Here is a 72,089-nt window from a genome sequence, read left to right as displayed (position 1 = left end):
ACAGTTTGGCCACTCAGCTCTGCTCGGTTCCCATCCATTGTTTTTTTGGGGAAAAGGGGAAAAAAGGTTGTGTCCGTGGGGTAGGTGTTAAAGCAACAGTAACATATGCAGAAGAAAGACCATCTTCCAGCCAAACTAAAATGTCTACTTCTTTTAGCGGACAATGTGATAAGATCCCTTTCTTACGGCCACGCCAATCGCTACAAATTCCAGATGAGGCACAAAAACAGCAGGTGCTTCAACGGATATCAAGTGCTCCTTTAAGTGGGCTCTCCTCCACATCAACTTCAACATCACAAATACTCCAGTCCTCAAAGGTGTCACCCCAATCGCACTTGCATCCTCACAGCTCCCAAATCTCCAGCTGCCTGTCTGAGTATGAGGTAGAACAGATGGTTGAGTCTACAGAGCTGTTTACTCATACTATAGCCTGGGAATCAGAGGTCGACTCCAGCGCTTCTGTGAATCCTAGACGAGGAAATGATCTGCACTGATGCCCAGAATCTTTATGAGTCGGATCCAGGACCAGACGCAGAAGGTTCTGACCATAATGTAGACCCTCATTCCCAAACTGTAACTCCTGTTGGTGGAGACAATGAGGAAGACGATGATGAGACTCAAATACCTGATTAGAGCGACAACTTTAGTTTTTTGTCAGGGCAGGAACAGGTTGGCTCTGAGGACGACGGGTGTGATAACGCACAGGGTGATGATGATGAGGTTGGAGATCCCACTTACTGTCAACCCACAGTCAGCCAAGAGATGAGGTCAGCAGAGGAGGTGGAGGAAGATGCTAGTGACGACGAGGTCAGGTTGCGCCTTCCTGGACAGAGACGTAGTACTGGAAGCACGTCAACAACTGCATCCTCAAACACAACTCTGCCTCTCACCACAAGTCGTGGTGGCTCTTCAGGTCGCATGGGTGCTAAGCCTTGCATAGCCTGGGCATTTTTTCAGATCGATAAAGATGACCCAACTCGTGTTATCTGTTACATTTGTCAGCAAAAGCTAAGTAGAGGCCAAAAAATACATAGTTTGAGTACTTCATGCATGAACCGGCACATGGACATGAAGCATAAGTTGCAGTGGGAAGCTCAGTGTGTTACAATGCGGCCTAGCCGGCCGGGCCAACCACTGTCTGCCATATCTTGTGCATCCGCGGCCTCTTCATCCTCTGTGACTGGGGGGACAGCAGTCACACCTGTTTTGGGGCGCAGACCTGCCACCTCTTTACCCGCAACAGCCAGCGTGATTGGCAGGTCATCATTTTCTTTGGAGGTGGTAACACCAGCTGGTGTTGAGCGCTGTCCGACATCAATAGCACCACCTTTGGATCAAGGCAACCTAACATGTCCGCCTGCATCTTCCTCACAGACCGGCAGTTTGCCGGGGACACCCTTATCAACCCCGTCTAAGCACAATAGCCAGCCCTCGGTCCCTCAGATGTGGACAAGTAAAAGACCATTTCCTCCTAGCCATGAGAAAGCTAAGAGGTTGAATTTCACCATCTGCAAGCTCTTGGCTACAGAAATGCTGCCTTTCCGCCTGGTGGACACAGAGGATTTTCGAGACCTTATGTCCGTCGCAGTGCCCCAGTACCAGATGCCCAGTCGGCACTACTTCTCAAAGAAAGGTGTGCCTGCGCTCCACCAGCATGTCGCACACAACATCACCGCTTCTTTGAGAAACTCTGTGTGTGACAGGGTGCATTTCACCACAGACACTTGGACGAGTAGGCATGGACAGGGGCGTTACATGTCGCTGACTGGGCACTGGGTAACTATGGTGACAGCAGGAGAAGGGGCTGCTGTCCAAGTCTTGCCGTCCCCACGAGTTGTGCGTCAATCCTCTTTATGTCAAAGTTCCTCCACTGCTTCTGCCTCCTCAACCTCCTCTCGGTCTTCCACCTGCACCCAAAGCCTGTCTGGTCATGCCACAAGCTTTCTAACTGCGCAGAAGGGATCCTGCACACCTCCTTACTATGCTGGCAGTATGGCTCAACGTCATCAGACGGTTTTTACTTTGAAATGTCTGGGAAATGTGAGTCACACAGCTGAGGAGTTGTGGTCAGCTCTGGAGAACCAATTTCATGAATGGTTGTCTCCACTGGACCTGAAACCAGGAAAGGCCGTGTGCGACAATGCTGCAAACCTGGGTGCGGCCCTTCGCCGGGGCAATGTCACACAGGTGCCTTGTATGGCTCACGTGTTGAACCTGGTTGTCCAGCAATTTTTAGCCCACTATCCCAGACTAGATGGCCTTCTGCAGAGGGCACGGTCGCTGTGTGCTCACTTCCGCCGTTCGCATCCCGCAGCTCAGCGACTTACATCTCTACAGAAGTCGTTGGGCCTGCCACTTCACCGGCTAAAATGCGATGTGCCTACCCGGTGGAATTCAACTCTGCACATGTTGCAGCGACTGTGGCAGCACCGACAAGCCCTGGTGCAATACGTTCTGACGTATAGCCTGGGCCAACGAGATCCAGAGGTGGGGCAAATCACGCTGGAGGAGTGGTCTCAGATCAGGGACCTATGCACCCTTCTGCACAGTTTTGAAATGGCGACGAAGATGTTTAGTGCTGACGATGCCATTATCAGCATGACTATTCCGGTGATTTACATGCTGGAGCACATGTTAAAAAGAATTCGGAGTCAGGTGGTGGCATAAGAGGAGGTGGAGGAAGTAGAGGAGGAGGAGTTGTATGCGGAAGGGCTAACATCTGCAAGGTCCAGACGGTCGGCAGCACCAAGGCGGCAGGCATGTGAGGGTGGGGGGGATGGTTTTACCAGGGTGCATGGTAGCAGCCAAACTAGTGAGGAAGGTGCAGGAGCCCAGGAAGAAGTGGAGGACGAACTGATGGAAGACTCATCAGATGAGGGAGACCTTGATCACATTTCTGTTGTGCGAGGTTGGGGGGAGAGGACAGAGGAAGGAAGCATGATTGTTACCTCGCCACCAACACAACAGGGACTTGGTGCTCCTGGATGCGCAACACACATGAGTGCCTTCTTGCTGCACTACCTGCAACATGACCCTCGAATTGTGAGAATTAGAAATAATCCTGACTACTGGGTTGCCACACTGTTAGATCCCCAGTACAAAAGTAAATTTGCCGAAATTATTCCTGCCATAGAAAGGGATGCACGCATGCAGGAGTATCAGCAGAGACTGTTGCAGAATCTTACATGTGCTTTTCCACAAAAACACCAGTGGTGCACGTAGTGAATCTTACAGTTCCAACTTGCCAACCGTGGGACCGTCAAGTGTTCAGCACTCAAACCGTAACAGAACCACAGTATCTGCTGGTAACATCAATTTTGCGGAATCATTTCACCACTTTTTTAGCCCATCCTTTGCAAGGCCACAGGAGACAAGAAGTCTGACACATAGTCATCACCTAGAGACGATGGTACAGGAGTATCTCCAAGTAAACATTGAAGCCATGACTGTGTCACTGGACCCTTGCTCTTTTTGGGCTTCCAATCTGGATAAATGGCCGGAGCTAGCCACTTACGCCTTGGAGATCTTGTCATGCCCCGCAGCCAGCGTTCTGTCTGAACGTGTGTTCAGCGCTGCTGGTGGTGTGCTGACAGATAAGCGCACGCGGCTCTCCACTGATAATGTAGACAGACTCACATTCATAAAGATGAACAAATCATGGATCCGAAACGACTTTTCTACCCCTGTGTCATCCTGGGGAGAGTAAAAGCTTGATGATTGGTTAAAATCACCCTACCAACCGTTTTAAGCTTTCAAATTACTAATCATGTTTATCTGTATCTTGGCTGGAAAATAATTTGGGCTTTGTAGCAGTGTGCAGCACTGATTCTATTAGGCCATCTATAATAAGCTCCACCAGATTTAAAATTACTAATCATGTTTATCTGTATCTTGGCTGGAAAATAATTTGGGCTTTGTAGCAGTGTGCAGCACTGATCCTATTAGGCCATCTATACTAAGCTCCACCAGATTTAAAATTAATAATAATTTTTAGCTGCATCTAGCCCGGAAAATAATTTTGGGGCTCCGAGATGCGCAAGACACATAAGTGACTTCTTGCTGCACTACCTGCAACATGACCCTCATATTGTCAGAATTCGAAGTAATCATGACTACTGGGTTGCCACACTCTTAGATCCCCCAAACTTTTCGATCAACCTTTTCATTTTAATAAAGACCAAAAAAATGGTCATTTTTGAAATTATAAGCATTAGCAGGTTATTAGAAACTGAAATCAAACAGTTTTCGACTCAAAACTTTATTCTAGGTGATGTTACATTTTCACATAGGACCCCTTGTTCGAAAGTAGCTTCTGAACTCTCTCGTCCATTGAATTTGTCAGGTTTTGATGGTTTCTGCTTCAATTGTTTTGCATGAGGACAGAATACCCTCCCAGAGGTGTTGCTTAGATGTGAACTGCCTCCCGCCATCATAGACACTCCTTTTGATGATGCTCCAGAGGTTCTGAATGGGGTAGAGGTCAGGGGAGCATGGGGGTCACACCATAAGTTTGTCCCCTTTTATGCCCATATCAGCCAGAGATGCAGATGTTTTATGTGCAGCATGAGATGGTGCATTATCATGCAAAAAAATGATCTTGCTGTGAAATACACGGTTCTTCTTCTTGAACCATGGCAGGAAGTGCTGTTTGAGAAAATCCACATACATTATGGAGTTCATCTTTAGCGCCTTCAGGGATCCTAAAGGGGCCGACAATCTCTCTCCCCATGATTCCAGCCCAAAACATTACTCCACCTCCTCCTTGTTGGCGCTGTAGCCGTGTTTGCGTGGGGTGTCCATCAACCAGCCATCCTCCACTCCATCCATCTGGACCATCGAGCGCTGCACGGCACTCATCCGTGAACAAAACAGTTTTGAAATCAGTCTTCATGTAATGTTTAGCCCACTGGAGCCGTTTCTGCTTGTGTGAAGTGGATAGAGGAGGTCGACAGGATGGCGTATGCACAGCTGCAAACCTCTGAAGGACCCTGCATCTTGTTGTTCGGGGGACGTTGGAGGCACCAGCAGCTTCAAAAACTTGTCTGCTGCTATGACAAGGCTTTTTTGCCGCTGCTCTTTGAACCTGACGTAATTGCCTGTAGGAAAGAGTCCTCAATTTTCCCTTATCAGCACGCACACGTGTGTACTGTGAATCAGCTACATACTTCTTGATTGCCAAGACACTTCATCCTGATCATCGCACAATGTTGATTGTAGTCATGCCTTGACCTAAACACTCCACAATTTGTTGCTTCTCAGCAGCCGACACATCCTTTTTCTTTCCCATTTTGGCAGAAAATGTAGGCTGCTTAATAATGTGAGACAGTCTTCTTAAGTAGTCTTGCCTTTCATTGGACACACCTGCCAAACTAATTAGCACAGGTGTCTGCAATTGCTTACAGTGATATAAAGAGCCCTGACACATATCACCATCAATGAGTTTAACTGACAAACAAACAAATTCTTCCCTTATCACTCCTAAACACTTTTTGCATAATAATTTGGAACACAGTGTACATGTGCTTTTCCACAAAACACCAGTGGTTCACGTAGTGAATCTTACAGTTCTAACTTGCCAACCGTGGTCTGTATGGAGTTGTTCAATAAAGGGCCCAAAATTAAGATAACATAGATGGGAGAGGTCTCTATGAATAGGAATTCCTAAGTATTTGATACCCTGTGAGGGCCAGGCAAAGGGAAAGTTGGACTGGATGGAATCCTATATGGATTTGGGGAGGGAGACATCGAGGGCCTCAGACTTCGCTGCATTGATTTTAAAATTTGACCATGTAACAAAGTGATCTATTTCAGCCATAACAGCATGGATGGATATATGTTATTGAGTGATATATACTAGGACATCATCAGCAAATAGAGAGCACTTGTACTCGGTGCCTCCCACCTCAATCCACCTAATATTGGGGTTATGGCGAATTGATGAGAGCAGGTGCTCCGTCACTAGGATGTATAAGAGAGGGGACAGAGGACATCCCTGCCTTGTCCCATTGGTGATTGTGAAAGGTGATGAAAATGTTCTGACGCACCCCCTGGGCCTTGGGACACCCGGAGCCGGACCCTTTTTGGTGGATGCTGGTGGTTGTAGTCTTCGTGGCGGTGACCCGGTTCCGTGGCTCAGGGTGGTCAAACCAGTGGCGGAACTATTTATGTGGTTTTGATGTTTAAATGTCCGACTACGCCACCCGTGGATTGCGGTCAGAGTGAACCGCCGCTGCAGGGCAGACCGCTGAGGCTGGTGTTGTGGGTGCAGCAGAGGGTAGCATAACTCCCCACGGGAGGAGTATAGCCTCAGGGCGGATGGGGGTGATGGTGCAGGGCAGCAGCAGTAACGACACGGAGTCAGTGATGCAGTCCAGGGCCTTTACTCACAGTTCTTATTATCCAGACCACGTCTGCAGGTAACGGCTGCCCACGTCGTACTGTGCTCACCAGGTGAGGGGCTCAGACAACTCCCAGATAACTTTGGAGCGCTTCACAGGACCCCCTTTGTGTGTCCTTTGTCTGGCCTTTCTTACCAACCCTTCTGTCCGGCTGCCTCGGGCCTCCTCTTGGTAAACTTGGCGCCAGTTTCCCTGACCCTATGTGGTGCCTTCCTAGCGGGTGTAGCGAGGGGCTGCGCCACATAAAATGTCAGAGCCTCCGGTTTCTAGCTGAGGGTCGTTTCCTGCCTCCACTAGTTTCGGGGACCGGTCTCCCCCTTTGGCCTGACCCCTCCACGCAGGTGGATTCGGGCGTGCGGTGGCGACTCGCCCGTCCGCACCCCTGGGATCCCTTCATTCCTCGTTCCTGGAGCCTTCTCCGCTCCTCTTCCTTCCTTCTCCCTCTTCCAGGCCTGGGCCTCTGTTACTAGGCCCTCCTCCGGAGCAGAGCTCATGCAGAGCCCCTGCTCCCTGCCACTTCTGTTCAGACTTCTCTGCACTGAACTAAGATGGTGCCCACCTTTTATACTCCCTTCTCAATGCACCCAGGAACTGCTTCCTCCCTGCTCCTGCACTACAGGGTTCCCCTTCCTCAGTGTTCCCTCCCCCCACTCCAGCCAGGGACAGGGACTGTCGTGCCCATCTCAGAGGCATATTGGTCACCCTGCCCCACGGCAATGTGGTGTAATGCATGCAAGTGTCGGGTCCTGATCCACACTCCATCCTTACCTGAGAGTGAGATATCACACCTCTGGGTGAGGTGCAATACCTCTGTAGCAACCGAGCCCTCAGGGTGCTACAGTTCCATTTATCTTCAGCCTAGGTGACGTATTGTGATACAGGGCCGTGATTTTGGCTATAAAAGGGTCCCCTAGACCCCTACCCCAAGCTTTTTAAGAGAATCATATATGGCGTGCCAGGAGACTCTATGGAATGCTTTCTCAGCATCCAACGAGAGTATCTAATTACAAATTTTTAACTGCATCTAGCCCAGGAAATACTTTGTGCCTAGTAGCAGTGTCTGCTAGTCAGCGGATTATCCCGGCTGTTAAGCAAGCTACACCACCTGTAGTTTGGACACTTAATTTTTTCAAAGGAAATGCTTCGGGACCACGGGATACTCAGTGAAGAGCATCAGGAGGCACCCCAAGGCATAGGGGCTGGGACTGGCAGTAGGATGCCTTGCGGTGGACAGCCGAGCTCGATCCTTATAAAAGCTTTTTAACTGCAGCAGCTTTAGTGGATGCTACTGGAGCTGGAATTACGCGGCTGCTGGCATGAGACTTGCCCTCCAATAGATCCTTGTAAATGGATTTAAAGTGTATTCATTCAAATTAGAGAGACAATTTAAATTAAAAAGCTTAGAGCTGCCTCCACCACAGGGGGGCTCGCTCGACCCACCAGCGGACAGGCACCAGTATTGGGAGAGGGGGGCTGGCCATCAGGGTTCACTGCGGCTCTGGCACAAACCCGGCGACACGGAGGTGGCACGGGCAGGAGCGGACTGAACGTGTCGGCTTCTCACTTTTTGGATTTTAGAAGGGCATGACATGCCTATATTTGTGTCTCCCCCTCCTTTTACTCCTCCACCTCTTTTCTTTTCGCATGACTATATGTACTTGTCACTTTTCCATGTGTTAGTTGTGTCTTCTGAGCAGTTTGTCAGCTTTTGGACACCTTTGAAGGTGTTTTCTATGTGTTTCTATGTGTTTTTGTTTGCCTGCCATTGGTTTTAATGGTGTTCGAAGGTGTTCGACGAACAGTTCGACGAACAGTTCGGCGAACACACGGGTGTTCGACGAACCGAACCGAACTCGAACACTACGGGGTGGCTCAACACTATTTAAAACTAGAGGCTTGGTTTCTGAAATGACTATTTTTATGCCACTGCCAGGGATGTATATATACTTACCAACTCATCTATATATATAATCGTCTTATCCCGTTTGTCTGTCTGTCTGTCTTTCTGTCTGTCTGTCTGTCCTGGAAATCCCGCGTCGCTCATTGGTCCGGCAGCAGCCAATCAGCGCCGCGGGATTTCTGAAAAAAGATGGCGGCCGTTAGCGGCTCATCTGCGGGACGGAGATGCAGCCGGGAGATGACCGGCGCGAGGCGCTCATCTCCCGGCCGGTAGCAGCAGAAGGACCTCGACCGCCGGCGCCGCTGACCTCCATCCGGAAGGGAGGGCCGGGGAGCGGCGCTGCGGGTCGGGATACTTCTGCTGCAAGCGCCCGCTCATGTCCCGGGTACTCGCAGTGGAAGTAGCCGCACAGGCAGTGGCGCTGACCTCCATGCGGCTAGGGTGTCAAGGGAGGACCGGGGAGCGGCGCTGCGGGTCGGGATACTTGTGCTGCGAGTGCCCGCTCATGTCCAAGGTTCTCGCAGTGGAAGTAGCCGCACAGGCAGCGACGCTCCCCGGTCCTCACCAATACGATTCGATGATTGGTCTCGGTCTTCGGCCGCAACCAATCACCGATCTTGCCGCAAAAGTTAAACACCGCTGTGCTGATTGGTCGCGGACGCTGCCCGCGACCGATCACCGATTTGGGTGCTACATTTAAACACTGCTCTGCTGATTGGTCGCGGACGCTGCCCGCGACCGATCACCGAATTGGGCGCTACATTTAAATATCGGCCGCGACCAATCACCGATCTTGGCGCCACATTTAAACACTGCTGTGCTGATTGGTCGCGGACGCTGCCCGCGACCAATCAACGAATTTGGCGCCACATTTAAATCGCGTCCGCGACCATTCAGCACAGCGGTGTTTAAATGTGTCTGCAAGATCGGTGATTGGTCGCGGCCGCTATTTAAATATGGCGCACAAATCGGTGATTGGTCGCGGTCTTCGGCCGCGACCAGTCACTGATCTTGCCGCAAAAGTTAAAAACCGCTGTGCTGATTGGTCGCGGACGCTGCCCGCGACCAATCACCGATTTGGGTGCTACATTTAAACACTGCTCTGCTGATTGGTCGCGGACGCTGCCCGCGACGAATCACCGATTTGGGCGCTACATTTAAATAGCGTCCGCGACCAATCACCGATCTTGCAGACACAGACACATTGAAACACTGCTGTGCTGACTGGGCGCCGACGCTATTTAAATGTGGCGCCAAAATCGGTGATTGGTCGCGGGCAGCGTCCGCGACCAATCAGCACAGAGGTGTTTAAATGTGGCGTCAAGATCGGTGATTGGTCGCGGACGATATTTAAATGTGGCGCCCAATCAGCACAGCGGTGTTTAAATGTGGCGCCAAGATCGGTGATTGGTCGCGGGCAGCGTCCGCGACCAATCAGCACAGCGGTGTTTAACTTTTGCGGCAAGATCAGTGATTGGTCGCGGCCGAAGATCGCGACCAATCACCGATTTGTGCGCCACATTTAAATAGCGGCCGCGACCAATCACCGATCTTGCAGAGACATTTAAACACAGCTGTGCTGATTGGTCGCGGATGCGATTTAAATGTGGCGCCAAAATCGGTGATTGGTCGCGGGCAGCGTCCGCGACCAATCAGCACAGCGGTGTTTAAATGTGGCGCCAAGATCGGTGTTTTTTCGCGGCCAATATTTAAATGTGGCGCCCAAACGGGTTATTGGTCGCGGGCAGCGCCCGCGAACAATCAGCGATTTTGAACACAAATGTCCGGACCTTAGTAACACCATGCGGCTACTGTTGGGAGATCAGTGGCTAAGGGGTCAAGGGAGGATCGGGGAGCGGCGCTGCGGGCGGGATACTTCTGCTGCGAGCGCCCACTCATGTCCCGGGTTCTTGCAGCGGAAGTATCCTCACAGGCAGCGGCGCTGACATCCATGCGGCTAGTGTGTCAAGGGAGGACCGGGGAGCGGCGCTGCGGGGCGGGATACTTCTGCTGCAAGCGCCCGCTCATGTCCCGGGTTCTCGCAGCGGAAGTATCCGCACAGGCAGCGGCGCTGACATCCATGCGGCTAGGGTGTGAAGGGAGGACCGGGGAGTGGCGCTGCGGCTCGGGATACTTCTGCTGCGAGCAGTCGCTCATCTCCCAGCTTCTCGGAGCGGAAGTAGCTGCACAGGCAGCCGCTGCCCGGTCCTCACCAATACGATTCTCTGATTGGTTGCGCTCTCCTGCCGCGACCAATCAGAGATTTTAACGCTAAATTCAAACACACTGTGCGCTGCTTAGTAACACGGCGCGCGAGATTTAAAACCCGCTTCTATGATTGGTCACGGACGCCGCCCGCGACCAATCACAGATTTTCGCACCAAATTTAAACACGCTCTCCGGCCAATTACTGCAACTTTTCTAATAGCTACGCCACCTTCGGGAGATAGCAGGGCTAACTCCGCCCATATGGTCATGTGACTCATAAGCTGCTCATTACGTACTGAGCAGGTTTTCTCAGTCACACTGTGCAAGGGACTTCAGTCAGACTGTGCGAGGGACTTCTGTCACACTGTGCGAGGGACTTCTGTCACACTGTGCGAGGGACTTCTGTCACACTGTGCGAGGGACTTGACTCACACTGTGCGAGGGACTTCAGTCACACTGTGCGAGGGACTTCAGTCAGGTTTACTGACCACGTTCTGCCAGTCACAGCGCGCTGAAGAGATACTTCTTTACGCTTCCTGTTTTATAATGGATCGTAAACGAAAATACGCCACGGAGGAAGACAGAAAAGCAGCAGAAGCAGCAAGAAAACGACAACGTCGAGAGCAACAGACACCACAACATACTACCGCCAGACAAGCACAGGATGCGGAATCTCACAAAAAACGCCGGGAACAGGAGACACCACAACATACTGCCGCCAGACAAGCCCAGGATGCGGAATCTCACAAAAAACGCCGGGAACAGGAGACACCGCAACACACTGCCGCCAGACAAGCCCAGGATGTGGAATCTCACAAAAAACGCCGGGAACAGGAGACACCGCAACACACAGCCGCCAGACAAGCCCAGGATGCGGAAGCTCAACAAAAACGCCGGGAACAGGAGACACCGCAACACACTGCCGCAAGACAAGCCCAGGATGCGGAAGCTCACCAAAAACGAAGGGAACAGGAGACACCGCAACACACTGCCGCCAGACAAGCCCAGGATGCGGAATCTCAACAAAAACGCCGGGAACAGGAGACACCGCAACACACTGCCGCTAGACAAGCCCAGGATGCGGAAGCTCACCAAAAACTATGGGAACAGGAGACACCGCAACACACTGCCGCCAGACAAGCCCAGGATGCGGAGTCTCACCAAAAACGCCGGAAGCAGAAGACACCGCAACACACTGCCGCCAGACAAGCCAAGGATGCAGAATATCGCCAAAAACACAGGGAACAGGAGACACCGCAACACACTGCCGCCAGACAAGCCCAGGATGCGGAATCTCACAAAAAACGCCGGGAACAGGAGACACCGCAACACACTGCCGCCAGACAAGCCCAGGATGTGGAATCTCACAAAAAACGCTGGGAACAGGAGACACCGCAACACACAGCCGCCAGACAAGCCCAGGATGCGGAAGCTCACCAAAAACGAAGGGAACAGGAGACACCGCAACACACTGCCACCAGACAAGCCCAGGATGCGGAATCTCAACAAAAACGCCGGGAACAGGAGACACCGCAACACACTGCCGCTAGACAAGCCCAGGATGCGGAAGCTCACCAAAAACTATGGGAACAGGAGACACCGCAACACACTGCCGCCAGACAGGCCCAGGATGCGGAGTCTCACCAAAAACGCCGGAAGCAGAAGACACCGCAACACACTGCCGCCAGACAAGCCAGGGATGCAGAATATCGCCAAAAACACAGGGAACAGGAGACACCGCAACACACTGCCGCCAGACAAGCCCAGGATGCGGAATCTCACCAAAAACGCCGGAAACAGGAGACACCACAACACACTGCCGGCAGACAAGCCCAGAATGCGGAAGCTCACAGAAAACTTCGGAAGCAGGAGACACCACACACTGCCGGCAGACAAGCCCAGGATGCAGAAGCTCACAGAAAACTTTGGGACCAGGAGACACCACAACACACTGACGGCAGACAAGCCCAGGATGCCGAATGTCACAGACAACGTTGTGAACAAGAGACACCACAACACACTGGCACCAGACAAGCCCAGGATGCGGAATCTCACCAAAAACGCCGGGAACAAGAGACACCACAACACACTGTCGCCAGACAAGCCCAGGATGCGGAATCTCACAGACAACGTTGGAAACAGGAGACACCACAACACACTACCGCCAGACAAGCCCAGGATGCGGAATCTCACAGACAACGTCGGGAACGGGAAACACCGCAACACACTGCGGCTAGACAGGAACATGATGCGGAATCCCATAGACAATGTCGGCTGAATGAATCTCCTGAATCCAGGACAAACCGAGAACAACACGATCGACAAATTTATCAGAAACGAATGCTCTACCAACTAAGGCAAACCCAGCAGAGCATTCAACAACTTGCACGTTACGTAACAGACAATGAAACTATAATTATTGAACACTACTGTGGGAAGATGAATGTAGTTTGTTCAAAATGCGACTCTCTGAATTTCATCGAGGAAAAACCATCTGACCATCAGTTTACTCAGTGTGGCCAAAAAGGAAAAGTGATGCTACCAAGATGTCACTACTCAGATCTGTTTGAGCAGTTGATGAAAGAAACGCATGAACACAGTAGAAATTTTATGGAAAATATCAGAAGTATCAACAGTTCTCATGCGTTTGCTTCATTTGGTGCCAACATTGCACCGCCCCCTGGATTCCGACCGTATTGTTTTAAAATTCATGGCCAGATCTACCACCACACTGGAACACTTCACCCAGAACTAGGACAACCACCAACATTTGCACAATTATACATCTTTGATCCAAATGAGGCTACAGAACAAAGGATGAACCGAAAAGAAAATGAAAAGTGTAATGCAGAACTGATGAACCTAATTGCCGTACATTAACAAACAATCAGCCCATTTGCTGCCGCATATCACATGCTAAAAGACGTTGAAGCTGAGGAGGAACTGAGAGCTATGCAAAATGGGACAGAAATGCCTTCTATTATCATGGCCATTAAACAAGAACGTCAACAAGATCCCCGATGTTACAACAAACCACGTGTAAGTGAGGTCGCAGTTGTTTTTCAAAATGATGATGGAGAGCCTCCTTTTCAAAGAGATATATTAGTCCATCTTAAGCCAGACAAAAACAACCCTTTCGTTCCTAAAACCAACGTATTAGCATTTTGCACAGCAACCTTGATGCTCTTCTGTATCCGCTATTCTTTCCAAGCGGTGATCAAGGGTGGCATGAAAACCTACACCAGCAAGGAACTTCAAGAAGAATTACACAACTACAGTACTACAGTTTTCTTCTGTCTGTGCGAAATTACTTCAATCCTATTTTAAACGGTGGGAAACTGACACAACAGTACTTAGTCAATGCATACGTTAAAATTGAAGCTAATCGGCTCAATTTCATACGAATGAACCAAAAACAACTTAAAGTTAAAGACTACTGCGTTCTTCCAGAACATTTGCAAAAACAATCCATTCAAAAAGGAATTCCAATTGGAAAAACAGTAATTCTCCCGTCGTCCTTTGAAGGTGGCCCCCGCAACATGCAACAGCGTTATCAAGATGCAATGGCAATAGTAACAAAGTATGGAAGAACTGACGAAAACGCAAGGCAGTATTTGTATCGAGAGATTCCAGAGCATTACGTTTGGAATAAAACTTGGAAGCCAAGACAACGAGGACTTAGTAGAATAATTGGACGCATGTATACTGTTAGTGTCAAGGATCAAGAAAGATATTGCCTTCGGCTGTTACTACTGCATGTCAAAGGAGCTAGAAGTTATGAAGATTTGAAAACAGTTAATGGAGTAGTGCACGATACATTTAAAGCTGCAGCTTTGGCTTTAGGACTTCTATTGGATGATACTATGTGGACACTTACTTTAGAAGACGCAGTTACCCTACATATGCCTAAGAAACTTTGTGAATTGTTTGCCTACATTTGTGTCTTTGGACCGCCTACAAATCTGGCTCAACTTTGGACAAATTTCAAAGAACATATAATTGAAGATTACTGCTTACGTCTTCACAACAAAAGTGGAAATTGTCAAAATTGCGAATCTTATGCCATGCAAGATGTCCAAAATGTCCTACTACTGCATGGAAAAACGTTTTCAGACTTTAATTTGCCACAGCCTGCAAGTCAAGTTGCACAAATTCAAGAGTATGACGAAGCTTATGAATTATTGTTGGCAACAGAGAAGAAAAACTCCTTAAATCAAGAACAACGGCTTGCATATGACACTATTGTGAGCGCTGTAGAAAACCAAGCCGATCCAACGCCAAAATGTTTCTTTATTGACGGTCCTGGAGGCAGCGGTAAAGCATACCTCTATGAAGTTTTAATGCATCACGTTAGAGGGTTAGGAAAAGTCGTATTGCCATCGGCTACAACACGTATTGCAGCAAACCTTTTAAGAGGAGGTCGCACTATGCATTCAGTCTTTGGGATACCAGTTCCAGTCAATGAAATCTCAGTTTCCAGAATCAAACAAGACACATTTGCAGGAAAACAGTTGAACAGTGCAAATCTTTTGATACTTGATGAGTGCACCATGGCACCCAAATATGCTTTGAGCTTAATTGACAGACTTCTGCGTGAAGTTATGACTACAAATATTGCTGAAAAAAATGAAATTCCTTTTGGAGGTAAAGTTTTTGTCCTTGGCGGAGATTTTAGGCAATGTCTTCCAGTTGTACCAAATGGAACAAGAACAAATATTATCGAGTCAACCTTAAAAATGTAAGACCTCTGGAAAGAGTTTAATAAACTACAACTAATTAACAACATGCGATCTTCTGACCCAGAGTACAGCAACTGGCTTCTTAAACTTGGTAATGGTGAACTTAGCAATGAATATAACCTTGGAGAAGACATTATTGAAATACCAGAAGACATGTTGTGCACTGACTGCATCGTAAGTGATGTTTTTGGACAACGTGTTGAAATAGATGTGAACGACCAAAGCAGTGTTGAGAGGGCCTCTTCCTATGCAATTCTCTGTCCCAAGAACGATGACGTAGCTCTGCTAAATTCCCGTGTGATGGATAGAATGCCTGGAGAGTATAAATTGTACAAAAGTGATGATTCGGTGGATGTCGACAATGAAGATGAACAAGAGCATTATCCAGTTGAATTTTTAAATAGTGTTACGCCATCAGGAATGCCATCCCACAGACTACAACTTAAAGTTGGAGCAATCGTAATGTTGCTGCGGAATCTAAATACAAGAAATGGACTATGTAATGGAACTCGTCTTATTGCTACTGGACTCCATTCCCACATAATTCAAGCAAAAGTGATCACTGGATCTGCAAAAGGAGACGAAGTGTTCATTCCACGCATTGATTTATGTCCTTCAGACACCGGTCTTCCATTTAGGCTTCGACGTCGACAGTTTCCAGTAAAACCAGCATTTGCCATGACAATAAACAAGTCACAAGGTAAAACTCTACAACGTGTTGGCATATATTTACCGGAGCCCGTTTTTGGTCATGGGCAACTCTATGTTGCATTTTCAAGAGTTAAAATGAGATCCAATGTCAAGGTGCAAGTTTTGGATACCCATTTACAAGGAAAGTTGCTTACAGATAGTCCAAAACTATTCACCAAAAATGTTGTGCACAAAAATATTTTAGGTTCATATTGTTAAGAAATATATTCTAGGGTCTTACTTCTTTTGTCCGATGATTTATTGTAAAATATTGTTACATATTCATGGAATAGTTTATATATTTTGATCATCTGTTTAATAATTTTGTTCAGTTGTATTAAGTTCTATAACCAATAATAGTTAATAAAGTATTATTTTGTGTATTCATTGTATTATTGTTAAATCTTCATAGCGACATCTGCAGCATGTGCTACTAAAGTGAATGCAGATTTGTGCCTCTCCACGCACTTAGTCCCGGCGTGGAAAGCAGCGAATCTACAGACAGCAGCTAATCACAGCAGTATCTGAGAGCGCGTGCTGTGCCTCACATCCTGCGAGGAGCTGCTGAAAACAGGACAGACAGCGCTGGAGCAGAGAAAGGAAACAAGGGGAGGATTAGGGTTTAGTTTTTTAACTGTGCTGTAGAGATGGGGGAATGAGTAGGTCATACAAAACCAGGATAACGGGCCCATACAAGCTAAGATGAGGAAGGCGTACAATCCAAAATAAGTCAGCCATACAAACCATGATTAGAGGAATGACGGAGCCATACAAACCACATTGACAGACCGCGCTGTGGATGCTGGATGTGACACGATGTGGGATAACCCCGCCCAGAGCCCGTCATTCACTGTGGTGCGTGGAACAGCAGACCCCTGGCTGCAGCCGCAAATAGTCGTGATGTAAACAGAAGCAAGATCCGGCTGCAGGCGGGAGAATTACGTGCTGGCTGTGCGTCGTCAGCGATGTTGTCACAAGAAGGATTGACAACATGACGTAATGACAAAATTCATTAGGGGCCCCGGGGGGATACATTGTGAAGTTAATTTAAAGTAGTGCACAACCCATTTAAACACTGCTTCGCTGCTTTGTCGCGCCCGGTCAGCCGCATACATATTCTACAATACTCGATGCATTAGAATCGGGCCACCATCTAGTCTAATATATATAATTGTCTTATCCCGTCTGTCTGTCTGTCTGTCTGTCTGTCGTTCTGTCCAGGAAATCCCGCGTCGCTGATTGGTCCGGCCGCGGCCAATCAGCGACGCGGGATTTCAGAAAAAAGATGGTGGCAGTTAGTGGCTCATCTGCCGCACGGAAGTCAGCAGCGATGCAGCCAAACTACCCCGACCGGTGGTGCCGCTGACCTCCATGCGGCTACCGTCGGGAGATCAGCAGCTAGGACCGCTGATCTCCAGACGGTAAGTGTGAAGGGAGGACCGGGGAGCGGCGCCGCCGGTCGGGATGCTTCTGCTGCGAGCAACCGGTCATCTCCCGGCTGCTCGCAGCGGAAGTACCCGCACAGGCAGCGCCGCTCCCGGGCCCACACTAATACGACGCTGGACGGACGCGACCAATCAGCGATGTTGGTGCCAAATTTAAACACCGCTGTGCTGATTGGTTGTGGTCGCCGGCCGCGACCAATCAGCGTTTTTGGCGCCAACTTTAAACACCGCTCTGCACAGAGATCAGCGGCTAGGACCGCTGATCTCCAGACGGTAAGTGTGAAGGGAAGACCGGGGATCGGTGCCGCCGGTCGGGATACTTCTGCTGCGAGCAGCCGGTCATCTCCCGGCTGCTTGCAGCGGAAGTACCTGCACAGGCAGCGCCGCTCCCCGGTCCTCACTAATACAATTTGCTGATTGGTCGAGGCCGCCGGCCTGCGACCAATCAGCGACATTGGCGCCAAATTTAAACACCGCTCTGCTAATTGCCTCCGGTGTACCGCATACATATTCTAGAATACACGATGCATTTGAATCGGGCCACCATCTAGTTTAAAATATCCAGGAGACTCAAGGAAAACAGAGAGAACTTCTGGACCCCTTCAAAAACTTTCTAGAAATCAGTGATTCCAGAAGGTTTCTTGAAGCATGTTATCTCGGGGAGGTGGGGACAGAGACCTTTAGGAGATGGAAAATGGGTAAAATGTGGGCAAAGAACTACAGTAGATAAGGCCTGGCATTTAAAAAGGTAATGCCCATCGCTGAAAAATTCTAGCACCAAAAGTATAGCTATTGTATGGAGGAGTGGGGGGGCAAAAATCAAACCATAATTTTGTTGACTCTAGTCTTCACTCTAGTAAAGAAGGTCTTAGTGCTGCAATTGCCTTCTCCCATTGCAGAACTTTTACTGAATTCCAATCTTTAGCCTTTTTGATACATTTTATCACGTTTAATGCAATATTACTATTATTACTTAATGGACTTTGACTCAATCTTAAGACATGATGGCTTGATGAAAGAACGATCTGTAGGAAGATCGATCTTGTGCAAGCCTAGATGGGCCCACCATGGTCTTCTGTGATGTTATTTTGATAATATCAAACCATTGGGTTGCTGGTCTTCCTGTTCATCTTGTTCATTCTATTCTTCTGACCATGATGTGCTTCTCCAGGGATTGCTCTCTTCATATGATGTGTCTAAAGTAGGTAAGTCATAAAGTCATAGCTTGGTGATCCTTGCTTTGAGTTATAGATCGTCCAGATTTCACACTCGTGTGTTACTACAGAAAAGACCAAACAATGTACAAGTTGTGCCTTCATCGCTAGTAAAATATTCCTCTATTTGAAGACCTTGTCCCATGACTTCATTGTTGATTTGCCCGTAGCTATTCTCCTATTGACTTCAGTGTCATCGCTAAATATTGAATGATCATCATTGATCCGAGTAGGTTGAAGTCCTTTACAACTTCCAATTCATTGCCGTCCAACTCAAAGTAATCCCGGTCGTACCTGGCAGTAGTCAATATCTTTGTCTTCATTGTATTGAGTAGCCATTCCATGTTCAAACTTTTCATCTTGACACTCTACAATAAGTTTTTCATTCCTTCTACACTTGTTGCTATTAGTGATGAGTGAGTATGTTCTGTTAACCCTTTCAGCGAGCATGCTTGGATTCTCGCGGAGTATCTTCTGCGTGCTCGAGTGTTATGTTTGAGTCACTCCATGCGCATGATTTGCGACTGTTTGACATCTTTAATACATGTGAGGAATGCCTTCCTCACAAGTATTAAAGCTGTCAAACAGTCGCAAATAATGCACACGGAGTGACTCAAACATAACACCCGAGCACGCTGAAGTTACTCAGAAAACACCCGAGCATGCTAGTAAATCTCGAATAACGAGCATGCTCGCTCATCACTAGTTGCTATCAATGATGAATCGTCTGTATATTTAAGATTGTTGATGATTCGTTCAGCAATTTTGATTCCTTCTTCTGATATGGCAAGACTAGCCTTCTTGAAAATAGCTTCTGCATATAAATTGAAGAGAAATAGTGACAAGATGCAGCCTTGTCTGACATGTCGCTCTACTTTGAACTATGCCATGTCGTCGTGTTCCGTTGCTTCTTGGTCGATGTAAAGGTTCCCAATGAGGCTGATCAGATGGTTCAGTATATCCTGTAGGGTTTAGTTATTTTTAGGCAGCTGGTAGTATTCTCACAGGCACGTAGTTTCTGGGTCACACAGGGAGGTTTATTGAAGTGCATAAACTTCCAGCAGAAGATAAAACAGACAGCCTTTCTCCAGCATAAAGGAACAAAATAAACAGTCCATATACAGGAATACCCGTTCAGATAAATGTCCACCTGTCTCCCAATTTCTGTCAGAGAGACCAGCACCAAGAGGACTTTTCACCTCATCTCCCAGACACAGACCACAGTCTCTCACCCATGCGGCAATCCTGGGCACTTCACCTGGTTCAGTTTAGTCTGCATCAAGTGGAACTCTGAGGCTCCCAGCAGAGTCTACACAATGCTCTGTTCCCCAGCACACTGCACACCAAGTGAACCTACTTCCTGCTTCTAGTAAAAAGTTATGCAGGTGCTTCTAATCAAACCCTGCAGAGTTGGGAGTTAACACTGTCCTACTTGGGTTTGATACAACTCAAATACTTTATGTTATTGTAAGGTGCCCCAGCGAGGTAGTCATGGGCAAGCTGTAGCCCCTGCTCGCCCTGGCACCCTACAGACAATACGTGTCCTCACTCTGATGTGTGGCCATGTATGTGCTGCTCTCCACTTAATTCAGACCATCCGATTGCGGCTGTCTCCAGGCATTTCTCTTCTGGGACCAGGGCAGCAATGAATTCAGATGATACGAGGTTCATAACCATAACTTAGACTTTACTTGGGGAAGAGGAATACGTACAATATTTACAGGCAGATATAATGGATAAGGCCCGACAGGTTATTATCTCCCTCACAGGCGCTGGCAACATCTTCAGCCCTGGTTCCCTCTTTAAGTGAAGCATCTCTGTGACTCTAATCTCTAGACAAAGAGAATCTTCTTCAATACCAACAGTGTATCCGGATCCTATATCTCCCCCACGTCTTAGCCTGGAGTCCTATCTTCCTCTGCTACCTGCAGACTAGAAGTGCCAAGGGTCTTCAATGCCTCCGTTGAGTTTCTCCGGCCGGCTAACAGGACTCTTGCGTAAGGAGATCTTCACACTGGTGATCCCACTTACTGAGCTCCCGTCTACCCTAGCAGCCATCATATACTTAGGCTGCCCGTACGGTTCACTGTCCCAACTATCACTGACTCATCACTTCCTGCTTCTGGAAACTAAGTAGAGATTTTCCAAATGTGCCTCTGTGGGCTGTCATCACACACCATTAACCCCATCACTGTCTGCAATACTGCTGGCAGACCCAACCTGGCATCTGCACCCAGGACAGTGGCATCTTGTGGCTGGTTACCAATACTACAGCCCACAAGGAATTATATCAGAAACAGGCTTTATAAACACTTGATGTTTGATCATGGCATTAAGTTCCCCCCTCTACTCTACTGACTGGACTGTGGCACCCCTGAGGGTTCAGTCGCCACAGAGGTACTGCACCTCACCCAGAGGTGTGGGGTCTCCTTCTCTCAGTTAAGGAGGGAGTGCTGTCAGAACCCCAACATCCGCTACTCCAGGCCAGCTGGAAGGGAAAGATGCACTGTCTTTTGCTAAGCGCTGTCCTTGGCTGGAGTGGGGGGAACCAAAGGTAGGGGGAACCAGTAGTGGGTGTGGGTGGAAGATGTAGAGTAGGGGAGGACCATAATAGGAGGTATATAAAGGGAAGCCATCTTAGAGTGGCAGGAGAGAGGTCAGTCAGTCAGTGAGTCAGCGGTAGTAAGGAGAGGAGGGGAGCAGAGTCTCTTCAGGAGCTCTGCTCCATGAGTGGGGCCAAGCAATAGAGGCCCAGGAGGGGAGCAGAGGAGTAAGGCTCCGTTCTATAGAAGGGATCCCAGGGAATACGGTGAGTGCAGGACGGCACCCATACGCCCCGAATCTGCCAGGTGTCAGAGGGATCAGGCCGCAAGAAAGGACCAGTCTCCGGCCCAGCCGTGTTACTCCAGGTCTCGGCTGGAAAAACCGGAGGCTTCTGCACTTCCATGGTGCAGTCGCCACAGTCTCACCCTAGTCACCGTGAAGGTCAAATAGGTGCGGGAACTCCAGGTTGCCCAGAGGGACTTCAGAGCACCCGATCGGGACTGAGTGTGGGAAAGCGCAGGGCAGGAGGGAGAAGACCCAGCCTGAGAAGTCGGTCTAGTAAGGAACATAAAGAACGTGGGGTTCTGTCAAGCACTCCTGATACATCTGAGAGAGTGCTGAACCCCTGGTCTGGTAGACGCAGTGCGACGCGGAGGCAGACACCCGTACAGTGTACCTGAGAACCTTGAACAAGAACTGTGAGTAAAACTCGGATGACTGCACACCACTGCCTCCATCAGTTATTTCAGCTGCGCCATCCCGACTGCACTACAATCCCCAGCATCACCACCCACCGTCAACCTCTACACTGCCCTGAGCCCCGCTCCACCTGTGGGGAGCTGTTCCATCCTAGCTGCCTATCAACTGCCTCAGAGGTCTGCAGCAGCGCTGGTACAAAATTACCAGAGACGACAGGTGGCGTCACGATCAAACTACAAATCCCATATAAACTATCCCCCTTTTTGTTGACCGCCCTGGGCCATGGACCGGGCCAGCCACTGTGACATATTCCCCCCCAGCATCCATAGGCCCAGACACCGAGTACCCCACTGCCCTGGGGGCGCGTCAGGACCACTGCAGCTAACCCCTCAGCTCAGCCTAACAACAATTCAGAGAGATCTAACTCCGGGAACATTGTCTTTTAACTACATCAGTGCCGAAGGAAGATTACGTCCTTCCCCACTATTACATTATTCCAAAGTTTCTGGAGATCAACACAGTTGAAGGCTTTGCTGTAGTTGATGAAGCAAAAATAGATCTCCATCTTGTATTGTATTTTATGTTATAATGCAATATACCATACCTATTAATGGTTTTACCCCTGCAGAAAATAAAAAGCATACCTATGGGTACATAGCAACCTATACTTGCACAATACTGTCTATTCAGATCCATCAAAACATACTAAAGTTATATTTTCCATCGTCTTTCCCATGACTGCTCTGCAGCAAATCCTTCAACAATGACTTTCGAATGTATTTTTCACTTGCTAAAAATAAAAGTAATCATTGACCAATTGGTAATAGCAAATATATTCTTAATGGCATTTGCCAATAGATTTATGCATGTTGGCAACAAGAGTGGTCAACTTGCAAATAATGTTTCATTTGAAAATGGCTGTTTTTGTCCCTAAGTTCTCATTATAAGTCAATGGATCCTTGATGACTACCCTACAGCTACTGTTGCATTTTTCACAATGGAAAATCAGCAGCCACTTTGTGATTAGAACAGGTGAAAAAGCTAATAGTAATTTTAGGGCTATGGATGTGTGCAGCATGAGACAACATGGCAAGTTTCCTTGACTCGCTCTTCAAAAAACAACACGCCCGGCTCCATTGAGTAGAAAGTAATTTGTTCCTTCTTAGAATAATTGAACTGAGCTTGGAGCGGTCACATTTGTAGCCATGAAGTGGTTACTGTAGATTTTAGAGGCATTTTCTTCTCTGTGGGTGTGAAAGTGTCTTTATCGAAGCCACCCCGGGTCTCTGGGCGTCTCTTTGCTCTTGGTAATTTTAGGGCAATCAATAGATTTAAAAAAAATAAATAAATTATAAACTATTTTTATAAGCCTTTATGCTAATCAACTTCAAGTAAAGTTTTCCATGTATGTATGTATATAGATATAAAAGAAAAAAGTTTCAGAATAAAATAGTATATATAGTAACAAAACAATAGTAAAAACTCCCATTGAATTTGCCTCTATACTTATTGGTACAAGAATAGGGTGGGTTATTACAATGCCTAGAGGTTTTATTTATATGGGACCATGTGCATTACCTTTAAGAGGTTTTCTAATGGACAAAAGGTATTTTTTAACTAATGTATACTGGTTTAACAAAAAATATTAATAAAGTGATATTCACCTTTACCAGTTTGCTACAGCTCCCTTTACTTTTACCCTATCCTTGCTTGTTTTTACTTGCTGGTCCGGTCCTTAAAGAAACACTGCCATTATGGTTTTTATCTTCTTAATATATTGCAGTCATTATATTATATAGCACCGTGTACTTACAATTGCTTGTTTTGCCTTTTTACTGAGTTAATTCTTATCTTTTCCATTAGGTTTTTGACATCACATGATAAAAACAGACTAGCTGAATCCTTCCAATCATTATGTAGAAATAGGAAGTATCTTTCCTTTGCATGAGTCATCACTAGAACTACAATTTTATATCGTTGCATAGTCCCTGGCTGCTGAACTCCACCCCCTTCTTCAACTCCTGACCCAGCTACTCCATTCCTCACCCTTGCCAGGGAATTAGCAGTTTGTAGAATTGTAGATCTAATGATAACTCAGTCAGGGAAAAGAGACTCCCCGTTTCTGCTTTGAGTTTAGAAGGATTCAGCTAGTCTGTTTTTAACACATGATCTAATAGACCTAGTGGAAAAGAGAGGAATTAACTGGGTAGGAAGGCAAAATGAGCAATTGTAAGTACACAGTGCTATATAATATTATGACTACTGTTATGATCTGCAACATGTACTAAGGAAAGATAAGGGAAAACTGTCCCTACAGTAAAACTAAGCTGAATCCCTACGATGTAGCGGGCTGCCTGTTCCTAGCGAACAGACCCGTCTTAGTCCTCGGCTAGTCTGAACGAAGACCTATAGCATAAGGGGAGGGGTCCCTAAAAGTACTAAGGACTGGAACAAAAATGGGACACCTCCTAAACAGAGAAGTTGTTGCAGAACACAAAAAGACAAACAGACAAAAGGTACTAGAGGTCCCAGAAGGACCAAACGAACTGACAGAGAAAGGCACAGAAGCACCTGGCTAGAGAAACAGTCAAACACTGAAGTCCAGCACAGCCAAAAGGGCGGAGCTGTAATATAAAGGCAGATGGTCAAGTGACCACAAAACACAAGATGGAAAAAACAAACAGTTCTAACAGTACCCCCTCTTTTATGAGCGTGGAGAGCAGGGAATATTCATTTTCTTTAGTAGCGGGCATAGCGTAGGCTGCCACCGGTGCCCTGCTGATCCCCTGCTGTAGCTCCCCCAGACCCACCACCATGCACAGCCAAACAGTAATATAGTATTCGGACTATAAGATGCACCCCCACTTTCCTCCAAAATTTTGGAGGAAAAAAGTGCGTCTTATAGTCCGAAAAATACGGTACGTTTCATTAGTTCACTCAGAAAAGAAAAGTTTATTTTTGGATTCTGGTCTCTCTCATTTATTTCTACTTTGTTGGATCCTGGCCTACAATGTCAAGTGGCAGCATGCGGAATGCGGTGGAGTATAGCTAAGGTAATAACACACACATCCTGCCAGGTACCCTATTTTTCGGTAGCATGGTAGGGAATGGATGCTACCCTCCATCATAGCTCCCCCACCTGTTAAATGACCAGCCCTACTATATCCCATAATCAGGGGCATACTTAGAAATCATGGGGCCCCATAGCAGAAGTTCTAATTGCCCCCCCCCCCCCAACAAAAAAAAAAATAATAATTGTTGGGGTCATAGAAGAGCAGATCCCACAACATTCCAGCCTTTACATAGTAATTTTCTTCCTGCTGAAGTCCTAGATTCCTCTTTTATTGCCCCCATAAAGTATTATGCAAACAAAAGTGCCCCCCAAACACAGTATGATACCCCCATGGTGAATTCCTCCACATGCACAGTATAATGACCCTACTGTACCCCACCTTAACTCCCAGGGCAAAGTATGGTGACCCCAACACAGTATGATCCCCCAACTGTGACCCCCACACATCCCTTCATGCAGTATAATGGGCCTATGTACAGTATATGTATGGCTCCCACACCTCAGCATACAGTATAATGGCCCACACTACCCCCCCCAAACAGTATAATCGCCCCACACAGTATGAAGGACCCACACAAACCTTTACACTGTATAATTGCTTGCATACAGTACAATGGACCCCCACATATTATAATATTAATAATAATAATAATATAATAATTATAATGCACTCCTCATAATCCTCATATAGTATAATGCACCCCCCATAATCCTGCATATAGTATAATGCACACCCCATGGTCCTCCACACAATATAATGTGCGCACCATGGTCCTCCACACAGTATAATGTGCCCAATATAGCCCTCCATACAGTATAATGTACCTCCATGGTCCTCCATAAAGTATAATGCACCCCATGGTCTTTCACACAGTATATGTGCCCACCACCGTCCTCCACATAGTATAATGTGCCCACTATGGTCCTCCATACAGCATAATGCACCTCCATGGTCCTCCATACAGTATAATGCACTCTCGTGGTTCTCCATGCAGTATTATGCACCCCCGTGGTTCTCCATGTAGTATAATGCACCGCTCTGGTCCTCCATACAGTATAATGCACTCCCCATGGTCCTCCATACAGAATACTGCACTCCCCATGGTCCTCCATACAGTATAATGCACCCCATGGTCCTCCACACAGTATAATGTGCCCACCATGGTCCTCTACACAGTATAATGTGCCCACTATGGTCCTCCATACAGTATAATGCACCCCCATGGTCCCCCACACAGTATAATGCACTTCATGGTACTCCACACAGTATAATGTGCCCACCATTGTCCTCCACACAGTATAATGTGCCCACTATGGTCCTTCATACAGTATAATGCACCCCCTTGATCCTCCATACAGTATAATGCACCCTTGTTGTTCTCCATGCAGTATAATGCACCCCCATGGTCCTCCATGTAGTATAATGCTTCCCCGTGGTCCTCCATACAGTATAACGCACTCCACATGGTCCTCCATACAGTATACTGCACTCCCCATAGTCCTCCATACAGTATACTGCACTCCCCATAGTCCTCCATCCAGTATAATACACTCCCCATAGTCCTCCATACAATAAAATGCACCCCCATGGTCCTCCATACAGTATACTGTACTCCCCATAGTGCTCCATGCAGTATACTGCACTCACCATAATCCTCCATACAATAAACTGTGCTCCCCATAGTTCTCTATGCAGTATAATACACCCCCCACAGTCTTCCATGCAGTTTAATGCACCCCCCATGGTCCTCCATACAGTATAATGCACTCCCCATAGTACTCCATGTAGTATAATGCACCCCCCATGGTCCTCCCAGCAGTATAATGCACTCCTCATGCTGTATTATGGCCACCGGTCACTGATTTTAAAAAAATAAATACAGTACTTACCTCTCCTGGTTCCAGCCGATGCTCCGGTCCCATCAGCGTCCAGGACATCTCAGAGCAGTGAGCGCCCTGTAATGACTTCATACATCGAGTAAGAATGATGGGTATGGAAACGTCTTCTGAAGCTCACTCGTCCATCATCATTGCTCGCACTGGGCCCCCCCTTCGGCTGTCAGCGTGAGCAATGATGATGGAGGAGGGAGCATCAGAAGACTTTTCATTCCCATCATTCTATGCGAGCGAGCGGCCGGACAGTGCGGGTGCTAACGGGCGAAAGCGTGGCCCAGTGCGGTGCGGTTCATGGGTCCCATAGCAGTGGCATGGCCTGCCGCCATTGGCGGTACACCACTGCATATATGCACACACTCACATATACACTGTATGCAGAATTATTAGGCAAATGAGTATTTTGATCACATGGTACTTTTTATACATGTTGTCCTACTCAAAGCTGCATAGGCTTGAGAGCCAACTACCAATTAAGTAAATCTGGTGATGTGCATCTCTGTAATGAGGAGGGGTGTTGACTAATGACTAGTGTTGAGCCACCCCCGTAGTGTTCGGGTTCGGTTCGTTTCGTCGAACACCGGGATGTTCGAGGAACTGTTCGTCGAACTGTTCGTCGAACACCTTAGAACACCGTCGAACACCGTTAAAACCAATGTCAGGCAAACAAAAACACATAGAAACACATAGAAAACACCTGCAAAGGTGTCCAAAAGCTGACAAACTGCTCAGAAGACACTCTCTTTAAAAAAGCCGGCCGGCAAATTCAGCAGCGGCATACACCGGTACCCGACAATTTAGACAAGAAGGAATAGAGCATCACACATAGATTAGATAGATAGAAACATGTCAGTCACACATATAAGAAGCACAGTGACAGTGTTGGTTACTGCACTTGTCATTTAGTGTAAAGGATTTATTAAAAAAAATATTAGTGTTTTCATGCACCGTCTCTTTAAAAAAGCCTGCCGGCAATTCAGCATCTGTACCCGACAATTTAGAACAGAAAGAATAGAGAATCACACATAGATTAGATAGATAGAAACATGTCAGTCACATATATAATAAGTACAGTGATAGTGTTGCTTACTATACTTGTCATTTAGTGTAAAGGATTTATTTAAAAAAATAATAGTGTTTTCATGCACTGTCTCTTTAAAAAAGCCGGCCGGCAATTCAGCAGCGGTACCCGACAATTTAGAACAGAAAGATAGAGCATCACACATAGATTAGATAGATAGAAACATGTCAGTCACATATATATGAAGTACAGTGATAGTGTTGGTTGCTGTACTTGTCATTTAGTATTAAAATAAAGGATTTATTATTAAAAAAATTGGCGTGGGGTTCCCCTTAATTTTAGGCTCTAGCGGAGGTTAAGCAGACGGCTGGGGCAGATGTTTGAAGCCTGGGAAGGGGGTAATACCCACGGAGCTTCCCAGGCTACTAATATCAGCCCCCAGCTGAATACATAGCCTTTACTAGCTATTAAAATGGGGGACCCCCCAAAAAAAATGACGTGGGGTCCCCACTAATTTAATAGCTAGCAAAGGCTAGGCAGACAGCTGGGGGCTGATATTAATAGCCCAGGAAGGGAGCCATGAATATTGGCCCCCTCCCAGGCTAGAAACACCAGCCGTCAGCCGCCCCAGAAATGGCGCATTCATAGGATGCGCCAATTCTGGCACTTAGCCTCGCTCTTCCACGCTGCCGTGGTGCGGTGGCAGGGGGTAATAGGGTTGGGGTTGATGTCAGCTTATAATGCCAGCTGACATCAAGCCCAGGTTAGTAATGGAGAGGCGTCTATAAGACACCCCCATTACTAACCCCATAGTCAAAGTTTAAAAAAACACAAACACCCAGAATAAAGTCCTTTAATTGAAATAAAGACACAATCCTTTATTGTTCTAAATTAAACCATACTTACCGTCACGCCCATTCCAGCTGAAGCCAACAATCTCCTGCAATAAAAGAAAAATAATAAAGCAACCTCATCCTTAGCTTTCAATGGTTCCCACGACAGCTTCAGCTCTGCTACATCGAGATGACAGGCTGGACCGCAGCAGAACGCTGCCATCCAGCCTGTCATCCCGCAGACACTGAGAAGCGCAGGCTTGCTTGCGCTGCTCAGCGTCTCTCTGTGACGACATCCAGATGAGCCGAGTTCATGTCCAATGAACTCGGCTCACCTCATGCACGTCACTGACAGCGTGGGAAAATTCTCACGCTGAAGCGCTGATTGCAGGAGAATTTTCCCACGCTGTCAGTGACGTGCAGGAGGTGAGCTGAGTTCATTGGACATGAGCTCACCTCATGCACATCACTGACAGCGTGGGAGAATTCTCCTGCACTCAGCACTTCAGCGTGAGAATTTTCCCACGCTGTCAGTGACGTGCATGAGGTGAGCCGAGTTCATTGGACATGACCTCGGCTCATCTGGATGCCGTCACAGCGAGACAGTGAGGAGCGCAAGCATGCCTGCGCTTCTCAGTGTCTGCGGGATGACAGACTGGATGGCAGCGTTCTGCTGCGGTCCAGCCAGTCATCTCGATGTAGCAGAGCTGACGCTGTCGTGGGAACCATGGAAAGGTAAGGATGAGGTTGGTTTATTATTTTTCTTTTATTGCAGGAGATCGTTGGCTTCAGCTGGAATGGGTGTGATGGTAAGTATGGTTTAATTTAGAACAATAAAGAATTGTGTCTTTATTTCAATTAAAGGACTTTATTCTGGGTGTTGTGTTTTTTTTAAGTACTTTACTAGAAATTCATGGCGGTCCTGTCTAATACTGGCGTGACCCCATGAATTTTGGGCTTGGGGCCAGCTGATAATGCCAAGCTGGCCCTAACCCCTTTATTACCCAGTGAGCCACCGCACCAGGGCCCTGGATGAGTTGGGTACAGCGCCAGAAGATGGCGCTTCTATGAACGCGCCATTTTCCGGGGTGGCTGCGGACTGCAATTTGTAGCGGGGGGGGCCCAGAAAGCTTGGGCCTCCCTGCGCTGCAGATTCCAGCCCCCAGCTGCCTAGTTGTACCTGGCTGGACACAAAAATAGGGCGAAGCCCCACGTACTTTTTTTTTAATTATTTCATGAAATTCATGAAATAATTAAGAAAAAAAGGCCTTCCCTATATTGTTGTGTCCGGCCAGGTACAAATAGGCAGCTGGTGGTTGGGGGCAGCCCGTTCCTGCCTGCTGTACCTGGCTGGACACAAATATAGTGCGAAGCCCCACTTCAATTTTTTTTAATTATTTCATGAAATAATTAAGAAAAAAAGGGCTTACCTATATTGTTGTGTCCGGCCAGGTACAAATAGGCAGCTGGTGGATGGGGGCAGCCCGTTCCTGCCTGCTGTACCTGGCTGGACACAAATATAGTGCGAAGCCCCACTTCAATTTTTTTAAATTATTTCAGGAAATTCATGAAATAATTTAAAAAAAATTGACGTGGGGCTTCGCACTATATTTGTGTCCAGTCAGGTGCAGCAGACAGGAACGGGCTGCCCCCATCCACCAGCTGCCTATTTGTACCTGGCCGGACACAACAATATAGGGAAGCCCTTTTTTTCTTAATTATTTCATGAAATAATTTAAAGAAAATTGACGTGGGGCTTCGCCCTGTTTTTGTGTCCAGCGAGGTACAACTAGGCAGCTGGGGGCTGGAATCCGCAGCGCAGGGAGGCCCAAGCTTTCTGGGCCACCCCCGCTGCAAATTGCAGTCCGCAGCCACCCCGGAAAATGGCGCGTTCATAGAAGCGCCATCTTCTGGCGCTGTACCCAACTCATCCAGGGCCCTGATGCGGTGGCTCACTGGGTAATAAAGGGGTTAGGGCCAGCTTGGCATTATCAGCTGGCCCTAAGCCCGAAATTCATGGGGTCACGCCAATATTAGACATGACCACCATGAATTTCTAGTAAAGTATTTAAAAAAAACACAACACCCAGAAAAAAGTCCTTTAATTGAAATAAACACACAATTCTTTATTGTTCTAAATTAAACCATACTTACCATCACGCCCATTCCAGCTGAAGCCAACGATCTCCTGAAATAAAAGAAAAATAATAAAGCAACATCATCCTTACCTTTCCATGGTTCCCATGACAGCTTCAGCTCTGCTACATCGAGATGACAGGCTGGACCGCAGCAGAACGCTGCCATCCAGCCTGTCATCCCGCAGACACTGAGAAGCGCAGGCTTGCTTGCGCTCCACAGTGTCTCTCTGTGAGGGCATCCAGATGAGCCGAGTTAATGTCCAATGAACTCGGCTCACCTCATGCACGTCACTGACAGCGTGGGAAAATTCTCCTGCACTCAGCGCTTCAGCGTGGGAGAATTCTCACACTGAAGCGCTGAGTGCAGGAGAATTCTCCCACGCTGTCAGTGACGTGCAGGAGGTGAGCTGAGTTCATTGGACATGAGCTCACCTTATGCACGTCACTGACAGCGTGGGAGAATTCTCCTGCACTCACCGCTTCAGCGTGAGAATTTTCCCACGCTGTCAGTGACGTGCATGAGGTGAGCCGAGTTCATTGGACATGAACTCGGCTCATCTGGATGTCGTCACAGAGAGACGCTGAGCAGCGCAAGCAAGCCTGCGCTTCTCAGTGTCTGCGGGATGAGAGGCTGGATGGCAGCGTTCTGCTGCGGTCCAGCCTGTCATCTCGATGTAGCAGAGCTGAAGCTTTCGTGGGAACCATGGAAAGGTAAGGATGAGGTTGCTTTATTATTTTTCTTTTATTGCAGGAGATCGTTGGCTTCAGCTGGAATGGGCGTGACGGTAAGTATGGTTTAATTTAGAACAATAAAGGATTGTGTCTTTATTTCAATTAAAGGACTTTATTCTGGGTGTTTGTGTTTTTTTTAACTTTGACTATGGGGTTAGTAATGGGGGTGTCTTATAGACGCCTCTCCATTACTAACCTGGGCTTGATGTCAGCTGGCATTATAAGCTGACATCAACCCCAACCCTATTACCCCCTGCCACCGCACCAGGGCAGCGTGGAAGAGCGAGGCTAAGTGCCAGAATTGGCGCATCCTATGAATGCGCCATTTCTGGGGCGGCTGACGGCTGGTGTTTCTAGCCTGGGAGGGGGCCAATATTCATGGCTCCCTTCCTGGGCTATTAATATCAGCCCCCAGCTGTCTGCCTAGCCTTTGCTAGCTATTAAATTAGGGGGGACCCCACGTCATTTTTTTGGGGGGGTCCCCCATTTTAATAGCTAGTAAAGGCTATGTATTCAGCTGGGGGCTGATATTAGTAGCCTGGGAAGCTCCGTGGGTATTACCCCCTTCCCAGGTCTCAAACATCTGCCCCAGCCGTCTGCTTAACCTCCGCTAGAGCCTAAAATTAAGGGGAACCCCGCGCCAATTTTTTTAATAATAAATCCTTTATTTTAATACTAAATGACAAGTACAGTAACCAACACTATCACTGTACTTCGTATATATGTGACTGACATGTTTCTATCTATCTAATCTATGTTTGAAGCTCTATTCTGTCTGTTATAAATTGTCGGGTACAGATGCTGAATTGCCGGCCGGCTTTTTTAAAGAGACAGTGCATGAAAACACTATTATTTTTTTTTGATAACTCCTTTACGCTAAATGACAAGTACAGTAAGCAACACTGTCACTGTACTTCTTATATATGTGACTGACATGTTTCTATCTATCTAATCTATGTGTGAAGCTCTATTCTGTCTGTTATAAATTGTCGGGTACCGCTGCTGAATTGCCGGCCGGCTTTTTTAAAGAGACGGTGCATGAAAACACTATTATTTTTTTTGATAAATCCTTTACGCTAAATGACAAGTACAGTAAGCAACACTGTCACTGTACTTCGTATATATGTGGCTGACATGTTTCTATCTATCTAATCTATGTGTGAAGCTCTATTCTGTCTGTTATAAATTGTCGGGTACCGCTGCTGAATTGCCGGCCGGCTTTTTTAAAGAGACGGTGCATGAAAACACTATAATTTTTTTTGATAAATCCTTTACGCTAAATGACAAGTACAGTAAGCAGCACTTTCACTGTACTTCGTATATATGTGGCTGACATGTTTGTATCTATCTAATCTATGTGTGAAGCTCTATTCTGTCTGTTATAAATTGTCGGGTACCGCTGCTGAATTGCCGGTGTTCGACTAGAACTGTTCGCCAATCTCAAATTCGAGCTGTTTTGGGCGGTGTTCGAGTTGTTCGACGAACCCGAACGATTTGCAAAAAATTCGGCTGTTCGAGGTTATGTTCGATAACTGTTCGTGCACCAAAAGCGTGTCCTGCATGTCTGGCGCTATTTAGAGCACCAATCATGCAGGGATTGTCTGCCACTCACTGTAATGCCACAGCCATGGTGGTTGTGGCATTACAGTGATTGCCCAAATCGATGGGAACAGTGCTCACAGTGAAACATGGAAAGCCGGCTATTCAGCAGCGGCATACACCTGTACCCGACAATTTAGAACCGAAAGAATAGAGCTTCACACATAGATTAGATAGATATAAACATGTCAGTCACATATATAATAAGTACAGTGAAAGTGTTGGTTACTGCACTTGTCATTTAGCGTAAAGGATTTATCAAAAAAAATAATAGTGTTTTCATGCACCGTTTCTTTAAAAAAGCCGGCCGGCAATTCAGCATCTGTACCCGACAATTTATAACAGACAGAATAGAGCTTCACACATAGATTAGATAGATAGAAACATGTCAGCCACATATATACGAAGTACAGTGACAGTGTTGCTTACTGTACTTGTCATTTAGCGTAAAGGATTTATCAAAAAAAATAATAGTGTTTTCATGCACCGTCTCTTTAAAAAAGCCGGCCGGCAATTCAGCATCTGTACCCGACAATTTATAACAGACAGAATAGAGCTTCACACATAGATTAGATAGATAGAAACATGTCAGTCACATATATATGAAGTACAGTGATAGTGTTGGTTACTGTACTTGTCATTTAGTATTAAAATAAAGGATTTATTATTAAAAAAATTGGCGTGGGGTTCCCCTTAATTTTAGGCTCTAGCGGAGGTTAAGCAGACGGCTGGGGCAGATGTTTGAAGCCTGGGAAGGGGGTAATACCCACGGAGCTTCCCAGGCTACTAATATCAGCCCCCAGCTGAATACATAGCCTTTACTAGCTATTAAAATGGGGACCCCCCAAAAAAAATGACGTGGGGTCCCCCCTAATTTAATAGCTAGCAAAGGCTAGGCAGACAGCTGGGGGCTGATATTAATAGCCCAGGAAGGGAGCCATGAATATTGGCCCCCTCCCAGGCTAGAAACACCAGCCGTCAGCCGCCCCAGAAATGGCGCATTCATAGGATGCGCCAATTCTGGCACTTAGCCTCGCTCTTCCACGCTGCCCTGGTGCGGTGGCAGGGGGTAATAGGGTTGGGGTTGATGTCAGCTTATAATGCCAGCTGACATCAAGCCCAGGTTAGTAATGGAGAGGCGTCTATAAGACACCCCCATTACTAACCCCATAGTCAAAGTTAAAAAAAAACACAAACACCCAGAATAAAGTCCTTTAATTGAAATAAAGACACAATCCTTTATTGTTCTAAATTAAACCATACTTACCGTCACGCCCATTCCAGCTGAAGCCAACGATCTCCTGCAATAAAAGAAAAATAATAAAGCAACCTCATCCTTACCTTTCCATGGTTCCCACGACAGCTTCAGCTCTGCTACATCGAGATGACAGGCTGGACCGCAGCAGAACGCTGCCATCCAGCCTCTCATCCCGCAGACACTGAGAAGCGCAGGCTTGCTTGCGCTGCTCAGCGTCTCTCTGTGACGACATCCAGATGAGCCGAGTTCATGTCCAATGAACTCGGCTCACCTCATGCACGTCACTGACAGCGTGGGAAAATTCTCACGCTGAAGCGGTGAGTGCAGGAGAATTCTCCCACACTGTCAGTGACTTGCATAAGGTGAGCTCATGTCCAATGAACTCAGCTCACCTCCTGCACGTCACTTACAGCGTGGGAGAATTCTCCTGCACTCAGCGCTTCAGTGTGAGAATTCTCCCACGCTGAAGCGCTGAGTGCAGGAGAATTTTCCCACGCTGTCAGTGACGTGCATGAGGTGAGCCGAGTTCATTAGACATTAACTCGGCTCATCTGGATGCCCTCACAGAGAGACACTGTGGAGCGCAAGCAAGCCTGCGCTTCTCAGTGTCTGCGGGATGACAGGCTGGATGGCAGCGTTCTGCTGCGGTCCAGCCTGTCATCTCGATGTAGCAGAGCTGAAGCTGTCATGGGAACCATGGAAAGGTAAGGATGATGTTGCTTTATTATTTTTCTTTTATTTCAGGAGATCGTTGGCTTCAGCTGGAATGGGCGTGATGGTAAGTATGGTTTAATTTAGAACAATAAAGAATTGTGTGTTTATTTCAATTAAAGGACTTTTTTCTGGGTGTTGTGTTTTTTTTAAAAACTTTACTAGAAATTCATGGTGGTCATGTCTAATATTGGCGTGACCCCATGAATTTCGGGCTTAGGGCCAGCTGATAATGCCAAGCTGGCCCTAACCCCTTTATTACCCAGTGAGCCACCGCATCAGGGCCCTGGATGAGTTGGGTACAGCGCCAGAAGATGGCGCTTCTATGAACGCGCCATTTTCCGGGGTGGCTGCGGACTGCAATTTGCAGCGGGGGTGGCCCAGAAAGCTTGGGCCTCCCTGCGCTGCGGATTCCAGCCCCCAGCTGCCTAGTTGTACCTGGCTGGACACAAAAATAGGGCGAAGCCCCACGTCAATTTTCTTTAAATTATTTCATGAAATAATTAAGAAAAAAAGGGCTTCCCTATATTGTTGTGTCCGGCCAGGTACAAATAGGCAGCTGGTGGTTGGGGGCAGCCCATTCCTGCCTGCTGTACCTGGCTGGACACAAATATAGTGCGAAGCCCCACGTCAATTTTTTTAAATTATTTCATGAATTTCCTGAAATAATTAAAAAAAATTGAAGTGGGGCTTCGCACTATATTTGTGTCCAGCCAGGTACAGCAGGCAGGAACGGGCTGCCCCCATCCACCAGCTGCCTATTTGTACCTGGCCGGACACAACAATATAGGGAAGCCCTTTTTTTCTTAATTATTTCATGAATTTCATGAAATAATTAAAAAAAATTGAAGTGGGGCTTCGCACTATATTTGTGTCCAGCCAGGTACAGCAGGCAGGAACGGGCTGCCCCCAACCACCAGCTGCCTATTTGTACCTGGCCGGACACAACAATATAGGGAAGGCCTTTTTTTCTTAATTATTTCATGAATTTCATGAAATAATTAAAAAAAAAGTACGTGGGGCTTCGCCCTATTTTTGTGTCCAGCCAGGTACAACTAGGCAGCTGGGGGCTGGAATCTGCAGCGCAGGGAGGCCCAAGCTTTCTGGGCCCCCCCCCCGCTACAAATTGCAGTCCGCAGCCACCCCGGAAAATGGCGCGTTCATAGAAGCGCCATCTTCTGGCGCTGTACCCAACTCATCCAGGGCCCTGATGCGGTGGCTCACTGGGTAATAAAGGGGTTAGGGCCAGCTTGGCATTATCAGCTGGCCCTAAGCCCGAAATTCATGGGGTCACGCCAATATTAGACATGACCACCATGAATTTCTAGTAAAGTATTTAAAAAAAACACAACACCCAGAAAAAAGTCCTTTAATTTAAATAAACACACAATCCTTTATTGTTCTAAATTAAACCATACTTACCGTCACGCCCATTCCAGCTGAAGCCAACGATCTCCTGCAATAAAAGAAAAATAATAAAGCAACCTCATCCTTACCTTTCCATGGTTCCCACGACAGCTTCAGATCTGCTACATCGAGATGACAGGCTGGACCGCAGCAGAACGCTGCCATCCAGCCTCTCATCCCGCAGACACTGAGAAGCGCAGGCTTGCTTGCGCTGCTCAGCGTCTCTCTGTGACGACATCCAGATGAGCCGAGTTCATGTCCAATGAACTCGGCTCACCTCATGCACGTCACTGACAGCGTGGGAAAATTCTCACGCTGAAGCGGTGAGTGCAGGAGAATTCTCCCACGCTGTCAGTGACTTGCATAAGGTGAGCTCATGTCCAATGAACTCAGCTCACCTCCTGCACGTCACTGACAGCGTGGGAGAATTCTCCTGCACTCAGCGCTTCAGTGTGAGAATTCTCCCACGCTGAAGCGCTGAGTGCAGGAGAATTTTCCCACGCTGTCAGTGACGTGCATGAGGTGAGCCGAGTTCATTGGACATTAACTCGGCTCATCTGGATGCCCTCACAGAGAGACACTGTGGAGCGCAAGCAAGCCTGCGCTTCTCAGTGTCTGCGGGATGACAGGCTGGATGGCAGCGTTCTGCTGCGGTCCAGCCTGTCATCTCGATGTAGCAGAGCTGAAGCTGTCATGGGAACCATGGAAAGGTAAGGATGATGTTGCTTTATTATTTTTCTTTTATTTCAGGAGATCGTTGGCTTCAGCTGGAATGGGCGTGATGGTAAGTATGGTTTAATTTAGAACAATAAAGAATTGTGTGTTTATTTCAATTAAAGGACTTTTTTCTGGGTGTTGTGTTTTTTTTAAAAACTTTACTAGAAATTCATGGTGGTCATGTCTAATATTGGCGTGACCCCATGAATTTCGGGCTTAGGGCCAGCTGATAATGCCAAGCTGGCCCTAACCCCTTTATTACCCAGTGAGCCACCGCATCAGGGCCCTGGATGAGTTGGGTACAGCGCCAGAAGATGGCGCTTCTATGAACGCGCCATTTTCCGGGGTGGCTGCGGACTGCAATTTGCAGCGGGGGTGGCCCAGAAAGCTTGGGCCTCCCTGCGCTGCGGATTCCAGCCCCCAGCTGCCTAGTTGTACCTGGCTGGACACAAAAACAGGGCGAAGCCCCACGTCAATTTTCTTTAAATTATTTCATGAAATAATTAAGAAAAAAAGGGCTTCCCTATATTGTTGTGTCCGGCCAGGTACAAATAGGCAGCTGGTGGTTGGGGGCAGCCCGTTCCTGCCTGCTGTACCTGGCTGGACACAAATATAGTGCGAAGCCCCACGTCAATTTTTTTAAATTATTTCATGAATTTCCTGAAATAATTAAAAAAAATTGAAGTGGGGCTTCGCACTATATTTGTGTCCAGCCAGGTACAGCAGGCAGGAACGGGCTGCCCCCATCCACCAGCTGCCTATTTGTACCTGGCCGGACACAACAATATAGGGAAGCCCTTTTTTTCTTAATTATTTCATGAATTTCATGAAATAATTAAAAAAAATTGAAGTGGGGCTTCGCACTATATTTGTGTCCAGCTAGGTACAGCAGGCAGGAACGGGCTGCCCCCAACCACCAGCTGCCTATTTGTACCTGGCCGGACACAACAATATAGGGAAGGCCTTTTTTTCTTAATTATTTCATGAATTTCATGAAATAATTAAAAAAAAAGTACGTGGGGCTTCGCCCTATTTTTGTGTCCAGCCAGGTACAACTAGGCAGCTGGGGGCTGGAATCTGCAGCGCAGGGAGGCCCAAGCTTTCTGGGCCCCCCACCCCCGCTACAAATTGCAGTCCGCAGCCACCCCGGAAAATGGCGCGTTCATAGAAGCGCCATCTTCTGGCGCTGTACCCAACTCATCCAGGGCCCTGGTGCGGTGGCTCACTGGGTAATAAAGGGGTTAGGGCCAGCTTCGTATTATCAGCTGGCCCCAAGCCCAAAATTCATGGGGTCACGCCAGTATTAGACATGACCGCCATGAATTTCTAGTAAAGTATTTAAAAAAAACACAACACCCAGAATAAAGTCCTTTAATTGAAATAAAGGCACAATTCTTTATTGTTCTAAATTAAACCATACTTACCATCACACCCATTCCAGCTGAAGCCAACGATCTCCTGCAATAAAAGAAAAATAATAAACCAACCTCATCCTTACCTTTCCATGGTTCCCACGACAGCTTCAGCTCTGCTACATCGAGATGACTGGCTGGACCGCAGCAGAACGCTGCCATCCAGTCTGTCATCCCGCAGACACTGAGAAGCGCAGGCATGCTTGCGCTCCTCACTGTCTCGCTGTGACGGCATCCAGATGAGCCGAGGTCATGTCCAATGAACTCGGCTCACCTCATGCACGTCACTGACAGCGTGGGAAAATTCTCACGCTGAAGTGCTGAGTGCAGGAGAATTCTCCCACGCTGTCAGTGATGTGCATGAGGTGAGCTCATGTCCAATGAACTCAGCTCACCTCCTGCACGTCACTGACAGCATGGGAAAATTCTCCTGCAATCAGCGCTTCAGCGTGAGAATTTTCCCACGCTGTCAGTGACGTGCATGAGGTGAGCCGAGTTCATTGGACATTAACTCGGCTCATCTGGATGCCCTCACAGAGAGACACTGTGGAGCGCAAGCAAGCCTGCGCTTCTCAGTGTCTGCGGGATGACAGGCTGGATGGCAGCGTTCTGCTGCGGTCCAGCCTGTCATCTCGATGTAGCAGAGCTGAAGCTGTCGTGGGAACCATGGAAAGGTAAGGATGAGGTTGCTTTATTATTTTTCTTTTATTGCAGGAGATCGTTGGCTTCAGCTGGAATGGGCGTGATGGTAAGTATGGTTTAATTTAGAACAATAAAGGATTGTGTCTTTATTTCAATTAAAGGACTTTATTCTGGGTGTTTGTGTTTTTTTTAACTTTGACTATGGGGTTAGTAATGGGGGGGTGTCTTATAGACGCCTCTCCATTACTTACCTGGGCTTGATGTCAGCTGGCATTATAAGCTGACATCAACCCCAACCCTATTACCCCCTGCCACCGCACCAGGGCAGCGTGGAAGAGCGAGGCTAAGTGCCAGAATTGGCGCATCCTATGAATGCGCCATTTCTGGGGCGGCTGACGGCTGGTGTTTCTAGCCTGGGAGGGGGCCAATATTCATGGCTCCCTTCCTGGGCTATTAATATCAGCCCCCAGCTGTCTGCCTAGCCTTTGCTAGCTATTAAATTGGGGGGGACCCCACGTCATTTTTTTGGGGGGGTCCCCCATTTTAATAGCTAGTAAAGGCTATGTATTCAGCTGGGGGCTGATATTAGTAGCCTGGGAAGCTCCGTGGGTATTACCCCCTTCCCAGGCTTCAAACATCTGCCCCAGCCGTCTGCTTAACCTCCGCTAGAGCCTAAAATTAAGGGGAACCCCACGCCAATTTTTTTAATAATAAATCCTTTATTTTAATACTAAATGACAAGTACAGTAATCAACACTATCACTGTACTTCATATATATGTGACTGACATGTTTCTATCTATCTAATCTATGTGTGATGCTCTATCTTTCTGTTCTAAATTGTCTGGTACCGCTGCTGAATTGCCGGCCGGCTTTTTTAAAGAGACAGTGCATGAAAACACTATTATTTTTTTAAATAAATCCTTTACACTAAATGACAAGTATAGTAAGCAACACTATCACTGTACTTATTATATATGTGACTGACATGTTTCTATCTATCTAATCTATGTGTGAAGCTCTATTCTTTCTGTTCTAAATTGTCGGGTACAGATGCTGAATTTCCGGCCGGCTTTTTTAAAGAGACGGTGCATGAAAACACTAATATTTTTTTTAATAAATCCTTTACACTAAATGACAAGTGCAGTAACCAACACTGTCACTGTGCTTCTTATATGTGTGACTGACATGTTTCTATCTATCTAATCTATGTGTGATGCTTTATTCCTTCTTGTCTAAATTGTCGGGTACCGGTGTATGCCGCTGCTGAATTTGCCGGCCGGCTTTTTTAAAGAGAGTGTCTTCTGAGCAGTTTGTCAGCTTTTGGACACCTTTGCAGGTGTTTTCTATGTGTTTCTATGTGTTTTTGTTTGCCTGCCATTGGTTTTAACGGTGTTCGACGGTGTTCTAAGGTGTTCGACGAACAGTTCGACGAACAGTTCCTCGAACATCCCGGTGTTCGACGAACCGAACCGAACCCGAACACTACAGGGGTGGCTCAACACTACTAATGACATCAACACCCTATATAAGGTGTGCTTAATTATTAGGCAACTTCCTTTCCTTTGGCAAAATGGGTCAGAAGAGAGATTTGACGGACTCTGAAAAGTCCAAAATTGTGAGATGTCTTGCAGAGGGATGCAGCAGTCTTGAAATTTCCTACTTTTGAAGCGTGATCACCGAACAATCAAGCGTTTCATGGAAAATAGCCAACAGGGTCGCAAGAAGCGTGTTGGCCAAAAAAGGCGCATAATAACTGCCCATGAATTGAGGAAAATCAAGCGTGAAGCTGCCAAGATGCCATTCGCCCCAGTTTTGCCATATTTCAGAGCAGCAACATTACTGCAGTATCAAAAAGCACAAGGTGTGCGATACTCAGGGACATGGCCAAGGTAAGAAAGGCTGAAAAACGACCACCTTTGAACAAGAAACATAAGATAAAATGTCAAGAATGGGCCAAGAAATATCTTAAGACTGATTTTTCAAAGGTTTTATGGACTGATGAAATGAGAGTGACTCTTGATGGGCCAGATGGATGGGCCAGAGGCTGGATCAGTAAAGGGCAGAGAGCTCCACTCCGACTCAGACGCCAGCAAGGTGGAGGTGGGGTACTGGTATGGGCTGGTATCATCAAAGATGAACTTGTGGGACCTTTTCGGGTTGAGGATGGAGGGAAGCTCAACTCCCAGACCTACTGCCAGTTTCTGGAAGACAACTTCTTCAAGCAGTGGTACAGGAAGAAGTCGGTATCATTCAAGAAAAACATGATTTTCATGCAGGACAATGCTCCATCACATGCATCCAACTACTCCACAGCGTGGCTGGCCAGTAAAGGTCTAAAAGAAGAAAAAATAATGACATGGCCCCCTTGTTCACCTGATCTGAACTCCATAGAGAACCTGTGGTCCATCATAAAATGTGAGATCTACAGGGGCGGAAAACAGTACACCTCTCGGAACAGTGTCTGGGAGGCTGTGGTGGCTGCTACACGCAATGTTGATCGAAAACAGATCAAGCAACTGACAGAATCTATGGATGGAAGGCTGTTGAGTGTCATCATAAAGAAAGGTGGCTATATTGATCACTAATTTTTTTGTTTTTTGTTTTTGCATGTCAGAAATATTTATTTCTAAATTTTGTGCACTGATATTGGTTTACCTGGTTAAAATAAACAAGTGAGATGGGATTGTATTTGGTTTTATTAAGTAACCTAATAATTCTGCTCAGTAATAGTTACCTGCACAAATAGATATAGTTTTTAACAGGGAAAAATGCAAAGTACTACATCTGGGCAATAAAAATGAAAAAAGCATATACAGAATGGGAGGAATAGAGCTAAGCAACAGTACATGTGAAAAAGACTTAGGTATACTAATAGATCATAGACTGAACATGAGTCAACAGTGTGATGCAGCAGCAAAAAAGGCAAATACAATTCTGGGATGTATTAACAGAAGCATACAGTCTAGATCACGTGAAGTCATTATCGGTCTTTACTCCTCTTTGGTCAGACCTCATCTGGAATACTGTGTACAGTTTTGGGCACCACATTTTAAAAAAGACATAGACAAACTGGAGCAAGTTCAGAGAAGAGCGACCAGAATGGTGACTGGTCTGCAAACCATGTCCTATGAGGAACGGTTGCAGGATTTGGGAATGTTTAGCTTGCAAAAAAGAAGACTGAGAGGAGACTTAATAGCTGTCTACAAATATGTCAAGGGCTGTCACATTGTAGAAAGATCATCTTTATTCTCATTTGCACAAGGAAAGACTAGAAGCAATGGGACAAAACTAAATGGGAGGAGACACAGATTAGATATTAGAAAAAACTTTTTGACAGTTAGGGTGATTAATGAGTGGAACAGGCTGCCACGAGAGGTGGTGAGTTCCCCTTCAATGGACGTCTTCAAACAGAGGCTGGACAGAAATCTGTCTGAGATGATTTAGTGAATCCTGCTTTGAGCAGGGGGTTGGACCAGATGACCCAGGAGGTCCCCTCCAACTCTACCATTCTATGATTCTATGATTCTATGATATCCTCCTAAGATAGGGAAATCTAAAAAAAAAACACTCCAACTTCCAAAAATATTAAGCTTGGATATTTATGAGTCTTTTGGGTTGATTGAGAACATAGTTGTTGATCAACAATAAAAATAATCCTCTAAAATACAACTTGCCTAATAATTCTGCACACAGTGTATACACTGCTCAAAAAAATAAAGGGAACACTCAAATAACACATCCTAGAACTGAATAAATGAAATATTCTCATTGGATACTTTGTTCTGTACAAAGCTGAATGTGCTGACAACAAAATCACACAAAAATCATCAATGGAAATCAAATTTATTAACCAATGGAGGCCTGGATTTGGAGTCACCCCCAAAATTAAAGTGGAAAAACACACGACAGGCTGATCCAACTTTGATGTAATGTCCTTAAAACAAGTCAAAATGAGGCTCAGTATTGTGTGTGGCCTCCACGTGCCTGTATGACTTCCCTACCATGCCTGGGCATGCTCCTGATGAGGTTGCAGATGATCTCCTCTGGGATCTCCTCCCAAACCTGGACTAAAGCATCCGCCAACTCCTGGACAGTCTGTTGGTGGATGGAGCGAGACATGATGTCCCAGATGTGCTCAATCGGATTCAGATCTGGTGAACGGGCGGGCCAGTCCATAGCTTCAATGCCTTCATCTCGCAGGAACTGCTGACACACTCCAGCCACATGAGGTCTGGCATTGTCCTGCATTAGAGGGAACCCAGGGCCAACCGTACCAGCATATGGTCTTACAAGGGGTCAGAGTATCTCACCTCGGTACCTAATGGCAGTCAGGCTACCTTTGGCGAGCACATGGAGGGCTGTGCGGCCCTCCAAAGAAATGCCACCCCACTCCATTAATGACCCACTGCCAAACCAGTCAAGCTGAAGGATGTTGCAGGCAGCAGATCACTCTCCACGTCTCCAGACTCAGTCACGTCTGTGACATGTGCTCAGTGTGACCCTGCTTACATCTGTGAAGAGCACAGGGCGCCAGTGGCGACTTTGCCAATCCTGGTGTGCTGTGGCAAATGTCAAGCATCCTGCATGGTGTTGGGCTGTGAGCACAACCCCCATCTGTGGACGTCGGGCCCTCATACCACCCTCATGGAGTCAGTTTATAACCATTTGTGCAGACACATGCACACTTGTGGCCTGCTGGAGGTAATTTTGCAGGGCTTTGGCAGTGCTCCTCCTGTTCGTCCTTGCACAAAGGCAGAGGTAGCAGTCCTGCTGCTGGGTTGTTGCCCTCCTACGGCCACTTCCACGTCTCCTGGTGTACTGGCCTGTCTCCTGGTAGCGCCTCCAGCCTCTGGACACTACACTTACAGACACAGCAAACCTTCTTGCCACAGCTCGCATTGATGTGCCATCCTGGATTTGCTGCACTACCTGAGCAACTTCTGTGGGTTGTAGAGTCCATCTCATACTACCACGAGTCTGAAAGCACAGCCAACATTCAAAAGTGACCAAAACATCAGCCAGAAAGCATTGGTACTGAGATGTGGTTTGTGGTCCCCACCTGCAGAACCACTCCTTTATTGAGGGTGTCTTGATAATTGCCAATAATTTCCATCTATTGTCTATTCCATTTGCACAACAGCATGTGAAATTGATTGTCAATCAGTGTTGCTTCCTAAGTGGACAGTTTGATTCACAGAAGTTTGATTTACTTGGAGTTATATTCTGTAGTTTAAGTGTTCCCTTTATTTTTTTGAGCAGTGTATATATACAGTACAGAACAAAAGTTTGGACACACCTCATTTAAAGAATTTTCTGTATTATCATGACTATGAAAATTGTAAATTCACACTGAAGGCATCAAAACTATGAATTAACACATGTGGAATTATATAGTTAACGAAAAAGTGTGAAACAACTGAAAATATATCTTATATTCTAGGTTCTTCAAAGTAGCCACCTTTTGCTTTGATGACTGCTTTGCACACTCTTGGCATTCTCTTGATGAGCTTCAAGAGGTAGTCACCGGAAATGATCTTCCAACAATCTTGAAGGAATTCCCAGAGATGCTTAGCACTTGTTGGCCCTTTTGCCTTCTCTCTGCGGTCCAGCTCACCCCAAACCATCTCGATTGGGTTCTGGTCTGGTGACTGTGGAGGTCAGGTCATCTGGCATAGCACCCCATCACTTCCCTTCTTGGTCAAATAGCTCTTACACAGCCTGGAGGTGTGTTTGGGGTCATTGTCCTGTTGAAAAATAAATGATGGTCCAACTAAACGCAAACCGGATGGAATAGCATGCCGCTGCAAGATGCTGTGGTAGCCATGCTGGTTCAGTATGCCTTCAATTTTGAATAAATCCCCAACAGTGTCACCAGTAAAGCATCCCCACACCATCACTCCTCCTCCGACATGCTTCACGGTGGGAACCAGGCATGTAGAGTTCATCCGTTCACCTTTTCTGCGTCGCACAAAGACACGGTGGTTGGAACCAAAGATCTCAAATTTGGACTCATCAGACCAAAGCACAGATTTCCACTGGTCTAATGTCCATTCCTTGTGTTCTTTAGCCCAAACAAGTCTCTTCTGCTTGTTTCCTGTCCTTAGCAGTGGTTTCCTAGCAGCTATTTTACCATGAAGGCCTGCTGCACAAAGTCTCCTCCTAACAGTTGTTGAAGAGATGTGTCTGCTGCTAGAACTCTGTGTGGCATTGACCTGGTCTCTTATCTGAGCTGCTGTTAACCTGCAATTTCTGAGGCTGGTGACTCGGATAAACTTATCCTCAGAAGCAGAGGTCGCTCTTGGTCTTCCTTTCCTGGGGCGGTCCTCATGTGAGCCAGTTTCTTTGTAGCGCTTGATGGTTTTTACAACTGCCCTTGGGGACACTTTCAAAGTTTTCCCAATTTTTCGCACTGACTGACCTTCATTTCTTAAAGTAATGATGGCCACTTGTTTTTCTTTACTTAGAATTTGTATTATGGCAAGAAAAAAGCAGCTAACAGTCTATTCAGTAGGACTACCAGCTGTATATCCACCAGACGTCTTCACAACACAATTGATGGTCCAAACCCCATTTATAAGGCAAGAAATCCCATTTATTAAACGTGACAGGGCACACTTGTGAAGTGAAAACCATTTCTGGTGACTACCTCTTGAAGCTCATCAAGAGAATGCCAAGAGTGTGCAAAGCAGTCATCAAAGCAAAAGGTGGCTACTTTGAAGAACCTAGAATATAAGACATATTTTCAGTTGTTTCACACTTTTTTGTTAAGTATATAATTCCACATGTGTTAATTCATAGTTTTGATGCCTTCAGTGTGAATGTACAATTTAAAATACTGAAAAATCTTTAAATGAGAAGGTGTGTCCAAACTTTTGGTCTGTACTGTATATATATATATATATATATATATATATATATATATATATATATATATATGTATATATATATATATATATATATATATATATATATATATATATATATATACAGTGCTGTGCAAAGTAATTGGGACAAATGTTATAATGCACTGTTACATACTAATTTTAGTAAGAAATATGTCCTCCTTTAGCAGATATGAGATTTTCAATGCGTTTTGGCATTGATTCTACCACATTTTTGCATAAATTCTTCAATTCTTCATCATGGAACCACACTTGTATGGCACTGTTTATCGTGCGTTCTTTGGTTGTACAGTCCATTTTACCAAGACGTCTCTTCACAATGCTCCACAAATTTTCTATAGGATTTAAGTCTGGTGAATTGCCAGGTCAGTCCAGCACTTTTACTTTATTTTCTTCCAGGAATTTCTTCACACACTTGGAATTGTGGCATGAAGAAAAAGTACACTAAACCACTCCTCACAGAAACAAGCTCTCAACTGAAGCTGAGGGGGCAGCTAGCTGTTATTTTCTGACTAAAACCAGTCAAACCACATTTTGTTACTCATGGTTGTACACTCACACCTGTTCAAAGCAGTTAAAACTGGTTTGAATCACTGACTTGTAACCAACTTAAGATTTTACTTAAAAAATGCATTGTCCCAATTAATTTGCACAGCACAGTATTGGCGCCAAATTTAAACCCCGCTCTGCTGATTGGTCGCGGTCGCCGCCCGTGACCAATCAGCAGAATTGGTGCCAAATTTAAACACCTCTCTGCTGATTGTTCGTGCTCGCCGGCAGCAACCAATCAGCATTATTGGCGCCAAATTTAAACACCGCTCTGCTGATTGGTCACGGCCGCGACCAATCACCATTATTGGCGCCAAATTTAAACACCGCTCTGCTGATTGGTCGCGACCACCGTCTGTAACCAATCAGCATTATTGGCGCCAAATTTAAACACCGCTTTGCTGATTGGTCACGTTCGCTGGCCGCGACCAATCAGCATTATTGGCGCCAATTTAAACCCCGCTCTGCTGATTAGTCGCGACCGCCGGCCGTGACCAATCAGCGATATAGGTGCTAAATTTAAACACCGCTTTGCTGATTGATCGCGGTTGCCGGCCGCGACCAATCAGCGATTATGGCGCCAAATTTAAACACGCTCTCCAGTCCTCACTAACGCGATTCGCTGATTGGTCGCGGCCGCCGCCTGCGACCAATCACCGATATTGCTGCCAAATTTAAACACCGTTTTGTTGATTGGTCGCGGTTGCCGGCCGCGACCAATCAGCGATTTTGGCGCCAAATTTAAACACCGCTCTGCTGATTGCACCCCGTCGGCCGCATGCATATTCTAGAATACCAGATGCGTTAGAATCGGGCCACCATCTAGTATATATATATATATATATATATATATATATATATATATATATATATATATATATACACCGCGTGCAGAATTATTAGGCAAATGCGTATTTTGATCACTTTGATACTTTTTATACATGTTGTCCTACTCCAAGCTGCAGAGGCTTGAGAGCCAACTACCAATTAAGTAAATCTGGTGATGTGCATCTCTGTAATGAGGAGGGGTGTTGACTAATGACATCAACACTCTATATAAGGTGTGCTTAATTATTAGGCAATTTCCTTTCCTTTGGCAAAATGGGTCAGAAGAGAGATTTGACGGGCTCTGAAAAGTACAAAATTGTGAGATGTCTTGCAGAGGGATGCAGCAGTCTTGAAATTTCCAAACTTTTGAAGCGTGGTCACTGAACAATTAAGCGTTTCATGGCAAATAGCCAACAGGGTCGCAAGAAGCGTGTTGGCCAAAAAAGGCGCAAAATAACTGTCCTTGAATTGAGGAAAATCAAGCGTGAAGCTGCCAAGATGTCATTCGCCACCAATTTTGCCATATTTCAGAGCTGCAACGTTACAGGAGTATCAAAAAGCACAAGGTGTGCGATACTCAGGGACATGGCCAAGGTAAGGAAGGCTGAAAAACGATAACGTTTGAACAAGAAACATAAAATAAAACGTCAAGAATGGATCAAGAAATATCTTAAGACTGATTTTTCAAAGGTGTTATGGACTGATGAAATGAGAGTGACTCTTGATGGGCCAGATGGATGGGCCAGAGGCTGGATCTGTAAAGGGCAGAGAGCTCCACTCTGACTCAGACGCCAGCAAGGTGGAGGTGGGGTACTGGTATGGGCTGGTATCATCAAAGATGAACTTGTGGGACCTTTTAGGGTTGAGGATGGAGTGAAGTTCAACTCCCAGACCTACTGCCACTTTCTGGAAGACAACTTCTTCAAGCAGTGGTAAGGAAGAAGTTGGTATCGTTCAATAAAAACATGATTTTCATGCAGGACAATGCTCCATCACATGCATCCAACTACTCCACAGCGTGGCTGGCCAGTAAAGGTCTAAAAGAAGAAAAAATAATGACATGGCCCCCTTGTTCACCTGATCTGAACCCCATAGAGAACCTGTGGTCCATCATAAAATGTGAGATCTACAGGGAGGGAAAACAGTACACCTCTCGGAACAGTGTCTGGGAGGCTTTGGTGGCTGATGCACGCAATGTTGATTGAAAACAGATCAAGCAACTGACAGAATCTATGGATGGAAGGCTGTTGAGTGTCATCATAAAGAAAGGTGGCTATATTGATCACTAATTTTTTTGGTTTTTGTTTTTACATGTCAAATATGTTTATTTCTAAATTTTGTGCACAGATATTGGTTTACCTGGTGAAAATAAACAAGTGAGATGGGATTATATTTGGTTTTATTAAGTTGCCTAATAATTCTGCACAGTAATAGTTACCTGCACAAACAGTTACCTGCACAAACAGATATCCTCCTAAGATAGGGAAATCTATAAAAAAAAAACACTCCAACTTCCAAAAATATTAAGCTTGGATATTTATGAGTCTTTTGGGTTGATTGAGAACATAGTTGTTGATCAATAATAAAAATAATCCTCTAAAATACAACTTGCCTAATAATTCTGCACACAGTGTAAAAACAGATATGCATACACATATATATGCACACACACACATATGCATACAAACATATGCACACACACACATATATATATATATATATATATATATATATATATATATATATATATATACAGTATACAGTACAGACCAAAAGTTTGAACACACCTTCTCATTTAAAGATTTTGCTGTATGTTCATGACTATGAAAATTGTACATTCACACTGAAGGCATCAAAATTATGAATTAACACATGTGGAATTATATACTTAAAAAAAAGTGTGAAACAGCTGAAAATATGTCTTATATTCTTCGTTCTTCAAAGTAGCCACCTTTTGCTTTGATGACTGCTTTGCACACTCTTGGCATTCTCTTGATGAGCTTCAAGAGGTAGTCACTGGAAATGGTTTTCACTTCACAGGTGTGCCCTGTCAGGTTTAATAAGTGGGATTTCTTGCCTTATAAATGGGGTTGGTACCATCAGTTGTGTTGTGCAGGAGTCAGGTGGATACACAGCTGATAGTCCTACTGAATGGACTGTTAGAATTTGTATGATGGTCAGTCAGTCCAAAAAAATGGGCAAATTTTGAAAGTGTCCCCAAGTGCAGTTGCAAAAACCATCAAACGCTACAAAGAAACTGTCTCACATGAGGACCGCCCCAGGAAAGGAAGACCAAGAGTCACCTCTGCTTCTGAGGATAAGTTTATCCGAGTCACCAGCCTCAGAAATCGCAGGTTAACACCAGCTCAGATTATAGACCAGGTCAATGCCACACAGAGTTCTAGCAGCAGACATATCTCTACAACAATTGTTAAGAGGAGACTTTGTGCAGCAGGCCTTCATGGTAAAATAGCTGCTAGGAAACCACTGCTAAGGACAGGCAACAAGCAAAAGAGACTTGTTTGGGCTAAAGAACACAAGGAATGGACATTAGACGAGTGGAAATCTGAGCTTTGGTCTGATGAGTCCAAATCTGAGATCTTTGGTTCCAACCACCGTGTCTTTGTGCGATGCAGAAAAGGTGAACGGATGGACTCTACATGCCTGGTTCCCACCCTGAAGCATGGAGGAGGAGGTGTGATGGTGTGGTGGTGCTTTGCTGGTGACACTGTTGGGGATTTATTCAAAATTGAAGGCATACTGAACCAGCATGGCTACCACAGCATCTTGCAGCGGCATGCTATTCCATCCGGTTTGCGTTTAGTTGGACCATCATTTATTTTTCAACAGGACAATGACCCCAAACACACCTCCAGGCTGTGTAAGGGCTATTTGACCAAGAAGGAGAGTGATGGGGTGCTACTCCAAATGACCTGGCCTCCACAGTCACCAGACCTGAACCCAATCGAGATGGTTTGGGGTGAGCTGGACAACAAGTGCTAAGCATCTCTTGGAACTCCTTCAAGATTGTTGGAAGACCATTTCCTGTGACTACCTCTTGAAGCTCATCAAGAGAATGCCAAGAGTGTGCAAAGCAGACATCAAAGCAAAAGGTGGCTACTTTGAAGAACCTAGAATATAAGACATATTTTCAGTTGTTTCACACTTTTTTGTTAACTATATAATTCCACATGTGGTAATTCATAGTTTTGATGCCTTCAGAGTGAATGTACAATTTTCATAGTCATGAAAATACAGAAAAATCTTTAAATGAGAAGCTGTGTCCAAACTTTGGGTCTGTGCTGTATACACACACACATATGCATATACACACATTACACATGGACCTACCCTCTCTGCAGATGATTCCACATGACGCTGAAGGCAGGAGGGGGCGACCGCAGCAGTAAGATACCTGCAGAGCAGGGGAGGCAGAGAGCAGGGGCCATGCTGGGAGCAGCCCCTCCGCTGGAACTACAGGCTGGAGCTGGTAGTCGGAGCCTCATCTCCTGCACTTACAGAGACACTGAGGCATCGTCTGCGGACAGGACACAGTGCAACCAGAGGTGAAGAGGTTGGTCCTGACTCCGGTCCACCGAACGAGCCTGTTTGTTTTCAACACTATCTGCATCCTTTGGATGAGTTATTGGATGGCAAAGGGCCCAAAAACTGTTCTTGCACAGAGGCCTCTTCTGTCTGTGCCCTAATACACACTATTTTCTGTAAAGTGATTATAGCATCTACTACATGTAATACATCTGCAGTCAATCATGGCCTTTTTGATGGTAAGAATAGCTAATTTGCTCCAAGATGGCTTCTGTGTCATCTTCAATCCAGTGTCAGTTTTTTGTCTAATTACAATCCTCATTTTAATGAGACTCTTTGCCCTGCACACAGTGTCTCAAGCGGTTCTCCTGTTCCTAATCAGAAAGCCTTTTTTTTCTATTCTTCTAAGCAAGGATGTGCAATCCTTGTGACGACTTATTATAGACAGTGTCCTTTAATTCTTTTTAATATAATATCCTCTTATTGTGTGTGAGAATGTAACATAGATTGTTTCAAAGGTGATCATGTCATTTTAAATGCCTGATTTGAAGATGCTAATGTTCACAAATGCAGTCATCAGAAACTTTAGTATATTGGCTTAGGATCAAATAGATCTACAAAAATGTTTATTTTACTCACATAGCGTCATCATATTCCACAGCTCTTTACAGACACCATCATCACTGTCCCCATTGGGGCTCACAATCTACATTCCCTATCAGTATGTCATTGGAGTGTGGGAGGAAACCGGAGAACCCGGAGGAAACCCACGCAAACACGGGGAGAACATACAAACTCCTTGACGTTGATCAACCAGTTCTACAAAAAATGCTAGATTTTGTGGGCATATCCACTACCCCATACAATGTCCCCCGCAGACTTTCAAGCTTTCGATACTGCTGCAATATCATTCTATATTTCAGAGATCATAGACTCCCATAAGCAAGGATGGGCCTAACATAGAGCCAAATCATAAAGCACTATCTGGCCCCTAAATAGAGATTACCCACCCAAATTGATGCTTACCTTTTTTTTAAAGGAATCTGGCAGTTTTTTTCTTTTTTTTTCTGTAATCTGAGAGAAGCATTATATAAAACAAGAAAGCCTGATTCTAGGGATGTGTCACTTATTAAGCTGAGTGTTGTAGTTTCAACACAATCAGTGTTTTAGCAGCAGGAGATTATCACTGCCTGACTAGGTCTTATCTTTAAAGCTGTCAGGTTAATCTGTGTAACCCTGCCCCCACTATTGATTGATAGCTTACTGGCAATGTCCAGTGTGTACAAAGGAAGCTGCCAATCGGTAATGTGGGCGGCATTATACCCAGATGATCATTTACAACAGAAAAAACAGGGATTCAATCAAAACTATACAAAGCCGTCCAGTAAGTGATACATTCATGGAATCAGGCTCTCAGCCCCTACATCATACTGTTCTCGGAATAGATAGCAAAACCTGCTAACAGATTCCCTTTCATGAGTGGTGAGGACTTATGCCAAGATCCCATCTAGAAACAAGAGCATGGGGATATCATTTATGTATTTAGAGACTTTGACAAACAAGCACCAGGTTCTTCTATCCAAAGTGATGAGGATGGAGCTAGCGTTAACACAGATACAAAAGGTTTCTCTATTTCAATCTTTTCCTTAAAGGGGTGGTCTGGCACTGAAAATGAATTGTCTAAATATCTATTGTTACACCCTAACCACTTTTGAAATTTGCTTTATTATAAAATACCCTACACTTTTTCTTATCTATCTAATTCTTAAATGTGTTTTTTTACTGCATTTTCTGTGACATTTCATTTGAGAGGAGTCTCAAACGTGACGTCACAGGAAGCTGGAGCTGCACTCACTCCCCAAGGCGTCCATCACCCCTCCTGGAACAGGACTTCATCAGTGGGCATCACAGCAGGTACTCACTAGTTTCTTACATTGCTGCCCTCTTAAGACATGCTGGATTCTGGGTGATGTTCGCTGTGGCTGATGTGAGTGCAGTGTCGGATCTCTGCTGTCATTTCTGCCGCTGAAGCTTCTAACTGAAAGAAGATGACCTCAGGGGGCAGAGATAGAAGCAGTGAGTGACTTCAGCACTGCACTACAGCTTCTAGCACTGCCCTCAAATAAATCATCAGCAGGGGTGGGTGATAAAAGCAGTGAGTGACCCCAGCCAAGCCCACTGATAACGATTTATTTGAGTGCAGTGCTAGAAGCTGTGGGGAGGTGCTGGTGTCACTCACTGCATCTATCTCCACTCCCTTATGATGTTTTCTTTCAGTTAGAAGCTACAGTGGTACATTATCAGAGGGGACAGCAATGCAAAAAACTAGTGTGTAATGGCAGTGATGCCTCCTGTAACTACCTATTTCAGGGGTGATTAACACTGCGGGGAGTGAGTGCAGCCCCGGCATCCTGTAGTGCCTCATTTGAAATAGATAGGGAAAATTGTAGGGTGTTCAATAATAAAGCAAATTACAAAAGTGTTTGGGGTGCAAGGATAGATATTTAGAAAACACATTTTAGGTGCCAGACCACCCCTTTAAGCATTCCTCCTTCCCCCCATTAGTATGTATTGTACATCATTGCCTATAAGAGTGGGAAAACACTCTGATTCTACTGATCTAACCATGCATGAAGCCAACAGTTGAAAAATAACCAACGTATATTTCCCACTTCTAAGTTGAGACTTAGGAAGTCTTTTTGGATGTAGACTCTATTCTACAGGGTGGGCCATTTATATGGATACACCTAAATTAAATGGGAATGCTTGGTGATATCAACTTTCCGTTTGTGGCACATTATTATATGGGAGGGGGAAAACTTTTCCAGATGGGTGGTGACCATGGCGGCCATTTTGAAGTTGGCCATTTTGGATCCAACTTTATTTTTTCAATGGGAAGAGGGTCATGTGGCACATCAAACTTATTGAGAATTTCATAAGAAAAACAATGGTGTGCTTGGTTTTAACTTAACTTTATTCTTTCATGAGTTTTTTACAAGTTTATGACCACTTATAAAATGTGTTCAAAGTGCTGCCCATTGTGTTGGATTGTCAATTCAACCCTCTTCTCCCACTCTTGACACACTGATAGCAACACCGCAGAAGAAATGCTAGCACAGGCTTCCAGTATCCGTTGTTTCAGATGCTGCACATCTCGTATCTTTATGGTATGGTGTGGTATATGGGGTGCAAAGATAGTGGGGCCATTCTTCATCAATAGAAACCTCAATGCCACTGGATATCTGAAATAGCTACATGATGATGTGTTGCCCTCTTTATGCACTGAAGATGGCACGCTCCCTGAGTTTTTCCAACAAGATGGTGCACCACCACATTATGGGTGTCAGGTCTGAGCATTCCTACATGAACAGTTTCCTGGAAAGTGGATTGGTCATTGTTGGCCAGTTGAATGGCCACCAAGGTCTCCCGATCTGACCCTCTTAGACTGTTATCTTTGGGGTCATCTGAAGGCAATTGTCTATGCTGTGAAGATACGAGATGTGCAGCATCTGAAACAACGGATACTGGAAGCCTGTGCTAGCATTTCTTCTGCGCTGTTGCTATCAGTGTGTCAAGAGTGGGATAAGAGGGTTGCATTGACAATCCAACACAATGGGCAGCACTTTGAACATATTTTATAAGTGGTTATAAACTTGTAAATAACTCCTGAAAGAATAAAGTTACGTTAAAACCAAGCACACCATTGTTTTTCTTATGAAATTCTCAATACGTTTGATGTGTCACATGACCCTCTTCCCATTAAAAAAATAAAGTTGGATCCAAAATGGCCAACTTCAAAATGGCCGCCATGGTCACCACCCATCTGGAAAAGTTTTCCCCCATCCCATATACTAATGTGCCTCAAACAGGAAGTTGATATCACCAACTATTCCCATTTAATTTAGGTGTATCCATATAAATGGCCCACCCTGTATATCAAGACAGTCTTAAAAACAACCATCTACTTTTGACCCCTCTGTTATATCAATAATTCCAACCTTTTTACTCATATGACAAAAAAAACTTTTTTTTACTTGCCGCATTTGAAAAATGGAGAGCACTTTTGATATACTTATGAACTAAGTAAAATATGGTACCCCCTCCCAAAAGAGCACGATCCATGAAGACCATGTTTCTTCTTATTGCATTAATTCTTCTTTCATCTATGCACAAATATATTTTGGAATTTTTTAGAACAAACTCTGCCTGTGTGAAGAAATAATGGCAGGAATTAGTACACACCTTTACCTGGTATTTTTCAGTGATTATAGCACCTTTTATCTTTCTGATTATCATTTTGATGTCTTCTGTCATTGTCAGGCTGTATTGTTTTATCCATCAGGTGGTCTGGCACATAAGTCAGTTAGGTGGGGTCCCCTACTGTGCTGTTCTCAGGGAGGGGGCTGTTAAAAGACAGGAGCCAATAACATTATTGATTTACGAAGTAATGACACATCTTCTCTATGCCCTCCACTGCTAAAGGAGCATTAATCAAGACAGGACACATGAGAAGAAGTTGTGCAGAAGAAGTCTTTATATATATATAAGATTATCATGTCTGACTATCAAAAAGAACCACTCTTAAAAGAACAAAATGACAAAAGCATGTTTTATTAGGCTTTGGTCAAGAATAAATACATTTATAGATATGAAAAATAGCAATATATATGACAAATGAATCAACATATTCATGATGTTACAAAACATTTGAATCAATAATTAATTAACATACATATATATTTTTGTGATTTTTCGATCTAGTAGTTTCCTGAAACACTATCGAAAACAATAACCCTTTATTACGAATCTCATGGTTATATATTCCATTCATGGCATGTTCATTTATTACAAAAAATAATTTATTTATTAAGAAAGAAGCTTTTGAGAGCAATGAAACAAATTTTCTTTTGGAGCTTTAAGGATTTTCAAATCATGGCACAATAAAGGCTTTCTTTTTTAAGCCAATGTTAAAGGGTTGACATTGACTTTTAGGATTGCTGTTCCTCATAGGTGGCTCATGAGTTCAAGTTCTCTTTCTCTCAGAAGAGGCAATTAGTTATTTTTCTCTCAGAAGAGGCAATTTGCATATTTAATTTCCAAGAGGCCTATATAAAACTCAAACTGGCATGTCAGGCATGGAGAAACATTACCCTTAGATCCACATCAGAGGCCTCTCATTCAGTCAAATCAGACCTCTTGCTTTGCACTGATGAGAGGCAAACACCTTATAACTCATCTGCAAAGAGAATATCTGGTTTGGCTTCTTACCCTAAGTCATTTGACTTAGCATGTTAAAGAGTCCAATAGGTGGTACTAGAGTGCAAGTTCTTTTTCTCTCTTAAGGGGTAATTTGCATGTTTATTTTCCCAGATGAGCATTGCATGGCCTATAAGACTCCTCAAACTGGCATGTCAGGCATGTCACTTTCCACAAGGAGAGATGTTACCCCTTAGATTCCTATCAGAGGCTTCTCATACAGCCTCTTGTTTTACACTGATGAGGGACAAACACCCCGAAACACATGTCTCTGGAAAGAGTATCTGGTTTGGCTTTTATTCTAGGCCAGGTTGCAAGGCTCATGAAAGCATCAATGTTGACTTTTAGGATCGATACATCAAATAGGTGGCAGTAGAGTTTTAGTCCTCTTCCTCTTTGTAGAGACAATTTGCACATTTAATTTCACAGTGGAGCCTTGCACGGACTATGAATCTCCTCACACTGGCATGTCAGACATGTCACTCTCCATAAGGGGAGATGTTTACTCTTAGATTCCTTGAGTCAAGAGAATAGCTACCTTTCATGGTGGGCTCTTGAGAGAGGTTGAGGCAGCTGTTGTAATCCTATTCTCTACTGGGTCTACGGGAACCAGAATTATCAAGAATAACTACCTTATTAGCAACTGGCAGTTGGCTCAGTGGTTAGCACCGCAGTTTTCATGTTCTCCCCGTGTTTGCGTGTGTTTCCTCCCACACTCCAAAGACATACTGATAGAGAATGTAGATTGTGAGCCCCAATGGGGATAGTGATCATAATGTCTGTAAAGTGCTGTGGAATTAATGGCGCTATATACAGTGAGAAAAATAAATAAATAAAATAAATAAATACATTGGATGTTGGGAATTTGGCCAAGAGCCACAGGATGGGAATGGAGAAGAAAAGAAACGAACAACAGGATCTCTTTCTCTTTGCCACTGCCTCCAGGTTTGGACAAAAAATAGTTTTCTCAGAAGTGGTTCCCCAACCTTTACTACATCTTTCCTATTCTCTATTCATCACTTATCCAATTCCCACATTAAGTCTGTTTGCATGGTCATTGAAATAGATCAAATCTAAAAAAATACATTATAATAATAAAAAGGAACTTTACATTTTGTATCCTTATCATTAGTAGCCCATGATGATGGCTAGACACTGAGTACTTCAAATGTTAACCATAAAAAAGGAACATTTTGATATAGTTATTATTTACAAATGTCCAGACTGTTAGACACCTACAGGTAACATAACAAGAAAATCATTCAGGATAGAACAATATTGAGTTGCCTTTACTAATTAAGACCAATTTCCAGACAAGAGTTCCCATTACCAATACTGTCATGTAATGAGTTACCCAGTGTCCAAATTGTGCCTAATGAGGTTTAGGCCAACTGCGCAGCATAAATCTATGAGGGGCTGCTCGGTTGTACAGAATGTTTTTAGATACACAGCCTGAGCTTTTATTTAACTCTTGTTTCATGACGGTTTTCAATTAAAAATTCAGTGGGTAAATAACACACAAATAACGTACCGTCGATTTCTAAATAAATAGTTCTAGGAACTAGAGATGAGCGTTGTTCTACTCGAACTGTTCGCCAATCTCAAATTCGAGCTGTTTTGGGCGGTGTTCGAGCCGTTCGGCGAACACGAACGATTTGAGAAAAATTCGGCTGTTCGAGGTTATGTTCGATAACTGTTCGTGCACCAAAATCATAACTGGATTTTTTCTCAGTAATGATGAAAATTAATGTTAATACGCAGTTTGAGTGTACAGCGGGGTGGGGGGAGGGGCAGGGGATGGATCTCTGCAGGAACAATGAAGATCTCCATTTTTTTTTTCTCTTTCCCGCATTTACAGTGGGGAGGTGCAATCTGTCAGCCTATCAGCAGCGCACACACGGAGCGAAGTGCTTTTTTTCACACAAGCAAGGGCATGTGTCATTGGTAGTGTATGTCACATGTCCTTGCCCTATAAGACCAAGCCATTTTCCCCGTCGCCACCATTTTCTCACTGCTGCAGCTGCGTGTTAGACGGCACCGCTGTTGCTGTGTGCGCTATACCTTGTTAATTTCAAGCCAATTTTCGCACAAATCTACAGATAGCTTGGGAGTAGGGAATAGTTGTGATTGCAGTCCTTTTAAGGACTAGGTTACAGCATTTCCTACGACTTTTATCAGGCAGGTCTGTGCTCTTAAATAGATAGATTGTGGGAGTAAAGACTAATTGTAATTGGAGTCCTTTTCAGGACTAGGTTACATCAGTTCCTATAAGTTTTGGCCAGGCAGGTCTGTGCCAGTGCTGTGCAAGTTTTTTTCACAGCATTTGGCTGAATCTAGCAAGGCTAATCCTTTTTGGCCTATTGCAGAGTGTGTTAGTCAGTGGAGTAGCCTATCTGTGTTGCAAGATATACCACCTGTGTATAGAATACCAATTTTTTTACTGCACCTAGTGAAGTAAAATCTTTTGGGCATAGCATCATTCTATTAGTCCATCTATACTGACCTCCATCAGGTTGCAAATTGAATATAATTTTTTTCTGCATCTAGCTCTGAAAAAATATTGGGCTTCTAGCTGTGTGTGGGACTTGTTGTATTAGTCCATCTATACAGACCTCCGTCAGGTTGCAAACTGCATATATTTTTTTCTTCATCTACCTCTGAAAAAATATTGGGCTTCTAGCTGTGTGTGGGACTTGTTCTATTAATCCATCTATACAGACCTCCATCAGGTTGCAAACTGAATATATTTTTTTCTGCATCTACCTCTGAAAAAATATTGGGCTTCTAGCTGTGTGTGGGACTTGTTGTATTAGTCCATCTATACTGACCTCCATCAGGTTGCAAACTGAATATATTTTTTTCTGCATCTACCTCTGAAAAAATATTGGGCTTCTAGCTGTGTGTGGGACTTGTTGTATTAGTCCATCTATACTGACCTCCATCAGGTTGCAAACTGAATATATTTTTTTCTGCATCTACCTCTGAAAAAATATTGGGCTTCTAGCTGTGTGTGGGACTTGTTCTATTAATCCATCTATACAGACCTCCATCAGGTTGCAAACTGAATATATTTTTTTCTGCATCTACCTCTGAAAAAATATTGGGCTTCTAGCTGTGTGTGGGACTTGTTCCATTAATCCATCTATACAGACCTCCATCAGGTTGCAAACTGAATATATTTTTTTCTGCATCTACCTCTGAAAAAATATTGGGCTTCTAGCTGTGTGTGGGACTTGTTCTATTAATCCATCTATACAGACCTCCATCAGGTTGCAAACTGAATATATTTTTTTCTGCATCTACCTCTGAAAAAATATTTGGCCTTCTAGCAGTGTGTGGGACTTTCTCTATTAGTCCATCTATACTGACCTCCATCAGGTTGCAAATTAAAAATAATTTTTATCTGCATCTAGCTCTGAAAAAATATTTGGCCTTCTAGCAGTGTGTGGGACTTTCTCTATTAGTCCATCTATACTGACCTCCATCAGGTTGCAAATTAAAAATAATTTTTATCTGCATCTAGCTCTGAAAAAATATTTGGCCTTCTAGCAGTGTGTGGGACTTTCTCTATTAGTCCATCTATACTGACCTCCATCAGGTTGCACATTGAATATAATTTTTTTCTGCATCTAACCCAGCCAATAGTTTTGGCCTAATACCACAGTTTGGCCACTCAGCTCTGCTCGGTTCCCATCCATTGTTTTTTTGTGCAAACAACTCCAGAGTTGTTAATTAGTTAACCACCAAAATGAGTGGAAAAAGGCCTGCTGCTGGTGGAAAGGGGAATAGGCGTGTTGGGAAGGGGAAAAAAGGTTGTGTCCGTGGGGTAGGTGTTAAAGCAACAGTAACATCTGCAGAAGAAAGACCATCTTCCAGCCAAACTAAAATGTCTACTTCTTTTAGCGGACAATGTGATAAGATCCCTTTCTTACGGCCACGCCAATCGCTACAAATTCCAGATGAGGCACAAAAACAGCAGGTGCTTCAACGGATATCAAGTGCTCCTTTAAGTGGGCTCTCCTCCACATCAACTTCAACATCACAAATACTCCAGTCCTCAAAGGTGTCACCCCAATCGCACTTGCTTCCTCACAGCTCCCAAATCTCCAGCTGCCCGTCTGAGTATGAGGTAGAACAGATGGTTGAGTCTGCAGAGCTGTTTATTCATACTATAGCCTGGGAATCAGAGGTCGACTCCAGCGCTTCTGTGAATCCAGACGAGGAAATGATCTGCACTGATGCCCAGAATCTTTATGAGTCGGATCCAGGACCAGACGCAGAAGGTTCTGACCATAATGTAGACCCTCATTCCCAAACTGTAACTCCTGTTGGTGGAGACAATGAGGAAGACGATGATAAGACTCAAATACCTGATTGGAGCGACAACTTTAGTTTTTTGTCAGGGCAGGAACAGGTTGGCTCTGAGGACGACGGGTGTGATAACGCACAGGGTGATGATGATGAGGTTGGAGATCCCACTTACTGTCAACCCACAGTCAGCCAAGAGATGAGGTCAGCACAGGAGGTGGAGGAAGATGCTAGTGATGACGAGGTCAGGTTGCGCCTTCCTGGACAGAGACGTAGTACTGGAAGCACGTCAACAACTGCATCCTCAAACACAACTCTGCCTCTCACCACAAGTCGTGGTGGCTCTTCAGGTCACATGGGTGCTAAGCCTTGCATAGCCTGGGCATTTTTTCAGATCGATAAAGATGACCCAACTCGTGTTATCTGTAACATTTGTCAGCAAAAGCTAAGTAGAGGCCAAAAAATACATAGTTTGAGTACTTCATGCATGAACCGGCACATGGACATGAAGCATAAGTTGCAGTGGGAAGCTCAGTGTGCTACAATGCGGCCTAGCCGGCCGGGCCAACCACCGTCTGCCATATCTTGTGCATCCGCGGCCTCTTCATCCTCTGTGACTGGGGGGACAGCAGTCACACCTGTTTTGGGGCGCAGACCTGCCACCTCTTTACCCGCAACAGCCAGCGTGATTGGCAGGTCATCATTTTCTTTGGAGGTGGTAACACCAGCTGGTGTTGAGCGCTGTCCGACATCGATAGCACCACCTTTGGATCAAGGCAACCTAACATGTCCGCCTGCATCTTCCTCACAGACCGGCAGTTTGCCGGGGACACCCTTATCAACCCCGTCTAAGCACAATAGCCAGCCCTCGGTCCCTCAGATGTGGACAAGTAAAAGACCATTTCCTCCTAGCCATGAGAAAGCTAAGAGGTTGAATTTCACCATCTGCAAGCTCTTGGCTACAGAAATGCTGCCTTTCCGCCTGGTGGACACAGAGGATTTTCGAGACCTTATGTCCGTCGCAGTGCCCCAGTACCAGATGCCCAGTCGGCACTACTTCTCAAAGAAAGGTGTGCCTGCGCTCCACCAGCATGTCGCACACAACATCACCGCTTCTTTGAGAAACTCTGTGTGTGACAGGGTGCATTTCACCACAGACACTTGGACGAGTAGGCATGGACAGGGGCGTTACATGTCGCTGACTGGGCACTGGGTAACTATGGTGACAGCAGGACAAGGGGCTGCTGTCCAAGTCTTGCCGCCCCCACGAGTTGTGCGTCAATCCTCTTTATCTCAAAGTTCCTCCACTGCTTCTGCCTCCTCAACCTCCTCTCGGTCTTCCACCTGCACCCAAAGCCTGTCTGGTCATGCCACAAGCTTTCTAACTGCGCAGAAGGGATCCTGCACACCTCCTTACTATGCTGGCAGTAGGGCTCAACGTCATCAGGCGGTTTTTACATTGAAATGTCTGGGAAATGTGAGTCACACAGCTGAGGAGTTGTGGTCAGCTCTGGAGAACCAATTTCATGAATGGTTGTCTCCACTGGACCTGAAACCAGGGAAGGCCGTGTGCGACAATGCTGCAAACCTGGGTGCGGCCCTTCACCGGGGCAATGTCACACACGTGCCTTGTATGGCTCACGTGTTGAACCTGGTTGTCCAGCAATTTTTAGCCCACTATCCCAGACTAGATGGCCTTCTGCAGAGGGCACGGTCGCTGTGTGCTCACTTCCGCCGTTCGCATCCCGCAGCTCAGCGACTTACATCTCTACAGAAGTCGTTGGGCCTGCCACTTCACCGGCTAAAATGCGATGTGCCTACCCGGTGGAATTCAACTCTGCACATGTTGCAGCGACTGTGGCAGCACCGACAAGCCCTGGTACAATACGTTCTGACGTATAGCCTGGGCCAACGAGATCCAGAGGTGGGGCAAATCACGCTGGAGGAGTGGTCTCAGATCAGGGACCTATGCACCCTTCTGCACAGTTTTGAAATGGCGACGAAGATGTTTAGTGCTGACGATGCCATTATCAGCATGACTATTCTGGTGATTTACATGCTGGAGCACATGTTAAACAGAATTCGGAGTCAGGTGGTGGCACAAGAGGAGGTGGAGGAAGTAGAGGAGGAGGAGTTGTATGCGGAAGGGCTAACATCTGCAAGGTCCAGACGGTCGGCAGCACCAAGGCGGCAGGCATGTGAGGGTGGGGGAGATGGTTTTACCAGGGTGCATGGTAGCAGCCAAACTAGTGAGGAAGTTGCAGGAGCCCAGGAAGAAGTGGAGGACGAACTGATGGAAGACTCATCAGATGAGGGAGACCTTGATCACATTTCTGTTGTGCGAGGTTGGGGGGAGAGGACAGAGGAAGGAAGCATGATTGTTACCTCGCCACCAACACAACAGGGACTTGGTGCTCCTGGATGCGCAACACACATGAGTGCCTTCTTGCTGCACTACCTGCAACATGACCCTCGAATTGTGAGAATTAGAAATAATCCTGACTACTGGGTTGCCACACTGTTAGATCCCCGGTACAAAAGTAAATTTGCAGAAATTATTCCTGCCATAGAAAGGGATGCACGCATGCAGGAGTATCAGCAGAGACTGTTGCAGAATCTTACATGTGCTTTTCCACAAAATACCAGTGGTGCACGTAGTGAATCTCACAGTTCCAACTTGCCAACCGTGGGACCGTCAAGTGTTCAGCACTCAAACCGTAACAGAACCACAGTATCTGCTGGTAACATCAATTTTGCGGAATCATTTCACCACTTTTTTAGCCCATCCTTTGCAAGGCCACAGGAGACAAGAAGTCTGACACATAGTCAACGCCTAGAGACGATGGTACAGGAGTATCTCCAAGTAAACATTGAAGCCATGACTGTGTCACTGGACCCTTGCTCTTTTTGGGCTTCCAATCTGGATAAATGGCCGGAGCTAGCCACTTACGCCTTGGAGATCTTGTCATGCCCCGCAGCCAGCGTTCTGTCTGAACGTGTGTTCAGCGCTGCTGGTGGTGTGCTGACAGATAAGCGCACGCGGCTCTCCACTGATAATGTAGACAGACTCACGTTCATAAAGATGAACAAATCATGGATCCGGAACGACTTTTCTACCCCTGTGTCATCCTGGGGAGAGTAAAAGCTTGATGATTGGTTAAAATCACCCTACCAACCGTTTTAAGCTTTCAAATTACTAATCATGTTTATCTGTATCTTGGCTGGAAAATAATTTGGGCTTTGTAGCAGTGTGCAGCACTGATTCTATTAGGCCATCTATAATAAGCTCCACCAGATTTAAAATTACTAATCATGTTTATCTGTATCTTGACTGGAAAATAATTTGGGCTTTGTAGCAGTGTGCAGCACTGATCCTATTAGGCCATCTATACTAAAGCTTCACCAGATTTAAAATTAATAATAATTTTTAGCTGCATCTAGCCCGGAAAATAATTTTGGGGCTCCGAGATGCGCAAGACACATAAGTGCCTTCTTGCTGCACTACCTGCAGCATGACCCTCATATTGTCAGAATTCGAAGTAATCATGACTACTGGGTTGCCACACTCTTAGATCCCCCAAACTTTTCGATCAACCTTTTCATTTTAATAAAGACCAAAAAAATGGTCATTTTTGAAATTATAAGCATTAGCAGGTTGTTAGAAACTGAAATCAAACAGTTTTCAACTCAAAACTTTATTCTAGGTGATGTTACATTTTCACATAGGACCCCTTGTTCGAAAGGAGCTTCTGAACTCTCTCGTCCATTGAATTTGTCAGGTTTTGGATGGTTTCTGCTTCAATTGTTTTGCATGAGGACAGAATACCCTCCCAGAGCTGTTGCTTAGATGTGAACTGCCTCCCGCCATCATAGACACTCCTTTTAATGATGCTCCAAAGGTTCTGAATGGGGTAGAGGTCAGGGGAGCATGGGGGTCACACCATAAGTTTGTCCCCTTTTATGCCCATATCAGCCAGAGATGCAGATGTTTTATGTGCAGCATGAGATGGTGCATTATCATGCAGAAAAATGATCTTGCTGTGAAATACACGGTTCTTCTTCTTGAACCATGGCAGGAAGTGCTGTTTGAGAAAATCCACATACATTATGGAGTTCATCTTTAGCGCCTTCAGGGATCCTAAAGGGGCCGACAATCTCTCTCCCCATGATTCCAGCCCAAAACATTACTCCACCTCCTCCTTGTTGGCGCTGTAGCCGTGTTTGCGTGGGGTGTCCATCAACCAGCCATCCTCCACTCCATCCATCTGGACTATCGAGCGCTGCACGGCACTCATCCGTGAACAAAACAGTTTTGAAATCAGTCTTCATGTAATGTTTGGCCCACTGGAGCCGTTTCTGCTTGTGTGAAGTGGATAGAGGAGGTCGACAGGATGGCGTATGCACAGCTGCAAACCTCTGAAGGACCCTGCATCTTGTTGTTCGGGGGACGTTGGAGGCACAAGCAGCTTCAAAAACTTGTATGCTGCTATGACAAGGCTTTTTTGCCGCTGCTCTTTCAACCTGACGTAATTGCCTGTAGGAAAGAGTCCTCAATTTGCCCTTATCAGCACGCACACGTGTGTACTGTGAATCAGCTACATACTTCTTGATTGCCAAGACACTTCATCCTGATCATCGCACAATGTTGATTGTAGTCATGCCTTGACCTAAACACTCCACAATTTGTTGCTTCTCAGCAGCCGACACATCCTTTTTCTTTCCCATTTTGGCAGAAAATGTAGGCTGCTTAATAATGTGAGACAGCCTTCTTAAGTAGTCTTGCCTTTCATTGGACACACCTGCCAAACTAATTAGCACAGGTGTCTGCAATTGCTTACAGTGATATAAAGAGCCCTGACACACATCACCATCAATGAGTTTAACTGACAAACAAACAAATTCTTCCCTTATCACTCCTAAACACTTTTTGCATAATAATTTGGAACGCAGTGTACATGTGCTTTTCCACAAAACACCAGTGGTTCACGTAGTGAATCTTACAGTTCTAACTTGCCAACCGTGGTCTGTATGGAGTTGTTCAATAAAGGGCCCAAAATTAAGATAACATAGATGGGAGAGGTCTCTATGAATAGGAATTCCTAAGTATTTGATACCCTGTGAGGGCCAGGCAAAGGGAAAGTTGGACTGGATGGAATCCTATATGGATTTGGGGAGGGAGACATCGAGGGCCTCAGACTTCGCTGCATTGATTTTAAAATTTGACCATGTAACAAAGTGATCTATTTCAGCCATAACAGCATGGATGGATATATGTGATTGAGTGATATATACTAGGACATCATCTGCAAATAGAGAGCACTTGTACTCGGTGCCTCCCACCTCAATCCACCTAATATTGGGGTTATGGCGAATTGATGAGAGCAGGTGCTCCGTCACTAGGATGTATAAGAGAGGGGACAGAGAACATCCCTGCCTTGTCCCATTGGTGATTGTGAAAGGTGATGAAAATGTTCTGACGCGCCCCCCTGGGCCTTGGGACACCCGGAGCCGGACCCTTTTTGGTGGATGCTGGTGGTTGTAGTCTCCGTGGCGGCAACCCGGTTCCGTGGCTCAGGGCGGTCAAACCAGTGGCGGAACTATTTATGTGGTTTTGATGTTTAAATGTCCAACTACGCCACCCGTGGATTGCGGTCAGAGTGAACCGCCGCTCCAGGGCAGACCGCTGAGGCTGGTGTTGTGGGTGCAGCAGAGCGTAGCATAACTCCCCACGGGAGGAGTATAGCCTCAGGGCAGTGTATGCGGAGGATGGGGGTGATGGTGCAGGGCAGCAGCAGTAATGACACGGAGTCAGTGATGCAGTCCAGGGTCTTTACTCACAGTTCTTATTATCCAGACCACGTCTGCAGGTAACGGCTGCCCACGTCGTACTGTGCTCACCAGGTGAGGGGCTCAGACAACTCACAGATAACTTTGGAGTGCTTCACAGGACCCCCTTTGTGTGTCCTTTGTCTGGCCTTTCTTACCAACCCTTCTGTCCGGCTGCCTCGGGCCTCCTCTTGGTAAACTTGGCGCCAGTTTCCCTGACCCTATGTGGTGCCTTCCTAGCGGGTGTAGCGAGGGGCTGCGCCACATAAAATGTCACAGCCTCCTGTTTCTAGCTGAGGGTCGTTTCCTGCCTCCACTAGTTTCGGGGACCGGTCTCCCCCTTTGGCCTGACCCCTCCACGCAGGTGGATTCGGGCGTGCGGTGGCGACTCGCCCGTCCGCACCCCTGAGATCCCTTCGTTCCTCGTTCCTGGAGCCTTCTCCACTCCTCTTCCTTCCTTCTCCCTCTTCCAGGCCTGGGCCTCTGTTACTAGGCCCGCCTCCGGAGCAGAGCTCATGCAGAGCCCCTGCTCCCTGCCACTTCTGCTCAGACTTCTCTGCACTGAACTAAGATGGTGCCCACCTTTTATACTCCCTTCTCAATGCACCCAGGAACTGCTTCCTCCCTGCTCCTGCACTACAGGGTTCCCCTTCCTCAGTGTTCCCTCCCCCCACTCCAGCCAGGGACAGGGACTGTCGTGCCCATCTCAGGGGCATATTGGTCGCCCTGCCCCACGGCAATGTGGTGTAATGCATGCAGGTGTCGGGTCCTGATCCACACTACATCCTTACCTGAGAGTGAGATATCACACCTCTGGGTGAGGTGCAATACCTCTGTAGCAACCGAGCCCTCAGGGTGCTACAGTTCCATTTATCTTCAGCCTAGGTGACGTATTGCGATACAGGGCCGTGATTTTGGCTATAAAAGGGTCCCCTAGACCCCTACCCCAAGCTTTTTAAGAGAATCATATATGGCGTGCCAGGAGACTCTATGGAATGCTTTCTCAGCATCCAACGAGAGTATCTAATTACAAATTTTTAACTGCATCTAGCCCAGGAAATACTTTGTGCCTAGTAGCAGGGTCTGCTAGTCAGCGGATTATCCCGGCTGTTAAGCAAGCTACACCACCTGTAGTTTGGACACTTCATTTTTTCAAAGGAAATCCTTCGGGACCACGGGATACTCAGTGAAGAGCATCAGGAGGCACCCCAAGGCATAGGGGCTGGGACTGGCAGTAGGATGCCTTGCGGTGGACAGCCGAGCTCGATCCTTATAAAAGCTTTTTAACTGCAGCAGCTTTAGTGGACGCTACTGGAGCTGGAATTACGCGGCTGCTGGCATGAGACTTGCCCTTCAATAGATCCTTGTAAATGGATTTAAAGTGTATTTATTCAAATTAGAGAGACAATTTAAATTAAAAAGCTTAGAGCTGCCTCCACCACAGGGGGGCTCGCTCGACCCACCAGCGGACAGGCACCAGTATTGGGAGAGGGGGGCTGGCCGTCAGGGTTCACCGCGGCTCTGGCACAAACCCGGCGACACGGAGGTGGCACGGGCAGGAGCGGACTGAACGTGTCGGCTTCTCACTTTTTGGATTTTAGAAGGGCATGACATGCCTATATCTGTGTCTCCCCCTCCTTTTACTCCTCCACCTCTTTTCTTTTCGCATGACTATATGTACTTGTCACTTTTCCATGTGTTAGTTGTGTCTTCTGAGCAGTTTGTCAGCTTTTGGACACCTTTGAAGGTGTTTTCTATGTGTTTCTATGTGTTTTTGTTTGCCTGCCATTGGTTTTAACGGTGTTCGAAGGTGTTCGACGAACAGTTCGACGAACAGTTCGGCGAACACACGGGTGTTCGACGAACCGAACCGAACTCGAACACTACAGGGGTGGCTCAACACTACTAGGAACACTTTTATTTTTTTCAAAAAGAGTCAATGCAAAGCTATTAGTGATGAGAGATTCTACAGTGGGTACGGAAAGTATTCAGACCCCTTTAAATGTTTCACTCTTTGTTTCATTGCAGCCATTTGGTAAATTCTAAAAAGTTCACTTTTTTTCTCATTAAAGTGCACTCTGCACCCCATCTTGACTGAAAAAAAACAGAAATGTAGACATTTTTGCAAATTTCTTAAAAAAGAAAAACTTAAATATCACATGGTCATAAGTATTCAGACCCTTTGCTCAGTATTGAGTAGAAGCACCCTTTTGAGCTAGTACAGCCATGAATCTTCTTGGGAATGATGCAACAAGTTTTTCACAACTGGATTTGGGGATCCTCTGCCATTCTTCATCGCAGATCCTCTCCAGTTCCATCAGGTTGGATGATGAACGTTGGTGGACAGCCATTTTCAGGTCTCTCCAGAGATGCTTAATTGGGTTTAGGTCAGGACTCTGGCTGGGCCAGTCAAGAATGGTCACAGAGTTGTTCTGAAGCCACTCCTTTGTAATTGTAGCTGTGTGCTTAGGGTCATTGTCTTGTTGGTAGGTGAACCATCAGCCAAGTCTGAGGTCCAGAGCACTCTGGAAGAGGTTTTCAACCAGGATATCTCTGTGCTTGGCCACATTCATGTTTCCTTCAATTGCAACCAGTCGTCCTGTCCCTGCAGCTGAAAAACACCTACATAGCATGATGCTGCCACCACCATGTTTCACTGTTGGGATTGTATTGGGCAGGTGATGAGCAGTGCCTGGTTTTCTCCACACAAACCGCTTAGGATTATCACCAAAAAGTTCTATCTTCATCTAATCAGACCAGAGAATCTTATTTCTCATAGTCTGGGAGTCCTTAATGTGTTTTTGAGCAAACTCTATGCAGGCTTTCATATGTCTTGCACTGAGGAGAGGCTTCTGTCGGGCCACTCTGCCATAAAGACCCAACTGGTGGAGGGCTGCAGTGATAGTTGACTTTGTGGAACTTTCTCCCATCTCCCTACTACATCTTTGGAGCTCAGCCACCGTGATCTTGGGGTTCTTTACCTCTCTCACCAAGGCTCTTCTCCCATGATTGCTCAGTTTGGCTGGACGGTCAGGACTAGGAAGACTTCTGGTGGTCCCAAACTTCTTCCATTTAAGGATTATGGAGGCCACTGTGCTCTTAGGAACCTTGAGTACTGCAAAAATTCTTTTGTAACCTTGGCCAGATCTGTGCCTTGCCACAATTCTGTCTCTGAGCTCCTTGGGCAGTTCCTTTGAGCTCATGATTCTCATTTGGTCTGACATGCACTGTGAGCTGTGAGGTCTTATATAGACAGGTGTGTGCCTTTCCAAATCAAGTCCTATCAGCTTAATTAAACACAGCTGGACTCCAATGAAGGAGTAGAGCCATCTCAAGGAGGATCACAAGGAAATGGACAGCATGTGACTTGAATATGAGTGTCTGAGCAAAGGGTCTGAATACCTATGACCATGTGATATTTCAGTTTTTCTTTTTTAATAAATTTGCAAAAATGTCTACATTTCAGTTTTTTTTTCAGTCAAGATTGGGTGCAGAGTGTACTTTAATAAGAAAAAAATGAACTATATAAAATTTACCAAATGGCTGCAATGAAACAAAGAGTGAAAAATTTAAAGGGGTCTGAATACTTTCCATACCCACTGTAAACTCGGCAGTTCACTCGAAATTAACCAGGAAGTTTGATTTTCATAGAATTTATTATGTGCCTTATTTTGCTGTGAGGTTTCTTCAGATATGAGAGTATAATAAATTTAGAGTGAGCATTTTTTTTAAATATTACCCACCTCACCCCTCACTTATCCTGTTGCCCCTGGTCCATCACGTAGTTCCCTCTGGCTTCTCCTTTAATTCTCCGCAGCATGCTAAGTCTTCTTTCTCCATCCTTACTCTGTTCCGATGTCATGACACAAATCCATCGTGATATTAACCCCTTCACCCCTGGTCTATTTTTAATTCTTTTTATTTTCGTTTTTTCATCTCCTCCTTCCAAGAGCAATAACTTTTTTATATGCCCATCCTCATAGCCATATAAGGTTGTTGTTTTTTTGTGGGACGAGTTGTACTTTTGATTGACACCTTATATTTTATCATACAAATTGCCTCTTCAGAGAGAAAGAGGACTTGAACTCTACCTATTGTTAGCAGCAATCCTACATGTGATTCACTAGAAAGTGGGAAAAAAATTCCATGTGCGTTGAAATTACAGAAAAAGGGCAATTTCACTATTAGTTTTTTGGGGTTGGGTTTATTTACAATGTTCACTATATGGTAAAACTGACCTGGCAATATAATTCTCTAGGTCAGTTTGATAACGCAGATACCAAACATGTATAGTTTTTTACATATTTAAGTGGTAAAGTGGTAAGAAAAAATGGGAAATTTAAAAAGAAAAATTTGCTTGTGTGGCCATTTCCGAGACCCATATAGTTTTCAATTTTTGGAATATAGGGTAGAGTGAGGGCTTATTTTTTGTGCACTGAACTTACGTTTCTACTGATACCATTTTGGGGTAGATATGATGTTTTCATCGCCTCTCATTGTACACTGCTAAAAAAAATAAAGGGAACACAAACAACAGAATATAACTCCAAGTAAATCAAACTTCTGTGAAATCAAACTGTCCACTTAGGAAGCAACACTGATTGACAATCAATTTTACATGCTGTTGTGCAAATGGAATAGACAATAGATGGAAATTATTGGCAATTATCAAGACACCCTCAATAAAGGAGTGGTTCTGCAGATTGGGACCACAGATCACATCTCAGTACCAATGCTTTCTGGCTGATGTTTTGGTCACTTTTGAATGTTGGTTGTGCTTTCACACTCGTGGTAGCATGAGACGGACTCTACAACCCACAGAAGTTGCTCAGGTAGTGCAGCTCATCCAGGATGGCACAACAATGAGAGCTGTGGCAAGAATGTTTGCTGTGTCTGTCAGCATAGTGTCCAGAGGCTGGAGGTGTTCCCAGGAGACAGGCCAGTACTCCAGGAGATGTGGAGGGGGCCGTAGGAGGGCAACAATTCAGCAGCAGGACCGCTACCTCCGCCTTTGTGCAAGGAGAACAGGAGGATCACTGCAAGAGCCCTGCAAAATGACCTCCAGCAGTCCACAAATGTGCATGTGTCTGCACAAACGGTTAGAAACCGACTCCATGAGGGTGGTATGAGGGCCCGACGTCCACAGATGGGGGTTGTGCTCACAGCCCAACACCATGCAGGACGCTTGCCATTTGCGACAGAACACCAAGATTGGCATAGTCGCAACTGGCGCCCTGTGATCTTCACAGATGAAAGCAGGTTCACACTGAGCACATGTGACAGACGTAGCAAAGTCTGGAGACGCCATGGAGAGCGATCTGCTGCCTGCATCATCCTTCAGCATGACCGGTTTGGCAGTGGGTCAGTTATGGTGTAGGGTGGCATTTCTTTGAAGGGCCGCACAGCCCTCCATGTGCTCGCCAAAAGTAGCCTGACTGTCATTAGGTACCGAGATGAGATCCTCAGACCCCTTGTGAGACCATATGCTGGTGCCGTTGGCCCTAGGTTCCTCCTAATGCAGGACAATGCCTGACCTCATGTGGCTGGAGTGTGTCAGCAGTTCCTGCAAGATGAAGCTATGGACTGGCCCGCCCATTCC

The sequence above is a fragment of the Phyllobates terribilis genome, unplaced genomic scaffold (assembly GCF_046119375.1).
Source record: "Phyllobates terribilis strain yellow unplaced genomic scaffold, ASM4611937v1 Scaffold_10__3_contigs__length_209671492, whole genome shotgun sequence".
Taxonomy (NCBI): Eukaryota; Metazoa; Chordata; class Amphibia; order Anura; family Dendrobatidae; genus Phyllobates; species Phyllobates terribilis.
This window is presented reverse-complemented; position numbering follows the sequence as displayed.